This window comes from Achroia grisella, unplaced genomic scaffold (genome assembly GCF_030625045.1).
Source record: "Achroia grisella isolate CSIRO2021 unplaced genomic scaffold, CSIRO_AGI_Agris_v1 utg794, whole genome shotgun sequence".
In the NCBI taxonomy this organism is placed as follows: Eukaryota; Metazoa; Arthropoda; class Insecta; order Lepidoptera; family Pyralidae; genus Achroia; species Achroia grisella.
This window is the reverse complement of record NW_026713026.1, coordinates 4,115,520-4,186,792: the sequence shown is the minus strand read 5'-3', so window position 1 is coordinate 4,186,792 and position 71,273 is coordinate 4,115,520. Positions and strand designations below refer to the sequence as shown.

At 33.1% G+C, this 71,273-nt stretch overlaps 4 protein-coding genes across 4 annotated transcripts; 3 read left to right on the top strand and 1 right to left on the bottom strand.

The window, feature by feature from the left end:
- The first annotated feature begins 11,128 nt into the window (after positions 1–11,128).
- LOC131851642 (uncharacterized) lies at positions 11,129–14,867 on the top strand. The gene is made up of 6 exons (XM_059202162.1): positions 11,129–11,247; positions 11,860–11,958; positions 12,254–12,392; positions 13,118–13,603; positions 13,681–13,941; positions 14,330–14,867. The coding sequence occupies exons 1-6, from the start codon at positions 11,129–11,131 to the stop codon at positions 14,582–14,584; spliced, it is 1,359 nt and encodes a 452-aa protein (XP_059058145.1). The 3' UTR covers positions 14,585–14,867.
- Positions 14,868–18,335: 3,468 nt separating this feature from the next.
- On the bottom strand, positions 18,336–35,820 carry LOC131851603 (probable histone-lysine N-methyltransferase CG1716). The gene is given in 20 exon segments (XM_059202119.1): positions 18,336–18,358; positions 18,361–18,493; positions 19,021–19,302; positions 19,658–19,816; positions 20,170–20,273; positions 20,601–20,711; positions 20,852–21,056; positions 24,882–24,981; positions 25,610–25,734; positions 26,164–26,335; positions 26,724–27,070; positions 27,219–27,358; positions 27,608–27,750; positions 28,090–28,310; positions 28,871–29,032; positions 29,486–29,576; positions 30,653–30,952; positions 33,453–33,581; positions 33,666–35,409; positions 35,712–35,820. Coding segments are annotated over 19 exon segments (4,677 nt in total). The 5' UTR covers positions 35,396–35,409; positions 35,712–35,820.
- Positions 35,821–36,427: 607 nt separating this feature from the next.
- LOC131851671 (signal peptidase complex subunit 2) lies at positions 36,428–39,509 on the top strand. Its single transcript, XM_059202192.1, has 5 exons — positions 36,428–36,545; positions 36,779–36,844; positions 37,731–37,864; positions 38,231–38,383; positions 39,252–39,509. Exons 1-5 carry the CDS (start codon positions 36,528–36,530, stop codon positions 39,433–39,435), a joined length of 555 nt encoding a protein of 184 aa, XP_059058175.1. The 5' UTR covers positions 36,428–36,527; the 3' UTR covers positions 39,436–39,509.
- A 4,057-nt stretch (positions 39,510–43,566) lies between these two features.
- On the top strand, positions 43,567–63,698 carry LOC131851641 (glycerol-3-phosphate dehydrogenase, mitochondrial). The gene is made up of 16 exons (XM_059202161.1): positions 43,567–43,919; positions 45,963–46,058; positions 47,332–47,500; positions 48,714–48,936; positions 51,793–51,956; positions 52,633–52,766; positions 53,267–53,424; positions 54,264–54,457; positions 56,602–56,723; positions 56,971–57,107; positions 58,364–58,517; positions 58,942–59,130; positions 59,754–59,852; positions 60,758–60,856; positions 61,987–62,137; positions 63,430–63,698. Exons 2-15 carry the CDS (start codon positions 45,966–45,968, stop codon positions 62,119–62,121), a joined length of 2,070 nt encoding a protein of 689 aa, XP_059058144.1. The 5' UTR covers positions 43,567–43,919; positions 45,963–45,965; the 3' UTR covers positions 62,122–62,137; positions 63,430–63,698.
- Positions 63,699–71,273: the final 7,575 nt, after the last annotated feature.

Below are 71,273 nucleotides of genomic sequence, written 5' to 3'. Positions count from 1 at the left end.
CTGAAGCTATAATTGTAAGACATAAATTATGGAAATATATTGAAGCGCCCTTGACTGCTGATAGCACTTCAGATGAAATAGAAGGAGATAGACAGGCAAAGTCGGAACTTGTATTAAAAATCTCGCCTTCTGAACTGAAGCAAATAAAATATTGCACCACAGCAAAAACATTATGGGACAAACTTAAAAGACACTGGTAGCAGAGCGTGGTGGAGCGCATTGGAAAGTTTTTAGAAGAAAGCGGATTCAAACAGAGCGAAGCAGATCCATGCTTGTACATCCGAGTTAGAGAAAATTGAGCCCCTAACAAAAGAGAACTACGACACATGGGTAATTCAAGCTGAAGCTATCCTTGTAAGGCATAAATTATGGAAATATATTGATATATCTATTAATAACTCATTTGATGAAGATGAATCAGAATTGTCAGAAAACGTTATACAAACAAGAACTTTACGAGACAGATCAAATATAAATCTTCCTAAGCGTTATGATGATTTCATTATGGCCGCAGTTGAAGATATTGAAAACAAACCCAAAGAACCTGTAACATTTAAAGAAGCAATTCAGTCATCAGATAGGGAAAAATGGCAAGAAGCTATGTTGAGTGTAATAATGTCACTTGAACAGAATGAAACCTGGGATTTGGTGGATCTACCTAAAGTTCGAAAAGCCTTACCCTGCATATGGGTTTACAAAATAAAAATGAACCCTGATGGTTCTGTCGAAAGGTACAAAGCCAGAATGGTGATCAAAGGTTATTCCCAGAAACCTGGTTTAGATTATGGCAAAACATTTAGTCCAGTAGTTCGTCTGAGCACAGTCAGAACACTTTTAGCCATAGCTGCCCAAGAAAATCTGTAACTATATCAGTTTGATGTATCTACTGCCTTTTTAAACGGTACAGTAAGCGAAGAGCTATATATGAAACAGCCAGAAGGCTACCAAGATGGTACGAAGAGAGTCTGTAAACTAAAGCGCAGCCTCTATGGGTTAAAACAAGCGCCTCGGTGCTGGAATACATGCATTGGAAAGTTTTTAGAAGAAAGCGGATTCAAACAGAGCGAAGCAGATTCATGCTTGTACATCCGAGTTAGAGAAAATTCCAAAATATTCCTTGGTCTTTATGTTGATGATGGACTGGTAGTATACAACGAAGCGCGATTTAAAATCTCAACAAAGCCTGCATCATATTTCCTAGGGATGGAAATTAATGTACAGAAAGATAATACTATAACACTATGTCAAAATGCGTATTTAAAGAACATTTTAGAGAGATTTGGAATGACTAATTGTAAATCTGCACCAACGCCGATTATTAAAGAAAATTTAGTTAAAGACAAAGACAGTGTTATGCCAAATTTTCCATATAGACAGGCTGTGGGTGCATTATCATATCTTTCAGTAGACACACGGCCTGACATATCATATGCAGTAGGTGTCGCGTCCAGAAACCTTAAACTAAAACATTTCTTTGAAAGAGAATGTGTTAGCAATGGAGATTTCGATGTGAAGCAAGTTTCATCAGAAGAACAGCTAGCCGATATGTTAACGAAACCCTTGTTCGGTCCCAGGCTAGAAAAGCTAAGTTCCAAAATAGGATTAAAGAATTTAACTTTAAATACTTAAAACTTCCGAGGATGTGAAGAAGTATACATACTTCTTAGCGAGCTGTTACTTAGCAACAAACATTATAAATACTATCATTATTCTATGTATAAAAATTATCTCAATAAAAAATTGTGTCTTTTAAGCTTTTTAATATATTTCTTATAAATAACAAAACATTCCACTGCGCTCAATCCTGATTTACTTAATAGGAAGGTGAAAAACCTGGAAAAGTAGGTCCTTCACGAATTCAATGGAGTAAATCGACAAACCGCGCGTAGCCTGCTGCGTTACTTTAATCAACCGGCATAATAATAAAGGGATTTTAAATCAAATCACTTCCTGTGATGGAAAGTGGATCTTGTACGATAATCGGAAACGCTCATTGCAATGGCTAAACCCTGGCGAACCAACCAAATCCTGCCCCAAGCGAAAATTGGCTCAAAAAATGTTACTTGTGAACGTTTGGTGGACTATTTCCGGTGTTGTTCACTTCAGCTTTCTTAAATCTGGCCAGACGATTACGGCAAATGTGTATTGTCAGCAATTGAGAAACCATGATGGAAAAGCTAGCTGCTAAACAACCGAGGCTGGTCAATCGCCAAGAACGCTTGACCACATACTGCACAACAGACAGTTACCAAATTAGAAGAGCTTCAATTGGAAAAATTACCATTTTTTTCGAAATTTGGATAACTTCTTGCAAGGGAAAAAATTAAACTCCGATGGGGCAGTCCAAAGTGCAAAAACAAAAGGCAAAAGTGCATAAATAGAAATGGTACATACTTTGATTAAATAAATATATTATATTTTCAAAATAAATACTTCAGGTTATTCCCTTAAAAAACGCCAATTTAAATTTTTTAGGACCTAATTATTCAGACTTATATTTATAATGACAGCATCATTTTTGGCTGCTTATTTAGAAAAAAAAAACAACGTAAACAAAAATAGTTTCTACAAAATAAAAAAATAACAAGAAAGAAAACAATAACGTTAATATCTTAAATTATTGCGCCGCCTCGCAACAAAACAAAGGGCAATTTAATTTCTATATACATAGGTACATGATTTCTCGAGTTCTCGACTTTTCTCGAGCTCGATTTCCCGGGAATAAAACCCATGAATTTCCCGGGAATTCTCGAACCGAGAATTCCCGGGAATGAACCCTATTTGAGATGTATCAAAATAAGGTCAACAAAAAAGTCCGTGATGGTATATGTCTATCTCTTAAGGATAACCAACAATAACCATTTTTTATCTTTTAGATTTTACGGGAATTTTTTTTATCGTATGTTTCCCTTAAAATCATGTAAACTATGTTATTATGTCATAATCTAAAGAAATAATAATATTTTATAGTGAAATATCCACTATAAAATACCAAAAAGTAGCAGTGTAATTCGTTACGCGCGAATCAGGTGTTATAAGGTCAAAGGTCGGTGCACCCCGCGTATTTGATAAATAGTGCTTCTCTGGATGTCTTTAAGAGAAAATGGCAGTATGTACGTGTATATGTACAAGTCCTTAAGTGTTAAGTTTTTCAAATGTACAAAAAAGAATAAATATTTTTAAGCACAGTACTTACGTACATTAATATAATACCTACTTTTTACTTGTATCTATTGTTATCAAAATTAAATTATAAGTTCTTAACTTGACCACGACTATGTGACCCTCTCTTGGCGCCAAAACGAGTGAAAAAATGAACAGCATACGACGACGACGCAGTACCTATAGAGTGGAGCAACTGCTTATTCAGTTTTATTCAACTATTTAGTCCCTCCACCGTTACAATGAATGGAGGCGGATATTACAATGTACGTAGCATTGCGAATATAAAAGATTAGGTATAATAAATTCATAATTGATAGACCGTTACGGTATCAGAGCCAAAAAGTCTTCTTTCTTTGTTTATGTACTGTTAGATGCGACAGCGACTTTGTTTTATACTACACTATGTAATGATTGATATACCTAAAATAAATAAAATGTCTGAGGTTTGGACAAAAATTCAAAAGGTACTTTATTCTGAAAAAGTAATTTGAAAATACCTATTTTGCATTTAGTATTTGAAATACAAAACACAAAACAATTTTTGTTTTTAGAGTGACATTTCTATGAATTCACTGTCGATAGCGAGCGGTGCGATGGAAAAAGATAACCGTTTATAAAAATATAATAAATAGCCCTGGACAATTAACACAGACTGATACTGAACTGATATAAATAGAGATTTTTATTTTGTAAATACATATATAATATACATATAAAACACCCAGACCGATGAAAACAATCGATGACCGATGAGTACAAATGTTTGCACCGTGCGAGAAATCGAACCCGCGACCATCGGATGTAAAGCGGTGTGACCACCGAGGCAGTCGAAATATATAAATAATCTTATGAATTTCATTTATTCTAATTTGTTTGTGTGCGCGGGGTGCGGTGTACGGTGCTCCCCCCTGCCTCCACCGTTGCTGGAGCTTGCATGTATGGAGCATTGCGAATATAAAATATCTAGATTAGTAAATTAATAAATTCATAATTGATAGACCGTTACGGTATCTATATATATTCGGATTAAAATAAGTATCGCAGTAAGGACCAGTATATAAAGTGATCAACACAATTAATTGATTTTTGAAATATATATACAGAGCCAAAAAGTCTTTGTGTATTCAAAAAATATCTAATTTGTTTGTGTGCGCGGGGTGCGGTGTACGGTGCAGGGGGGACCCTGCCTCCACCGTTGCTGGAGCTTGCATGTATGGAGCATTGCGAATATAAAATATCTACATTAGTAAATTAATAAATTCATAATTGATAGACCGTTACGGTATCCATATATATTCGGATGAAAATAAGTATCGCAGTAAGGACGAGTATATAAAGTGATCAACATAATTAATTGATTTTTGGAATATATTCAGAGCCAAAAAGTCTTTGTGTATACCAAAAATTTAGCCGTTCGGAGCCATTCAGTCACGAATTATTAGTAAAAAAAGTGTCGAGTATATCGTACTATCGACGAATATATATGGCCGCATCGCAAAATAGAATGCGACGTTGCCATACCGCCTGAGATATACGCGATAGGAGTCAAGTTATTCAGTGCAAAAGGTGGAATCGGCAAGTGTTTAGGTTGTGGCGTGATCAACAAAGTGCCCAAAGAGGTGTTTATATATATATATATATATATATATATATATCAGTGCAGTTATTTCAGATATATATATATATATATATATATATATATATATCTGAAATAACTGCACATCAAATTATCTAGTTGCAAAATTTCAATTATAATCTCGGTTCTAGCCTACCTAAAAACGTCCCGAAAGAAAGATCTCAAGTCTTCGTACCACGTAATTTCACTGCACTTTCTCACCCTTCGACCAAAACACAGCATACGAAGCAAATTGCTTTACAGCAGAAATTTATTAAGCATTTAGATTAGGGCCCTTGGATAACTCCTGGGTTTCACTAACACAGATTATACAGCAGCACCAGTTGTTTAGCAATTATAAAAGCAAAATAAATGAGATGATAACTGACGAATGAATTATGTCATTAAAGAGCAGAGCTACTTTAGGTCCGCCACGAATAGGTTAATCCACGAACATGAATAGAATAGAATAGAATGGTAAATCATTTATTCAAATAAACTTAATTTAAGCACCTTTTAATGACTTAATAAAGTCTACTTCGTTAAAATCCACCGTGTGAGTACACACAAAAAATAGGTGTTAAAATATGGGCAGTTGGATTATTTTATTCTCAACTATTCCGATTCTTTATTCTCATTGCCGTTGTTTTGTAATATTGAATAATTGTTTATTTCCCCTTTCCACGAGTAATACATTAATTATTATTATGTCGACATTGCGTGCTTCCATATCGGGGACAATAACTAGATTTCAAATACTTTTAAAAACAAACAAAACGAAACCTTATGGCGAATGTAACAAAGCTATATATAGTAAGAGAGAGGCTTTGTGGTAACTACTGTTTACGCAGCTACGGTAAATAAGAAACTACAAAGAAAGACGGCAATAAAATAATCTACTGACAAAGGAATGGTTAACAAAGACATCGGACATCAAAGTACTGCAGTGGTAAGTAAAAACATGTATAATGTCAAAGTCTTATAAAATTCCACTAGATATAGATACTCAATATCATCTCTACAATTTAGAAATATGTTAGAAGCACAGAACAGAAGAGGAAGTAAATTGAATTTACCTAGAAGGCCACTCGATATATAAAACAATAAACACATGAAAACAATGCATTATAATTAGCTACATGGCAAATAATATATCATTAACCATGCAATAAAAAAGAATTCTTGGATTGATACAATAGATTTGTAATTCGGCTACTTAAATTATTTAGTCACAACATTAATTCAGAGCTGAACACTCCAAGAGACGTTACCGCTGCAGGAAATACGACGTACGTTTTTTTTTCGGATTACTCTAATGCTGTTGGCCGCAGTTGGCCTTTACAGCTTCACCGGACGTTAGGGGGCGAGTGCAGATGGCACTTCAAACCCGCGGAAGGACTTATGGAGCGGCTGAAGGCCAACTCCACGTACAGTAGGTGGAAGTTATTCCAGTCAAAAATCAAGTCTTACGATATTCTAGACACTAGGGTAAATCATAAATAATCATAGTAAGGAATATTTAATGTAGGTTCACAAGGACAAGTTATTAATAAATATTTAATTTTGTTTCTCTGTTCTGTAGTTCCAAGATTGATAAAGGTAACGCTGGAGGATACAGATTTTTTAAATTTCTAGTGTAATATAATTTAGTATTGAAGTTATGACACACGTGAATAAACACGTGAGTGAACTCCTCGCTCTTCTTCCTTTGGCAACTATATATACTGCAAAACAAACATCAACATTGACACATATTGTTATTATACACTCATGACATACTCGTACCTACTATCCCTCTCTACCTCAAGAAATGCAAGTTTAGAACCAATTTGTTTGAAGTCGGTTGAAAATACGGATAGATATCAGAAAATTGTTTAGTTTAACGTGTCACGCTAATATAAAATTAAAAGTTTAGTAATTTATAAGCATCGTTACGCTGTTGTGTATTCTGAATGCCAATGGAGACGCAACGAAGCAATCCAATAACCGATTACGAAGGTTCGTCAGTGTCTTTGCGTGACGTTAATCATTTCGTAGCCAGGGGTAATGTAATGCGAAACCCTAGATAACGTCTAATATAACAAAAAAAGCACCTTGATAAACTTTCCATGTATAATGTACTTTTTCTTTACTTTGTCCTATAACTAAATTTTAGTTACAATACCTAATAAAACTTGGGCTACTGTCTGCTTACTTTATAAACAAATAAATATGATTATGCTAACAAATAAAAAGTTCAACCATAAGCCAATTAATAGGACAATCACGAAAAATAATCCGCAGAATCGGTATAGTGTAACGTTCAAATTGTCAGCGATTGAAAATCTACACTTCTTAACGAAACCACAGATGTCCGGAAGTAAAACCCTGTCCAATAGCTAGTGTTTAATAAAACAAAGTTCAAATTCTGTAAGGTTATTTATGTACATGGAGGGTACTTATCGAAAGCACTTATATACTTTAATTAATAAAATATAATTTAAAAGCTACCTACATCACTCTAGATGTATGGACTACATAGTGAGTATGTGTATTATTTTTTGCCCAAGCGAAAATAAAATGGGCAGTATGAAAGTAGTTGTACTACAAATAAAAAAATTATTGTAATCTACGCCAAACGCTCCACTTATGCTTCCGCTCGCAAAGGGCTGTAGCTTTCTGTTACAGTCTACCTATTAGCATTTTTACTCATAACTCACTGTTAAACTTTTTACAATGTACGGTTTTGTTTTAAATATAATCGTCTTCATCTTAATAAGCCACCGTCGTTGGAGGGAGTGGATTACTAGTAATGAGAACAAGTCGTCGGGATACGCAAAATATCGTAGTTAAATGTTAGTGAATTCGCCACGATTGTCTAACGTACCTGATTCATCATTCATCTTCATCAGTATATCCACTACTGATTGCCTAGTAACTGATTAGCGCATGCAAGTGCATCATTCCATATTGATCCATTAGGTAAACCATTAGATACAGATCTCTTTTTTAAAAAAAGAGGATGGCGCCCATTATTTACAGATTGAGTAGGTAACATGGTACAGGGTGTAATTTCGCGCGATGACAGATTCAGATAAAATCTAAATCAATATCATCCTATAAGTCAGCAAAATTTTCATTATGGTAAACACCTTTGTCAACCAAATATCGTATAACATATCTCTAATAAGAATAATCAATTCAGTTTAATTTATAAAACATATTTAATCAAATCGAACGTTGTAAATAACCCTTTCATTAGGGTAAGTCGAAACTGCGATCAACAGTTACTCAGTTCGAATGCTAGCCCGGCCACGAGCGCTGCTAGTTGAGACAATTTTAATTCAATTGTTAATATTTTAATTTAATGTAGTTTATTATATATATTAATCAACAAATATAAATATATAAAATGTCTCAATTATTATGGATGCATTAAGTGATGTGTTTAGTTAATTCTTAATAAGGTAGGTATGTGTACCGTAAAAGTATTTATACTTAAACAGATTTATTTATTATAGCACCATATACAATTGTATATTATTTATTATACATATTATTTATCCAGTTTCTTCATTTCACCTCATAGACGTACTTTATATTTATTCGAGCGGATTTCGAGTCTAAGTTAAAATGTAATGTAACCTATCATTGTCGTAGCAGTTTTAATCAAAGAAAGTACCTTATCATCTCTGTAAGTTTCTCGTTTTATTTGGCAGAGATATGGGGCCGTTCAAGTATTACGTAAGCAAATTTATTATTATACCCCCATCCCCTTTGTCAGCAAAAGTAAGCAAAGCTCTTACCCCCTCCCCCCATGCTTACGTAAACATTTTTCAATTAATGTATTGTTTTTTTTTTTTAGCAAAGACGATGTGAGGGTTGACATTTGCGTAAAAAAGTAAATAATTACCGATGACGTAATCATCATCTAGACTCCCCTACCCCCATGTCATCCAAAATAATCAAAGTGAAGATGTAGTGCTTACGTAATATTTGAACGGCCCCTATATTGTAATTGTATATTTAGAAATCTTGTGGATTCCACAAGAGGAGTAGCAATTATTTACATATTACTATAACACCAACTAGAATCACATATCATCATATATCGTGATATCATACGCTTCCCAGGTTCTCAAGGCAAGGCAATCTGATCTCATCACATCGGAATTGACCATATACTTTTAAAAGTTTTATGAACTAAAATATTTTGGTGATTTTTCTTATTAAACATACATAGCTTGATGTAAATTCATTCACTAATTTCATTAGTTTTGTGGTCGTAAAGTCACGATATTGTGTGTTCGCGTGCTGAATGAAACATGTAAACCGACATAGATATCAAGCACTGGTATCCGATATATTCAATTACTTGGTACAAATATAATATTCGTTTAAAGCAAAAAAGCTACTTGATGCAGATATTTAAATTAGTCTATAATAAAAATATTTCAGGACAATTCACACAGCGCAGCGGACAATTCACTTGGGTCTAGATACCCAAGTTAAGCTAGCTAAAGCTTGTGTTATGGGTACTAGACAACTAATATAAATACTTAAATATTTTTTATGTAAATACTGATAAAAAAATGTTTGTGTCGTGCGATGAATCAAATCTGCGACCATCGGCAGTAAGGCGGTATGTTAAACCGCTGGACCACCTAGCTGGCATAAATTTCAGTCATATACCGTTAAACCAGAAGAGGTATTGTCAACTGTGGTGAATTGCAACTCTTGACTGATTCAAGAGGAAGGTTTATTTATATGTATAATATACGTACCTATTATATACCGAAATATTTCGTACTAGTTTCCCGCCTCGGTTTTAAACGGATGTCGTGTAAAACCGAGGCGGGTGTATGAAATATTTCGATACCATTTCATAAAACAGTATTATGTATCTTTAGTATCTATCAGGGATCAGAGCATTAAGATTATCGTGCATTACAATGAAAACCATATCGTGATGTTCGGTCGGGGCTAGCATGTATAATTTGCATGATAATAAGCCCCGTAACCGATGCCAAAGTTACGACTGCTTGCTTTTCTTGCGGTTTTACAAAATGATCAATTAAATGGAACTGGCAAAGGCAAACGTAGTAAGTTTTTTTTATTAGAATGGTATACCAACTGATGTTCCACCTGATAGTAAGTGACAACTATCACCTTTGCATATACTTAAATAAAGAGCGCCATACACTGTGCAGTACTAATTTATTTTTTCAAAGCTAATTTATATTCCTGATTATATTTCAGTCTAAGTGAAAGATTTTACCTTAACGAGAAGATAGAATGTATCCCATAAAAGTATAAACGACTATTAACTAAAAAAATAATGTTGTTTTTGTCGTTATGTTAAAGATTTTGTAAATAATATAACATTTTTTTTATCTTCAGATGTTGTTCTTAGACAGATACAAATAAGTTGATATTTTGCTTATTCGTTTTAAAGAAACACCTATTATTAATTTCAAAGGAAATATAGAAATTCAATAAAACGTACTTATCTAAAGCTAACTCAGAATAAATAAATACATAGCTAAATCATAATACTGTAAAAAATAGTTTTAGAACTTTGACTTCACTTAATTATTTTTCTGTGTCCTTGTCATTCAAGGCATATTTCAAGGTAACAAAACCAATAGATAATTCGGTAATAGAATACAAATAACGTCATTATCAAAATAAATAATAAAGCTCTCGCTTTATAATATAAAAGTCTATATTAAAGTAGTTTTTTCAGATTTCAAGGTGAATTGGGTTTACTGATGTCCCTACAATATAAAATTACCACTTGATGGCACAGATAAGGTGATAAGCCAATAGATTAACAGTTCTTGCTCACGAAAGCCGTTTGTTCTACAGAGAGCCATTAAAATTATCTGATCATAGGAAGTAGATAGTCATAATAAACTCGGAAAATATACGATATGATAGTTTCTCTGGTTACACATCAATCGTAGTCCAAATAATAGATACAAAACATGAAACAACTAGCATATTACAGCAGTAGCATTTTTATATTCATCTTAATTGATGCATGCAACATACATCAAATAAGATAAGTAAAAAAATATATCATTGCTCGACCACCTCCGCCATCTTCCGACCAGTTCTGTAGTTTATACCTAGTATGTTGTATTACAAATGGGAAAGCGTTTATTTATTAACTTCTCACAATTAAACGACTTGAAGATAGATTGTACAGTATACAGATTCTATCTTTTGTATCAAACAAGCAAATGAATTGACTAATTCCAAAGATATAATCAGAAACGAAGTAATTCCCCAGAAAACGAAAGTCATAAGCTCTACGAATTTGCAAGTTGAAATAACAGGGGGCTGGTCATATCTGTCACAGAAGCAATGGTCGCTGGAGTTGACGTGTTCGAGAGGGAAGACCGCGAATTAGTAAATGTAGCGCATGACCCAAGTGGAGTGGCAACATACGAAATGTCGCAGGTCATGATTGGACGTGTGACTTGGTAGAGGCTTATGTCCAGCAGTGGACTACAGTGGTCTGATGATGATAGACACAATACACCTACTGTTTGAAAGAGTTTTAATATAAACTGCAAATTTGGAACCAGAAATACATACGAAAAACACACAATTGCACAGTGCACTATAGAACCGCTAAACTAATTCTATTAACAGTTATAACACGTATTTTTGTTTCACCCAAAATTTATAGCTAAGTACATAATAAAGTACTAATCTATCAAATCTATGCATGGCAGCTAACATTGCTGCCCTACCTTTATATTTACGTAATCATTGAGTAAAAATGTACCTATTCCTGTCCACGGAGGGCAAAGATTTATTGCCCTTGTCATTGCCCCGCTTCTTCGTTTACTCGATCATTCATCATACCAGCTTGTTTTGGCAACGAAATATTACCAATCTGCAAATATGTACCCTGCTCTATCTATATTATTCCACGCTAAGTAATAAAGTCGTTCCATTGCATCTACGTATGTACTTAAAATTAATTTATTAGGCAATGAGATTGTTAGTAATAGCGCTGACCTAATTATTAGTAATGCATCGTGTTAGGACTCTCGCTAGAAACAATGTCTTTTGCCCACTGTTACAAGCTGGCGTCACTTCACTCTAATTCTTGTTCCATCATCTTCATATGCCGTCTCAACAACATTTACCGAGCACAAATGGGAGTACATCAACTTCCATAAAAAGTATGAATTCGCTGTTTTTAAAGTATCTAAGTAGTATGTAAAAATATCTATTATAGATGCATCCTATCTACGAAGATTGCAAAATCGCTTTCAAGAATGAAAATATCTACATCATCAACACCTTCATTATAAATTATAAGCCACAGTCGAAACTGTCGCAAATAATTTTAATTTAACTTTATTAGTTGTTGACAATATGAATATTTTTTAAAATGAATCTCATTTTTTTATTTCTGGATTATTCGTTATGTATCAAGCAATTTTGTTTAATTTCTTTTTAATTATTTCCTTACAGAGACTGCTACAAAATGGGCCGCAATAAAGAACCTGAACAGCCGGTAAGCAATCCTGTAGAAGCAAAGAAACATCGAGACGAGTCTGTTGGACACTTCAAAAATGGCAACTATGACCGAGCTCTCAACTCACTAGATAAGGTAAATAAATTAATTGTTATTTATAATTAACTATCATAAGACTAATTGTGGATTTATACTAAAAGAATATTCCTAAAACATTCATATTTTAATAATCTGTTAACACAATTATAGCAGCCAGTCTATATTTAGAGATTATAAACTGTCTGATCAAAAACATAAACAATAAAACCCTGATATACTCAACTTGTTATGATATTACAACGCTAATGCGGCAAACTTTTATCATAACGATACAAAAAAAAGAGAATGTTAAATTCGAAAGTTTTAAAGAAATGCAGGTACCTAATAGTTGTTTTGTTTTTCCTAGTTATACCAAAAGGTACTAAAATTACGAAGTATTAAGAAATCACTTGTCTGTCAACTAGAAAACAAAGTATAATTAGAACTTCATTATCTTCAAACATTTTAATCCCATTCTATAGGTCAATTAAAACATAGTTTGATAAATAGTGAATTAAAATATTAAATTACCTATTAGCTATATAATTGCGACTTAGTAAGTTAAAACGGCCAATTATTTTTCTAAAGATATAAATTCTTTAAAAAGAAAATACATGTGCCCTCTAAACATCCACACACAGAACTAACATGAGGCGAAGGCATGTGGTAAAACACTTCTAGTCACCATGACGACGACATCCGGGGCGTCAATACTAACACCTATGCAAACACTTCGAAAAATTACATAACTTACTCCATCTACACCTGAGCCCCAGTGAACTGTCGTGATGGAAAATGATGCCATTGCTCAAGCTAGATCTATCCTTGGTCCTACAAAGGACGCAGAATTCTTGCAAAGCTTCGTAAGAGTAGGAATAGGTGACGACGAAGATGAGGCACCGGTTCCCAAAGCCTCGATCAGTAAGCGCCTTCCAAATTCTGCGGAAAAAACTCAAACGCCAGAAGCAGAAGAAGAGAGGTCTTCAGCGAAAGAAAAAGTAGTGACTATTAAACCACGAAAGAAGAAAGAAAAGAAGCACCGTGAGAGACGACGTCGTGAGGAGGAACTGTATACTGACAAGGATCGCGCCGCGGCTGTGGTGATGGGATCCAGAGACATAAAATTATCTTTGAACATGAAAGATAAAGCAGAAAGGAGTAGTGCTCTCCATTTACCTGAAGAAGCTGATGCAGGTACACTTTTGGCGTTGTCTCGAGCGGAGATAATGAGGGAAAGGTACCGCAACGCTGTGACATTTGTTGATAAGGTATCTTCGAAAGATTAGGCAACAAAATGTCGTTAGTATAAAATAAAGTTCTTTAAAAACTTTTTCTTCTATTTCAGGCTATAGAATTGGCGCCAGAAGAGAAAGCAGCGTATGTCGCTCGCAGCAAATGCTACCTGCTTCTGGGGGAACCACGATTGGCTCTAGCAGATGCTGAAACGGCTCTAATTTTGGATCCGAAACACGCAAAAGCATTGCTTCAGAAAGCTGAAGCACTGTACTATTGTGGAGAGTTTGAGCTGAGTTTAGTGCACTTCCACAGAGGATTGCGAGCGAGGCCCGACTTAAGTGACTTTCGACTGGGAGTACAAAAGGCACAGGTATATAGGTCGACCCTACCTATAAACAATTGCATTTTCTTAGACTTGTAAAGCAAAAATATCAATGACATTGATTATGCATATACTACAAACCGAAAAATTATATAATAACCCAGGACATACCGCTATCCCATCCCATAATAATCAAACTTTGTACTATCAGCACTAAATAATTGATAGTAATATGTACTTACATATATTTTTTTGAGAGTACATTTGTATAGAAAATCAACTACGGTTATTGGTCTGTGTGTTTTCTCATACACACAAATGATTGTACCATATGTGGAATCGAATAGACGACTATCGGAGATTCCAATGATATGCTCAACCGCTACATTACCTTGGCGTATAACAGATCTAAGTAATAATATATTTAAAATTTCAGGAAGCAATAGAAAATACTATTGGGTCCGTAAAACCGGTTTTCAATAAACCAGTCAAACGCACGAACTCTAAGCCACCACGGCCTGCATTAGGTCAACTGATGTCTGACAAGTTATATCTGGAGAACCTGCTCAAGAACCCAGACCTGGCTATTGCAGACAAAAAGAACGGCATTGTAATGAAACAAGCCGAAGAAGCTATTCGATTTTTGGAGAACAGAGAAGAATTTTGGAGACAGCAACAGACCACAACTTAAAAAATAATACTTGGATTAAACAAAGAATCACGTCCTTACGTGGTACGGTTTTAATCAACTATAATTAGTAAAATCATCTAAAATCTTAACTACCAACTAAAAAAATGTGATATAAAAATTAATAATTACTGAATTAATCTAATTTCTTAATACTGTGTTGTTGATGTTAGCTGTTTTCGAACATGATTATCTGCTCTAATAAGTACAAAATGCAATTTTCCTTATAATGAACTAATAATTGTATTGTTGTACTCAATAAAAAACAATAAAACACGAAGAATATCCGAAATAACGTTTTATTTGTTCCAACTCTTCGACGTTTCAACTTAACCAATCAGAACGGACACGCATATAGCCATTTCATCCAAGCCATACTACGTGAAAATAAAAATATTCACTTTATCAACATGAAACACAATATTTTGTTAATGCACATTTTCTAATTTTATATACAATATTTACAAGTAATTCAAAATCACTTACTTACTCACCAAACACTTAGAAATACATTTTTATATAATGATGAAAGTTTAATAATTCCATTTACTGAGTTCCTTCACCACACAGTGGTGTGTAAATGTAAAATTAAACATGCATTATTAAATATTATACTTAGAATAAAATTTCATAAGCAGTTATAAATACTAATCAGAGATAAAAACAATATTATAATGGGATACAATGTCATTCATGGGTGCTATTATGACGCCACATCTACACACTGATGGTATTAAAAATATAGATATGAAACAATGCTTTAGTGTGATGGCGTAATAAGCGGTGAAATCTTTGTATTTCGTATCAATAAAATAATGTTCGAGCAAATAATACACTTTTAATTGCAAATTTTTGTTTTTATGTTTTGTGGTAATTTCACATTTAATCGCACACAGGTAATAAATCAAAGACTTTCGACCCTGTCCGTGATAAGGACAGATTGAAAATGTATTAGTCTTGACATGTTTTTAAAAAGTAAAGTAAATTATATAATAGTGACGAGATGAATCGATTAAAGTATTGTAAATTGTGAATTAAAACGTGATATAAACGATTATGGAGAATTTCACGAAACTACATTACGAAAATTTCATCATTTTTACACAATTTTTGCGACGTTATCAGGAAAACATCATAATCATTCATTGCAGTTTATCCATATGTGGCTTCATATTTGGTCTATTTAAAGTTCATAATAATCTCGTTAACCGGTTATATATTTTATGTAGGAATATATTTAAAAATTAAAATAATAAAATTGTACAATAATTTATAGGAAACCTTAATGTTTCTAATACTGTGTGTAGTTTAAATTATTGCAGTTATATTCGAGTTCTCTGTTCAGTATATTAGTAGTAAAGCCTGACGAGAGAAACATATCTTTAAACTACAAATTTTCCCATAATACATTTTTTCTAACAACTATGCTCAGAATCGTCACACTTGATTATTATTACTAAATAATCAGTGTACAATATCCAACTCATTATAAAAAAACTCTTAGCTTTCAAATAAAATATTGTCTATGCATTCCTAGCCGGACTTCATTACCTTAAATCCATAAGTCAACTAGAGATCATAATTTTATTAACATAATAAATACTCAGTGAAATGAAACGTAATTTTAAAAATAATATTCCGCCGATTTCGATTACCATAAAAATATTGTTAAAACTAATCGGGGGACAACGTAAACAGCATGTTTAAAAATGTACGTTAACATCTAATATATACAATTAATTTTATAATTTTAATCCCGCAGCAGTACATTCATTAGACAAATTGTAATCACTACACAGCTATTGAACACAGATAAATTAAAAAGCATTGGGTATGAAAATAAGATCCTGTCTATTAAATATACGCCGTTACACCTATGTAAACAAATCTTATATGAGGTAAAATGTATTTGTAGGTGTAATCTCTGAATTACGAAATTAATTAAAATACTTTCACTACAAACGATAATAAAAGAATCCCCCAATAAATTCCTCAGGAAACAGTACATTCTCAAAGTACAGTCGATTTGTGTTGGCAACACTAATACAGCTTAGAAGTATCAAAAAATAATGAGGTTAAGTGTATCAATGTACGAAACAATAAATAGAAACTGGACACTAAATTTTGGTTGGATTTAAACTACTGATAATACTAATGATTATTTGCTATTTTACACACAAAAATTATCTGGTATTTTTAAGTTAAAAACGTAGAACTATTTTGCACTCCCATTCTCTAAATGTATCTCCAAATTTATTTCTAATTTGATGATAATTCTATTAAATCACATTTCGATAGTAGTGTCATATGGTGTTGCCATATCCTGAAATTACAATCTCTAAAATTAGTACGTTATATTTATTTACCTTTAAATGAAAATAGATTTAAGTGTCCCAAAGTAAATAGACTCTAGTTCCATTTAAATGCTTGCCTGTAACGGCAAATATCAGTCTACAATTGTTCAATATTACTACTTATATAATGACATCGGTGGCTTATCAAATTAAGTTGTTAAAAATCATGTTCTAGCTAACATTATTATTTAATAATTAAGTGTATTCCATTATGCAATATTAAAATGACAAAATACGCCTAATTTATACATAATCAGCAGTTCAGATTTATTAATTTAAAAAGCAATGCATCCAACAAGTTTTTAACAAACTCGTCCAACTCAAAAGGCTAGTTTTGAGCATTGGAATTTGAAATCCATCATTTAAATACTACATAATTACTTAACTCTAAAGAATTTAGTATACAGTCCATTTTCATTTTTATATAATATTTACACACATCAGAAAGCTATTTACGACAGGTTCAGAAAAGCTCATGAGAGACTGATTTTTTTCAATCAAAAGCTAACTTTATTATTATATTAACTATATACTACTATTATTATAGAATATTGTAATGTCAATTTTTTTATGTAATTGAAATGGCAACAAGTTGACGGCCACCATATGGTGGCATAACGTCAACCGTCGCCTATACACATGACCAGTACTACAGACATCAAGGGACGCCCGTGACACCGCTCATGCTTTACCATTTCGGAGGGCTAAGGTGCCATACCGCTTACACTGTAATTTCACTGCGTAATCTCACCTTTCTACCCAAAAACAACTTATAGTAGGTACGGTTAGCGGCTGAAATAGGTGAGACAGAACTGCCCAGAATTTTTTTTTACAAAGTCTACCTCAGGCATGTCAACAGTACCGAAATTTCAAAACATAAATACTTGCGTACACAAATCTTTTCTAGAACTGACATTTGCAGAGAATCACTATTATTTAATCTATAACAGTTTAGAAGAAATAAGATTCTATTGTTTGACTGGTGTTTTGTATGACCCACCTAGATCTTGTCCGTTAATGTCCATAGACAATGTAATTATGTTATGACTTGTCATAGATTATCATTGGCAGTGAAGCCGATTGTCTATGCCTAGTGATAAAAAAATACACGAAAATATGCGCCACGCGTCATCTCAGCACCCTGCCACACACACTTCATAAATATTGAAAAATACTGGGATTAAAACATTTCCTGTGGACTTCACATTAACTACTTCCATATGTACACAGCCTTGTCAGTTTACACACACTGAATTGATGTCAATACAACATATTATTGTTGTTTTTTCAACCATTTGTTCAATAACAATATTTCCATTTGAATATATTTATCTAGTCATATGATGTGAAATAAGTGACTTTAATCAAATGAGCGACAGCCGAAGCCGTCGCATCTCCTGTTAATCCGCTTCCTCAGGCGGCGCTTATAAACAGGCCCGAATTTCGCCATGTACTTCTTGACGAAAGTCTTCGCTTTGGTTCGAACAGAGTCGGTAACCACCAACTCTTCTACTGACTGACAATGTTTGAGCTCTTTCAACATTACGAAATGCGTGAGCTGAAAAGAAAATAAAGTATTTTAATTTGGGATAACATTATGTTATTTAGTGGAGGTCTGGATGCATTAAATACTAAGTTTGAAACAGTTTTTTACAAATTTTCAGTAACATAATACCTCTAGAGGTAAATTACATCTTAATAATCGAAAACTCTTGCAATTTCGTTTTATAGATTAAAGCCGAAAGAGCGTCAATTCGCTTCTGCTTCTACTCTTCTCTCTCTGCTGCTCTTCTGCTCGGCACTTACCATCTAATAAGGTGGTAAATGCATTATTCATAAGTATACCTGTGAGATAGCTTAAACATAAAGAATGAAAAAGTAATTCACGTTAAGGGCAATATATCTTATCTTTACAAGGACTGTGTGATGTGCCCTTTTTTTAAGGAACAGGCAGATCAATAGTTCTGCTTGTTGCTTTAAAGAACAGTCCATTATAGGCAGTCATTTAATGGTAATGGTAAAAATATAAATAAGGAATGGAAGATCACCTATTAAACAGTTCCGATTGATAGACAGGTTACGTACCTTCCTGGCGAGGTGTTTGAAGTCGGCAGTGCAGGTGATGCGTCCGAGTGGCGCGTCTGACCGCCGGTACGGGTTGAGGTGCTGCACCATGACGCGCGCCATGCTGCTGCGGAACTGCTCCTTGCGTCGGCGCGCCATCTCCTCCGCCTCGGCCGGACTCGGGCTCGGGCTCGGGCTCTCCTCCGCTACCACTACCGCCTCCTCCACTGGCTCCTCCGCTGGCTTGTCCTCTTCGTCCGACAATAGGTCCGAGTCGGTGTCCGAATCCGCCAGATCCACCATCTGATATGCGATATGATTGTTATAACATTGGGGATAAACGAGCTTGCAAATCACGATAGTAAGTGCTTACCGCCGCCCATGAGAGTGCTCACTAGGGCAATTGCAAGAGAGTGCTCACTTGCTAGGGTAATTGCAAGTGCAAGTAAAATTGAATAAGTAGAAATATACTAAGCACAGACTATTTAGAATGTTCAAGTATGTCTTAAAAGATATCTGCATTAATACTAAAAATTATAAAATTGTAATTTTCTTATTACATACAATACATACAAAAAAGAGCTGCACATTCCATGTTGTAACTTGCAAATTGAATTCAATATATGAAAATTACTGTCGCTAATGTGCCACTTCTTACCTTAAGTTCTGGAAGAGAAAGTTCCTTTCCACGTTTAGCAGTAGCCAATAGCCGTACTTTCTGCATGAGTCGTTCACGTCTACGGCGCAGTTTCTCTTTCGTCTGTTTGTACCGCTTTACTTCCAGTCGACCGGCTAACTTATCTTCCTCTGTGCGTGGCTACATAATGAAATCAACAATAATAAGATTGTTTTACAAACCTGTAGTGAAATGGCATACAAACCAACAATATAGCAAATTTGAACAAAATTACAAAGCAATCTACTACAGAAATAGTTGAGACCAAGAAATAAGTACCCAAACATCATTTTATGTCAAATGCTGAAAAGAAGTGGATTTTGTAATGATATTTTTGTAACATTAAATAATATTTACGTTTATTTGGTGCGCCACCTACCTTTTTCTTATAATTTCTTTTCTACGCAAAGGTACTCATTTTAATTTAATTATATTCTGTATCTGCTGCAATAAAGAGTATAAATAAAAAAATAATAATAATATACACAACATACACTGATCGGTCGCTCGGACACCAGTCCCGGCCGTCGTTTCCGCGGCTTTATTGTGATCAACGCATGGTCAGGAATTAAGCCATTATGCGAGTCTTCTTTTATTACTGAAATTAATAATATTCATTGATATATTAATAACTTTTATGTACGTATACATATAAAAATTTGCATACCACTACAATATCAAACAAGTATCAAATTAGTTACATATATGCAATCTCAGATATTAGTAGTATAATGAAAATGGTACTAGGCCATACCATTTACATTGTAATTGATCAACTTTTTTCTGTTTTCGTAGCTCGTTGCTCATATAAGTTAAATAAGAAACCTCTTACTCTCTCTATCTCTCATTCCAGCATTCCTGTAACTTATGTTTGAAAACCGTGACTAATTCTATTTAAACAAATATGTAATCATCGTATAAATACCTTCATAAATTCCGTTGACACCTTCAACAACCTTCCCTTTAGCGCGTCTGCTCATAATCGGAGATTCAACTGACGGAATTTGCTCTTCCTCCTCTTCAGATGAACTCACTTCTGTAAGATTATATCAATACATTAATCACCAAGATTCTACAAAACTATCGTCAATGCATAATAGATAATGAAGTAATGACTTTCTTTTTAACGGACTATGCTTGACAAATGATCCATAAAAAACATTGACATGTGCATACCCGGGTGTTGAGGCGGCGGCGGCAGCCACTGCGGTTGTCGGAGCTTGACGTGGTAATAGTATCGCCGGCCGCGGTCGTCCACCGCGCTGCGCCATAGCGACGGCAATACTGGCCCCTCACCCGCCTCCGCCTGTGCACCCGCGCCTGTCGTACCCGCTCCCGCCTCTACACACTGTGACCCGTCCGTAGCCATCGGAGCCAGGCCCTACAGTACATTCACAGAGCGTTATTAATGAAAAAAAAAACATCCTAAAATTACTTCATGTCATATATCTCAGAGGCTCATCATACCGATAAGCTTTCCACATTGTATTAATGTCTGAGTAAAATTGCCACGCATGATACGCCAAAGTCTTACTTCACATGCTCTTTTGGAAATCGCATCAATTATCGATAGATTTGATTCATGCATTGAACATTTGTCCTTAAGAGGCCTTTCACATTTTTTGGCCTAAAAGCAGGGTCTTTGGGGTTCTGGTTCTAAGAAATTAAGAGTCGGATATACATTTTGATTCCTGAATTATATAGATAGATATCTAATCTTAAAAACAACATCTTTGAAATGTTAATTTTCTCTTTGTTAGTCTTCCTAATTTCTAAAATAGTTTATTCAAAAACGCTAAGAGACAGAAGTTTGGGGTCGTCGTTCATTAATAAACAAACATAAATTGATATGATATCTTCACTAAAACTTGGTAATTACTTTATAAATTAAGACAGCATCGTCCTTTTTTTCATTTTCAACTTAAATATCTAAAAAATTGATCATAATTAAACCCGAAATTTCAACAAAACTTTGCCATAATCATTTATAATTTTCTCGTAAATACAACCAAATTTTTGCATAAAAAAAACATAATAATAAAGTTAATATACTTGTAAAATAGAAATATAAAAAAAAATATATAAGTTTCTAAGAAAAAAATAAACAATAATAATAATTTAAAGTTGTATAAATTCCGTTGCGCCAAAAGTCGCTCGGAAATTCTCAGTGCTGCGCTAGCGCTCGTCGAGGTAGCATCTATGCTATTTTTTACGACACCGCTACGATAAGACATTCGTAAACATTTGTCAGTGAACATTAGTATAGTGCGACTAAACAATTTTGATAATTTAAGTAATATTTAATTAATTTTGCTAATATATACTTATTTCTACGAATATTAATTTAAAGTTGTTGTTAAATATACATATATAGTATTCATTTTAGCATAAGACAAAAGTATTATGCTACAAATAAAACCTACCTACCCTTGCACTATGAAAAGCACAAGAGCATGGTATTTCGTCACACTAATGGCAATTAATTGTTAAAATTAAAAAAGAGAACATTTTAGTATTTTTAAAAATAACGCTTATCTGAGAGAAAAATGTAAGAAAATGTAAACCAATTTTACTTTATGTTTATTTTGTAGTTTTTTTCTAAATTAAAATAGGGTTATTGTTTATAAAAATACCATTATTATTTTTACGTACATTTGTCTTGTGTTATATCATCTAGTATGTAATGTGGATTGTAAATAAATTACCAAATTATATATAAATTATATTCCTTAATGTTTAGAGATATTTTATCCAATTTACTTTATTTTATTTTACACAATACAGATATTTCTAAATTGCAACCATTCTGTTATTATACTCGTTGGACTTTCATTACTGTACAGTTATGTCAAATAATTATGCGTGTTTGGGTGAAAAGTCAACAACATTATAAATGTTTTTATTTAGAGAATTTTAGAATATGGGATATATAGGTTATCGCGCGTTTGAAGATCCGTGTACAGTATTGGGACGTTATATATAAACCTTCCTCTTGAGTCTATCTATTCTGTCTATTAAATAACAACGAATCAAAATCTGCGTAGTTTTTTAAGATCAAAACATACATAGATCTATTACATGTGTAGATGATATTTTAACCGGAAATTGAAGTCGTTAAAATGGTATTGGCAGATCAGTTGGAATCATCGGTATTCTTGGTATATAAGCTGGTTGCCCAGCTAACGTACCGGTTATAATGGTCTACAATTAAATTGTCTTTCAATTCTTTAGTAAGCAACATATCCAATGGGCTTAAATTTCATGACTGGATCATGCTTTTGAGAAATTCCTTCCTCAAGTTTGAGCAGTTAGTGTGACAAATCACTATCTGTGCTTCCATAAAAATGAGCTCTCAAATTTGTCATTAGTTTTAAACTTTCAATTAAAGTCCATAAGGGAGACGATGTTAATGACACAGAGAGTCTTTCAGAAATCTCCAGCAAAAGTATAAAAGTAATCCCGCCAATGAGAGCAGAGGTGTTTCTAAGGTCTTTTAAGGTTCTGTCCAAAATCTCTATAGCTCATGGTGATTTCATTACATATAATCAATGAGGCGTCTTGTAATAATTTATAAAAAGGTTTGATATTAACAAGTAATTATTTATCAAGAATCAAGAATCGGCCAACCAAGAACGAGAAGCTGCAATATCAGCCAATATCATGCGGCGACGTCAATGATGCAGGAACAGCAATGATAGCAGTTGAAGCTTTTTTTTTACAACTTAGAATGGCAAACAAGCTGACGGCTCTCCTGATGGAAAGGGGTAACCGTCGCCTATATACATGAGCAGTACCTGACATGTTCAAATCAGCATATTGTTTCCCTCATGCGTTGCCATTCCTGAAACCTCGGGTGTTATTCCCCTGTACCCTGTAAATTCACTACCATATATATACACAGGTAGTCTATATAGATAGATATACATATACACAGATAGTATACCCTGAGAAAGGTCATAGACTACTTTATAGTGCGAAAAAAGTATTGTAAGGGATTAAAAGCGGAGATGAAAGGTTGTATAAAGGTATCGTCATTGTTTAAGTGAAACAATGAAACTTTTTTAGGTTATAATCTAAATATATTTCCTTTATTTGGTCAATTTCATTATACCACGCTGACGAAGTCGCGGACACACCTAATATACATATAAGGATGGGACCTTTAAATCAAAACAAAGCCTTGAAAACACAACTATTATATATAAATAAAATAATTATTTGCTAAGTATAATATTTAGAACAAGTGAATATGGCAACAATGTATCCGACTCTTATAATAAATTATATTGTATCTATTAATAAATAAACTGAATTAATATGTAAGAAGAATTAATTAGTAAATTTATGTTATAGTAATTTCATCTTCCTGTCCTTATCCCAATTATTTGTTACTCATATTACTTAAGGTTTTGGCTTTTAGTTGTACAATCGGCCAGCATCCTGACATCAACCCTCTAGGAATAATATAATAAAAAAATATGGTCATTATTAGCACTTTGATAATTAAGATAAATCACGTTATTTAAAAAAATACAATAAGTAGTTTATGTTACTCAGTTAAGTAGAAACATATCACATTATTAATTAAAATATTACAAGGATCAAAATGGTTCATACTAAATCCACACCGATTGCGCTACACGGTTATTTGCGTCTGTGTGCGTGTATTACTGTGTGTGTGCGTAAATCCATGCGATTAAACCTAAAGTTGAGCGGCATCATTTTGTAATAGGCCTCTTAAGCATAATATAATTGTAATTTAAAATAGATGAAATATTAATTTTATACGAAATTACATATCTGCCTGTGGCCTCCCGCATTATATATATATACAATAATATATAGTAACTTTATTTAGTTGATAACGACTGTAGTCTAGTGGTAGTACATTGTCTTGCAATCCTATGGTTACGCAATCCCCTAACATAACTTTTTATTAATGACTAAATCTGTCTGTATTGGCCTAGGTGATTTTCTATTTATATTATTAATCATAAAAAAGGTAGTGTGTCTATCAATTGTCTACCGCCAGTAATAGTATTAACCCTGTTTCTTTAGGAACTAGATAACTTAGTGTATTTGTATATAATTCATCACTAATTTTCTATATTGCCTAAACAAAAACAAAAACAAACGCTTACTGTTAACAAACACAATTAATAAATTGTGATTGTATGTTACATAGATAGATTTTATGGACATTTACCTGTGACAAGTCGTGTTGTTGCGGTGGCGGATGGGGATACGCCGGCATCTGCTGTCCAAACATGAAGCGGCCCATTCCAAAACCGCTCATACCCATCAAACTGTTTAACAAATACATTATAAAATTACACCATTATGCACTTTCCATCAACATCAGCCAATTACATTAAACATTAAACTGAAAAATAGTCTAGGCTTTATTAATTATCGACAACATGTAACAGAAAAATATCCAAAAATATACAGACATATTTGTACTACTAGTTCACAAAAAAGTTATAAGTATGTATTACTTTTTTGAACTACATAGTGTATATGATACCTACAAACAGTACTATGTTTATGTAAATAAAAATATGTATGTATGTATGTGTAAGAAATCAGAAATAATTTTGCTTTATTGTCTTATAATTTCCGAAGCATATGCGATATACGAAATTTCTTTTAGTATTTTTTAACATGTTTGGTTACATTATCTAAGTTTTCATAAGCATCCCTAATGTCTTTTTAAAATATATTATCGTCTACGTTCATTAGGGATAATGTAGAATTCTAACTATAAAATATTTTTTCAAATCGTCCAGTAGTTTTAGAGCCTTTTCAATGCAAACAGACATTCAAATATTTTCTCTCTATAATAATAGTATAGATATATGATACAATTACAACAATACAATACAATTAAAATGTTTAATTATTCCATTAAAATATAATGACGCATAAACTGACTTGTGTTGCGGCATGCAGTAGGACTGCGGGCCGCCGAAGGGCGGCGGACAGAACGGCGGTGGGAACTCAGGCAACCACTCCCCGGTCATTTCGGGCACCATGCCCATCAGACCACCCGGGAACATCTGTACATACATAAATATATGTTTATTAAAAGCTTTTCATTTGCCATATCACTTGATAATTGTTAGTAACGGGAAGTACTGGCCCCAATGGTAAAAATTTCATATCAGGTTGACTGCGCCGACCGTGGCCTGTAGAATTGTTAGTAACCGGGCCTGTAAGTACCTGTGCGTAGGAGCCCCAATGGTAAAAATTTGTTGCGGCCATATCAGGTTGAGGAGTCCCGCGGCGGGTGCGGGTGCGCGGCCAGACGGCCGACCGTGGCCTGTAGGTGAGTACCTGTGCGTAGGAGTCCCGCGGCGGGTGCGGGTGTTGCGGCCAGTAGGGCGGCCGACCGTGGCCTGTAGGTGAGTACCTGTGCGTAGGAGTCCCGCGGCGGGTGCGGGTGTTGCGGCCAGTAGGGCGGCCGACCGTGGCCTGTAGGTGAGTACCTGTGCGTAGGAGTCCCGCGGCGGGTGCGGGTGTTGCGGCCAGTAGGGCGGCCAGGCGGGCGGCGGTCGAGTGCGGCGACTGTCCTCTGCAGCCGCCGCAGCTTCCGCGAACGCTCGCCGCCGCTCCTCTTTGCTCAGTGGAGGCACCGCAGCTAACACGCGCTCGCTCAGCCTGCCGATATGACACAAAATACCATATCATCGTATGCACACTTTGTTCCTACTTCTACACAGATATATAGTTGGTCCAGTGCGCAGCTATTCGTGCACACATATATACATAAATATATATGTGTGTGTGTGGACGAATAGCTGCGCACTGGGCTCCAAATTCTGATATAAATAATGGATACTGATATCTACTACTAATATCTCAATTGCTTAATATCTTAGCTTAATAACATAATTGTCAAAACATATGCCAAAATAAATTACTGTATTAATTTATTTTGGTCAATGATATCAACAATTAAACACATAGATATTCATATAATATGGCCTGTGATTTATATGAAGTTTACTTCACATTGTGAAACATGATATTACTCCATTATTCTCACCTTATACTTCTTCTACCGTCAGGACTTCCCCTTCTTTTTCTCCTGTCTCTGTCATCTCTGTCTCGCTCCCTGTGCCTGTCCCTGTCCCGCTCGCCGCGGTCGCGGTCCCTGTCGCCTCGCTCTCGCTCCCTGTCTGTCCGCTCCCGCTCCCTGTCGCGGTCTCGTTCTCTGTCCCTCTCCTTGTCTCTGTCTCGTTCTTCGCGCCGGTCCCGGTCGTCTCTGCGCTCACGGTCGCGATCTCGATCTCGCGCTCCACTAGAATCAGCCGCCCGACGTTCGATGTTCGCTTGCCGCTCGTGTTCTTTCATTTGCTGAATTCGTTCTTTCTTTGGTATTTTGAAAACTTCCTGCAATTTTGTTCTATATATTAACCACAGTTCTAGTTTTTTACAGCAACCATGCTACAATATTTCAAGAGAGCAAATACAATATTACATAATAAACAATGAACTTTACACATTTTTTATGAGTACATTATTAACACCTGGAACTCACTTTCAAACTGGACCATCTTTCTAACAACTGACTGGATAAGTCCTTCATTTTTTCTAACATGGTTGCATGTTCTCTACTTCTGTCGGCAACCGCTGCAGTGTCTTCCTCTCCATCCCTATTTGGCAGTTCTACTGGTAAACCTGATAAAAACCCGTTAAGATATGAATCTCCAAAGCCACAAGTATATAATTAGCTGACAATTGTATTTAAAAATGTATTAAATAAAGTCATTAACTTTTCGTAGAAACTAAATCCTATACCAAGTAAATACAGTACATTTATAGATTCTGAAGTAAATGGCAATAAATTGTATACATTTATTTTATGTAACTGAATAACTTACTAACTACTGATGCAATAGCTTTAATAGAAATAATACAAATATGTACCAGTAGCTTCATCAATAAACACTTGGTCCTGTGGCACATCTGTCGTGTTCAACCAGCGTTCGACGATCGTAAAGAAGCGACTTTCTTGTACCATTGTCTTATTTGTAATTGGCAATCTATCCACTGTCTGCAGCATCTCCAATCTGTAAAAATAATGAATAATTATATATACGACATTAATTTTATAATTAATTATGATTATGATTATTCATAATCAGGCAAAAATATATTTTAAAGCCAGTATAGATTTCTCTATTACATAAAGATAGTGTATCTTGGAGTATTAGAGACAAAGTAAAAGTAAAAGCAAAAGGCTATAAAGGCTATAACAGCGCAGATTTTATTTATTTACCTCTTATTTGATTTACCTCAGCTATCTAGTACCCTTCTTGTGTTTTACAAGCTCTGTTTAAAGTAGGACTAGATGGCGCTGTGTTAATTGTTAGTGTTATTTATTTATTATGAAAGTAAAGAAAGGGGACCTGAAGTTGAGTGTGGCGTCGGTACACCAGGGCGCCAGCAGTCGCAGGCCGCGGTAGTCGAGGAACAGCCGGCGGCACGGCAGGTCGGCGTCACGCAGCAGTCGCAGCAGGCGAGCCTGCGCGCGCCGAGTCTTCGCCCTCACCACCGTTCGCGACAAGCGCAGTGTGTGGCTCTGATTCTTCACACCCGTGCGACTCAGAGCCTCGAGGTCCTCTTCGATCTATTTAAAATGCAGTTATTATTGTGGGGCATTGAACCGAAATGTAGGCATATAAAGTGCCTCTGAGTACAACATCCAGGATAGCAGTCGTGACATATATTTGTTGACAAGTTTAAGCTCTTATGAAGGCCAATTTCTTCCCTACCATCTTGTACAAGCAACAGATATAGACTAACAACCAGATTCATATTACCACATGTATCATATTTCCTAAGTTCATTTTGATGACACACTCAGTTTTAATAATTGAAGATCTTTCAACACACTTTTGGACCTAAAACATTGGCTCAACAGATATTGTATCAGCTAGAGATGTTTTACAAATACATGCAATGCAGAACTCACTCAGCGCTGAACTTGGCACATGTAAAACATTATTTATTCAAACTTTGAGCATCTATACCTTTATAACCTCTAGAAATTATTGAAGACCGATTTTATAAATATTATTCTTAAAATGATTACTTAAAAACTTATTATCTCATGAATTCCAAGTAAATAGTGTACACACAATCACTTTCACTACATTTCAAAGAGTAAACAAAATAAGTAAAACTTACATCAGCATCCTGAACCAAATCCTTCACTTTGGGTTTGTACTTGCGTTCTCTCTTACTCTTCCGTTGCTGCGGGTGAGGCAGTTCAGCGTGTGCGTCGGCAACTTGAGACTCTTCAGTTAACTGGGCTGTACCAGACTTGGAGGTCGATACATCTTCCTCCTCCTGAAGTATTAAGACAGACTATTTATAACTGCACTAATAGTATTCAAAAGAAATTAAATTAATCAAATTATTCTGATATACAACCTTGCAGTATTAAATAGTAACAATAATGATAATAGAACTCTATATTACACACTACAAGTACACTGAAAGAATGTCCATAACAGTAGTAAGATAAATATATTTTAATCTAGCTATGCCAGCTAATTCAAGCGGATTTTAAATACAGGAATTCACAGACTCACAAACAAAAATTATAAATATTGATTACAATTTTATTATATGTATAAATGTTAGAACAGCTATATTATAAATTTTAGTTCCGGAATCAATTTAGGAATTAATTTAAAAATTTAATGATCCCTGGAACGTTTTGTTTAAAGACCATAAATTCCAAATACCACCTGCGCAAGGTACTCAAAAATCAATTTTGCTATGAATAAATGTATTTACCTCTTCATAGTCTTCATCATCTGAATCAGGCTCAGCTCCAATCCAGCCGCGGCAGTTGTTAGCGCCGCAATAACAACGCTGGGCCACCTTTCTGCACCAAAATATAACACATTACCTCCCACTCGCCTCCTATGTGACAGGCGCTGGAATATGTAATATATGAACTGACTGAGTAAACTACATATCTAATTGTAATAATATGTAATTATTATTATTAAGTTAATAACTTATATGTATTAACAATAATAATATATAATAAAATAACTATAGCAGGAAATTTTGGCAATTGTTCCATTTAGAATCTAAGTTTACACTGGCCCATCTGATGATAAATGGTAACCATCATTAATAAAATTAAGAACATCACATTACTGTGGAATCCCTGTGATTCCACTCATTTGTTGACTTTCCAGATGAATAAGATATCATGCTTCTTATCCTGTAATTTTACAGTCTAATTGCATCCTACAACTGAAACAGCTAACAAAGTATGCTGCCTGGCGGCAAAAGTAGGTGAAATTGAAGTAATCACACAGATGATTTCTTAAAGTCTACCTCTGGTAACATAAGGTAGGATAAGTGATACTTATATTTTATAGATTCTCTAAGAATAAGTAAAAATTAAGAGATTATTATAATACTAACTATTACTGGATTCCCTTGATTGATATACTTGATTTGACCCCCTCCCAGAATATTTTAAAAAGTTAATGTTCATCTTCATTATACTCTCTTGTGTCATGGCGAATTGACTGAGAGATATGCTTTCACATTTTAATATGTTTAAGATTAATGTAAATTTTGCAATAAATAAATAACAATTAGAAATGGATAGTCACCTAAGAGTGGATGGAATATAATAAACCATTTATCCATAGTAATATTTTAGAAGTGAAACAACTTCCAAACTTCTTTTGAATTAAAGTTTGGTCCACAGATAAATATTGCGCTTAGTACTGTATATCACATTGTTAATAATAATTGAATTGGTCCAAGCAAAAAAATAAAAAATATATTTAGCATATTTTTAAAATACTTGCTAAAAGCAAAATTATTTTCACAGATACATTTCAAAACTCCATATCAAAAATTTTGTTACACATTATAAAATGTATTAGACAGTACATTAAAAAATTATACAAAATTAAAATATCAAAGTATACTTACCCAAACCTCTGAAACTGGTAATCAAATGTGATTTCTTCACCTGCTACTATATCTCTCTTGCTGAAGAAGCCTATCCTCAACTCCCCGTTCACGGTCCACTTCTGTGTTTCCGCATTAGGTTCGCATGAGTGGTTTATGAACCGCGATATATTGCCTTTGACTGTGGCGTCGATGACCGTGTCGCCTTTTAACGACATAAAGTAGTGATGAAGGTTGTTCACATCAGAGTAGGCTTGAGCGCGTTTGTAGAAAAGTTCATAGTCTAAAACTTCACCTACATACTCCATTAAGAACTCGCCCCTGCAATTTGTATTATATATTCTATTATACACTTTCTTAATTAATAAAATTACTTCCTTCTTCCTTCCTCCCATTATATTACTATGTACTAGAGTTACATCCATCATTTTACTATGTGTATATGGGTTCCACCCAAAAAAGATATCTTTCAGCATAAAGGAATAAGTTAAGTCATATGAAAATATGCTACTGTTTTTGTAATTACATTGCAAATGAAGTTATTACTTGATTATTTCCATTGCATAAATTAATTCGCTCAGCATTTAAATGCATCATTAAAAACATTTTTAAATATTTTTTAATTTGTTATTATGATAATAACCAGATTACTATGTAGATTATAATAGAAATGATATCATTTTAAAGCATATTTTGTTACTAGGATTTAATTAATTTAATAACATCACATATAATTTTAAAAATGATTTAAAATTCAAACTTTACCTACTTCATATTATCAGTAATTATTAGTACATACTACTCAAAACTATGCAAAAATAAAAAACCAGTACATATTTCTTATTTTTGCATAGAATTTTGAGTAGTATATTTGTTGTGGTGGGGTTCTTTTTTGTTGAGATGGTGAGTTTACTAATAAATAATATATACGTTTACAGCAGAATAATTGTATTGTCTCTTTTTATATTATATTTACACTGATGTCAATCTATATTTTGTATTTTGACAACTAAACTATTACTCGTAATATATTAAATAACAAATTAATAAGTAGGTCGTATATACTCGTAACATCCTCCCACAGACATGAAGTGCTCTTCAGGTAGCCTACTGTAAATGAGCCTTGAATACTTTAAGAGTTTGTCTTAATTTTGCCTACTCTCTCTATCACTTCCCACCAGGGGTACCATCTTTCCCACCAAGCGTACCATCTTTCCACCCAACCTCCCCTCCACCAAGTAGGGTCCGGTGGCTTAAATTTCCAGCTGATATGCTTGTCTTGAACTAGACGAAATAAAATTACACTATGCGATGGTAATATTATTAAATATTTAAAATCTCTATTTTCCTCTTGGCTCAGTATTAATTTAGTTTTCATGCTTATCATACTTTTTTCGTCTGTAAAAATAGTCTTCTTTTTCAATTTCCTAAACTCGTCATTTGCTTGAAAATATTCTCTTTGTATAATCATTACTGACTTATTTTCCACTTCTTCATAATCATCAAATGTCAAAATTGTATCTAGTTTTTGTTCTTCCTTCTTTTGTTTATAGTCGTAACTAGTCTTTTCATACTTCAAAGAATGTTTCCTTACGTCTCTTTCTATCTTTTCATCTCCTTCGTATTTCTTACTCATACCCGATGAAATATATGATATTGTCGGTTCACTCACTTCTTTTATATAACTTTTAAAACCTGACATGACTAACTCGACTTTTTCATCTCTTTCTTTATTTATCGAGTCTCTAGTGACACTCACATCGTGCGAATTCTTTAAAATTCTCGTACTTTTATAATTGATCACACTCTGTTCATTGTCATCTCTATTTGAAGTTCTTGGACTTATATCCTGTCTCTCAGGTGATACAACTGGTAACTGAGAGGCAGGTTGATGTTTATTCTGCCGTTGTATTACGTCTTGATACATATTATCTAGAGTAATCCATTTAATCAAAAATTCATCGGCCGTTTCACAATCTGCGTAAAATTCATCTTCATTTGTTTCGTCGTCATTCAACCATTCATTGTAAATATCTTTATCAACTTTAAATAATTCGTCTGCTATACCTTTAAATAGTGTATGACACGCCTTTATTTCCGCAGTATTTGGTATGGGTTCCTTTAATAATTCTGATAACTGGTTCCCAGTCTTTGTGAATAATCGGCGTAAATTTGTTCTGGATTTTCTTAATCTCAACATTTTTCTTCTAGGTCACGGTCGCCAGATGTTGTGGTGGGGTTCTTTTTTGTTGAGATGGTGAGTTTACTAATAAATAATATATACGTTTACAGCAGAATAATTGTATTGTCTCTTTTTATATTATATTTACACTGATGTCAATCTATATTTTGTATTTTGACAACTAAACTATTACTCGTAATATATTAAATAACAAATTAATAAGTAGGTCGTATATACTCGTAACAATATTGTTTTGTAATTAAATCTCTATATGGTTACGTTTCTCTTCATTTTGCAATTGTGATAGTGCAAACAATAATTATACATACTATTATAAAATGCATTCTTATTCATAATTAAAGGGCAAGCAGAATCGATCTCAGAGGTCTCAGTACTCAGGTTTTGGACCAGTAGGACTGCACCTAGCAATAGTCCAAACTGCTAAATATAAGAAATTAGCAATCTATATTACATAGAAAAATATATGAAATACAATATGGGAAATATTTATGACACAAAATAGATATAATTATAAGTAAGTCAATAGAGAAGCTAAGCAGAATATTACTCCCTCGCCAAAAGGTAAGTATGAAGGTAATTTCGATAATTTTCATTTTAGAGACAGTTTCCTATACTCACGGTGGTATGTCCACACCAGCCTCTACTCCACAACCTTTCTTGTCAGCATAAAACACTTTTAAAGGTGCATTTTGCATTTTCTGAAATCTTCTATTTGTACACCGATCACCAACAGGACATCGAGAATTACTGTAAACCAAGAATAATAAAGTTAAACATATTTTTTCATATTTATGAATAATAACAGTTTACAATTGAAAAAAGGTAATTTACCATTCTATCATTAGTAATCTATTCAAACAGTCTTCACCACAAGCTAATTCCCCGCGATCTAATTCTTCTTTGGTCATGAAACAGTCACAAGTCATCTTTTTAGTCTCTCTGCTAATCATTCTTTCACATAAATACTCATTCTCTTCTAAATGTTCATACTGGTTCATCCTCTCTTCAATTATTTTATCATATGCTTCCATAGTTAATGGTGTGACAACAGGTTCATCTTCTTGGAGATCAGCACTCTCAGCAACAGGTTGCAAACGCTGAGGCAAATTAGGGCTCGCCAATGGTGAACTGGCTGGAGAATTTGTTCCCATTTCAAGCTCACTAGATCTACGCCACCTAGATTTAACTTTAACTGGCATGTCAGAAGGTACAGGAAATGATGGAGAGTTAGGTGCAGTAATTGAGATATCATTAGACTTTTCTTGACTATCAGAACTCATCTCCTCTAGTTTTAACTTTGTTTGCATAATTAAAGCTTTCTTTAAAGGAGTTTTTACTAATCCATAACCCTTAGTTTTCTGTTTCATGTTGCTAATTGTTTTTATACGGCTAGATCGCCGAACTCCTGTTGGAGATGACTCTGCAGAATCATTTGAATTATTTTGATTAACTTCTGTGGCTCTAGAGGAATTGCTGTCATCAGATAGTGTAGAACTAGGAGTTAAGCTAGGGTCAGGTCTCAATAATGGTTCACCAAAACCTTCCTTCAAAAACTGCAAATCAGGAGTATCACACTGAGGTATTCTACAACCCATTTGCAAATTTATCTGCTCATGGGAAGTATCTAGATTGAGATTCTCGAAATGTGTTTGAAAGTCTACATCATGCTTTTTATAAATTTCTTTATCCTCATTATGTGTAAGTGTTGTCTGATCTTTTGGACTATCTATTTGAATGTTATAATATAATTCAGGATTATCATCTTCCACTATTTGCACAATAGTGATAACTTCATCATCATCACCAGCAAACTCCACCTGCTCTATTTGCTCATCAGCCAATGGAATGTTCTGTGCAAGAGGATTCACCTGATTGGAACATACATCTGAACTGATACTTGTATCAATGTTTAATTGTTCCATAAATGACTTTTCTCCCAAATCTGGTGGCACTGGTACCAATGTAGAAGCTGCTTCCGATTCCATTTTTTCAATTTGATGTACCTTATCCTTTGGAAGATTTTGAATTATCAATGTGTCATTCACCATTGGTACAGGTGAAATATCTCTAGAACTATCATGACTTTGTGATGCATTAACAGAACTATTCATTGGACTACAGCAGGCTCCACTGTTCGTGTCCGATTGTGTGTCTAAGGCATTAGAGTCAGACTCTGAGCTAGCACACAGATCAACAACCCTAATCTCTACACTGCTATTTGTTTCACTATCACTACCAACTTCATATTTCCTAACAAATGATTCTTCATTATTAAATAGACGATATTTTCCGAATTTTTTGTGCAATGCCACTACTGGAGTATGAGAAGTCTTCACAGTAGTGGTACCAGACAAATCTATTAAAGCAGAAGATTCAGTTGAGGTTGCCGGTTGTGTAAAATCTTGACTGTTTGTGGTTCCCGACGTACTAGGCTCGACCGAAGGGTCGCCTTCCGCGGCAGCTGAGGTTGAAGGCACTTCGTTATCTCCTTGTTTAGTGCGTCGAGTCGTACGTCTAGGCGTAGAGGCGGGTTTTCCTACAGGTTTCTTACGTTTGGCCATTGTACGCAAACAACCTGCAAACAAAATTGTTTAATGTATATATAAAATAATAATAATATAATAGAATATAATCGGGTGGGGACCACTGACCTCTTTCAATCGTTATTGTTTGCAATTTAATTACTTGTCAATGCCACATGGTTAATTTAGTGTATAGTTTACAGAATGTGAAACACCAGCAAGAGTAATTTATTTCGCATATATTTTGAAGTTTAGCACATAGGGTTTGATTCGCGATTCGTGACTTTCAACAGCGTTACCACCGGTTGGTTAGGTTTGCATTAGTCAAATTGTAGTTATATTAACAGTTACTTACCATTATACAAGGAATCAACATAAATATTCACATTACTTTCATGATCACAAACAGCATAAGCGTTTTCTAATATTTGAATAATCTTAATTAACTAAAAAATAAGACATGATTTTTCAGGCAGTTTATTTTTTTTTTATTAAAGGGGTAGGAAGGGGGAAAGTAAGGTCTGTCGTCGGTCTGCCTTGATAGTTATAGTTAGGCGAGTATTACATTATCAATTGAATCAAAGGCGCTTTATTATTCTTATTATATTAAGAAATACATGTCTGTTATATTAAAACATTTTGAAATATTCATTCTAGTATGGAATTGATTTAATGAATCAAATTTCAAAATATCTACTGCGTCGCGTCGTTAAGGCGTTAAAATGCAGATAATTACAATCCATTATTTTTGATAATATAAGATCCCTTTTACTAAGATATATAACAGATTATCTATCCAGTACCACAGATAAAGTATATAGTGCATGTATACTTTGTGGTTGGTAAAGTATTGTCATAGTTAAATAAGGGAAGATGTACGTGATCTCGAGTGTCGACATGTCTACAGTCCTGTAAAATCAGATTAACAGCCAGGCATCTTCCTTTTTTAATCACCTTTAATTTTATCCAGGTAATATTTAATTTGCATAAAAAAAGTCAAAATCTGTACCGTTCGTTAATGTGACACGTTATTTCTGGTAACACTGAATGCCGACTGCCGACAAACGATTTCAACCAACAAACATATTTTTGTTGTAATTGTTTAATTGCGTTTCTACTTTCTATAACTTTAAGAACATAACTGAATTACGTGTCGTATTTCTATAAAACAATGGCTGAAACACCAGAGGTAATTTGTTTATCACATAAAAGATCATAAAATATTCTACATCAAAAATATGAGACACGTCACATTGTGTTAGTCCCTCATATTTATATATTTTAAATTTTAAGTTATGGAAAATATGTATTATTAAATCGAAATAAAAAATATATCCTATAGTCCTATTATTAATTTACATATGTATATGTTTTAGACTCGATATTATTGCTTACTTAGGTATAATTGTACTTATTTTACAGGTTGTTAAAATTAACAAATGGGATGGTGCAGCCGCAAAGAATGCTATTGATGATGCTGTAAGAGAGGTATTATAATATTTTTGTACCTATATGTAAATTACTTATGAAATATTGAATATGGCAATTATTTTTATATAGGGTTCATCTGGATACAAGGATGTTAAGAAATTTTATTTAAAAAGTATTAAAAGGTCTAACTGGCCAGTAGGGTAATATAAGTTCACCTATATATTATGACTGATGTAAAATGTAATGTTATCAGCATGCCAATCAGCATAATATGTTTTATAAATATTACTATGATATCCGGTTTACTTTTTATGAGTAGCTTGCCTTATAGGACATGTTAATTATCTTAATGTTGCGATATACTGTACATATAACAACAGCTTCATGCTACTACCAAAATACATATAACAAATCAATATTTTTTTATGGCTGATGATATAATAATAAATTATTTATTGTAATTACAATAGCACATGAATGACATTATTAAAATATGTGTCATAGAGAGGTTAGCATAATATGTAATTACTTTTGTAATATTAATTACTATCTGAATAGAAGTATTTCTATATTACAGTGCTGACTACTTATAACTTAACCACTACACTTGCCATCTTCTTTCAACTATTAAAATAGCTAAAATGTATATGTCAAATGTTTAATAATAAAATAAATAGTAATTGAAAGTCTATCATACAAATTGTAATCCAAGATACAATTGAGAATCATATTAACAGGATATGTGTTGTATTATAAGGGTGGCAGATTAGCCATATAAGGGTGGCACTTGTTAGGCAAATGATAGGAATGACTTTTAAGTGTATACTGTCTCATTTATTATTATAATCAATCTTTATGTACTACATATTACTAAGTACATTCATCCTTACAGTATCATAAACTATAGGTAACATTGTAAAATATTTTTTTTATTGAATTACAGGTTTTGACTGGAGACCTAAAGTGTAAGGAAAGTTTTGCTCTCATTGATGGACGGCTTTTCCTGTGTGCACTGGCTGTGGGTGTGGCCTTGTATGCTCTACTGTGGGACTACCTTTACCCCTTTCCACAATCAAAGTAATTATGCTTTCCTTAACTACTAAGAGATATTTTATTATATGTATATTGAAATGTATAAAATTCATATATTCAAATTGGACTTATTTAGTATTACCAGTAATTGTATAATATATCAAGAATTATGACTGAAATTCATATATTGTTACTTCTTCAAATATTATAAAAATATTTTATGTTTCTTATTGCAGACTTATAACAAACAGAAAATTAGGAAAAAAAATCATAAATTGTATATAAAATTTATTTGATATTAGTATAGATGACACTAGCTAACAAGTTCTCTAATATGTTGAATATTTTTGACTACTGAGGCGTCTCTATTTTTTAAATTTTTTAATAACTAATAACATATTATTATTTCAGATTGGTATTAATAATATGTGTATCATCATACTTTGTACTTATGGGTATATTGACATTATACACTACATTCAAGGAAAAAGGCATATTTGTTGTTGCTAAAGAGAAAGTAGGAAACAATACTAGAGTTTGGGAAGCCAGTTCTTATGTTAAAAAGTGAGTATAACAAGGTTTTTTAAAAATATATTATGTAAAAATTAGACTGACAATGTACATTGCAAATAATAAAAATTGTCATGAATGTTCTCCCAACACAATATAGGAAGTAAACAATTACTGACACCCCACAATCTTCAGAAGTAATGTATGTAGAGTGCCTTAGATGTTGAAGTCACCAGTACAATGTGATATTCATGACAATTTTTATTATTTGCTTGCTAGTAGAAAAAGATAAATAGTGTAGTGCCTACTATCACACAAGTGATTCTAAACTAATTAAAAGCTATGCTTATTTAAAATACAATATATGTACAATTGGCATATGTCAATATAGAATGCTAGTTGTAAATACAGCTATTTAATAATACAGAATCATTAATCTGATTTAATAATATTGTAATGGTCATGTTACAAATTCTTTATTTATTTCTATGGTTAATGTTTACCACTTCTTCAGAGCCCATTTCTTAGGAGTTCTAGATCTCTTCCAGTTCCTGCATTCTTATACTATACTACTATTTTGATTAGATTTAGATTTTAATCTGCGTGAACTGTTACATGAGTCTTCTTTTCTTGATATAAAAGATAGCCTAGATCATTCTTTGGTATAATCAATTACACTAAATTGCTTTATGATCTGTTCAGCTGTTTAGCTATAAAAAGGTAACAAAAAGAAAGACACCATTCAAATTTATAATATTAATTAATAATATGCATAATGCAAAATAATAAATAAAATTTGAGCTGTATCATCTCTGACATATACTGTACATTACTTAAACCAATGTAAAATAGCATACTTTTGTTTAAACCTTAATTTTGTTTCAACTATCTTTCTAAAATAAAATAAATACTATACTTTCAGACATGATGATAAATATAACTTGATACTGGTGATGAGAGATTGGAATGGCAAATCCCGTGAAGCTTCCATTAATAAGTCCTTTGCTAACTTTATTGATGTCAATGGCACGATAGTACAGAACCTCGTCCTCAATGAGATTACAAAGATATACAACTCCCTCTCCACAGAGAAAAAAGAGAAGTGATTGCATTGCACAAGTCTTCTATTTAAGGTCTGACATTATTGTAATATTGTCTCAATAAACTATATTGATTAATATTCTACATTTTTACTTTATTACCTCTATGGTGTACTGAAAGTGTCATGGAAAAGAACATAGAAATATATAGAACAGGTAAATATGGCAGCATTCCTTAAAAAAATGTGTTGAATTAAAATAACAGTAGGAACATTTCATACAGAACAACTGAGGACTCACATGATCAAGGTAAGTACAAAAATGGTTTCATCTAACTTTAACTCATGACTTACTCACTTAAAACACTAAACAAAGTATATACTAGAGATATTGTACTCTACAGAGTTTTTGTCCATAACGCACCCTACCATACATATACGTGTAATAGCTAGTTTACAACACATTAATCTATATATATAAATAAAATTGACGTGTCTGTTTGTAATATTGAAATAACTCCATTTTTTACTGCATGCATATGAATATAAATACGGTACGTATACCAAAATAACATTACATTTTTTATAATCTTTGTCTGTTTGTTCCGGCTAATCTCTGTAATGGCTGGACCGATTGTGACGGGATCATTTTTGGTAGATAGCTGATATGATAAGGAGTAACATAGGCTACTTTTATTTTAGAAAAATAAAGTTAATTCCCACGCGGACGCGGACGCAAGTACAGTTGGTATTTATAAAAATATGTACCTATAACTAGGTCTGCTCGGGGTTATACATAATACTTATGTAAAATTGCCTATGTATTATTCTGATGTATAATCTATATCACTGTATCACAAGTTTCATCAAAATCTGTTCAGTAGTTTTTATGTGAAAGAGTAGCTAACATCCATCCGTCCATTCATACTGACATACTTTCGCATTTATAATATTAGTAAGATTAACGACTAATAATTATAACCTTGACTTCCTATGTGTGTACACGTCCATGTAATCTATCCATATAAATAAAATTGGAGTGTCTGTTTGTAATATTGAAATAACGGTTTTTTACTACATGCATATGAATATAAATACGGTAAATACATCAAAAAGCACTTTTTTTTAACATTTTTGTCTGTCTGTCTGTCGGTCTGTTTGTTCCGGCTAATCTCAGAAATGGCTGGACCGATTATGACGGGACTTTTTTGGAGGTAGTGATGTAATAAGGAATAACTTAATTTAGCTACTTTTATTTCAGAAAAATACATTTATTTTTAGAAAAATTAATTATTTGACTAATTTAAAGACCATATATTTAATTTGTTTAACATATATGTTGACCTTTATTTTAAAACATTATTATGTTAACATTTTGTCCTAATTCTATGTTTAACAGATATAGGTACAAACAATATTCTCGTAGTCACGATTTTACGCTTACATTGTATGTACGTACATATGTAAACATTGTGTTTCAAATCTATTTTGTCATCTTATTACACTGGTAAGTGTAATACAATAACAATATAATGTAGATTTGAAATGGTTTTCCACCACGATACCACAAAGAAGCTAAATTTAAATGTTATTCTGTAAACTTATATTTTTCCATACAAGGTTTTGAACGTTCTCATGTACAAAAATTCTCATGTACTTAGTTTCGATGTCCTGAATTACATCCAAACCGCTTTACAAGCTGCTCTTCATTTATACAGCCAATATTTACCACGTTTCACATCAGTTGATCAGTCAGGTTTTTTTACAGAACCCGTAACCTCATTTATTCCAAGCAAAATGCTTACTAAGTCACAAAGGTCGTCATTTAACGAATTCACTACGTCACTGTTTAATCGCCTCTAAAGGAAATCATGTAATTGGCTACATAGTAATCAATGTCATTTTTAATCAGATTGTAATATACCTATTGCTATATGGAAGTACAATTCTGATAATGATGTAATGAACACATTTGTATATGTTCAATATCGTGGGGCTAGAGCCAAGAGAAATTTAGCCGGTTATATTATAAAAAAAATATTTTCTATGTTTGTAAAAATATATATTTGTAACGTTACCCATACATGATATAGGTATGTTAAAAACATATATTATGATAAAAATGTATCCGACCGTCATCTGTACATCCTTACTTCGACATAACGCCCCAGGGATTGTGAACCTAATACAACACATTACAAAACCAAACATTTTGCAAGAATATTTTTTTTTGTCTGATTGTCTGTGCATTTTTGCGCGCTATATTTAAAAAAAACACACATTTTGAATTTAATTATCCAATTGGATAAATAAAAAAAATTATACGCAAATAAATATATAAATGTCAAATTTATACTCATGTTTGTAAAAATATAAATTCAACTGTTTCTAATCTTATTCCATTTTCTTATACATGATATATGTATGCCACAAACGTATATTATGATAAATCTGTCAACTCGAGTTGTGCTGAATTCGAGTTGACTCAAGTTGAAATCTCCCAACTCGAGTTGGAAAAAATTCTAAATGCATCAAACAAGGGGGCCCTTGTTTGATGCATTTACGAATCCCTAGTGAATGGACGTGTAAAATGTAAGAAATGCTCGGAATCATTTTAAATATGTAGGATATACGAGCTCGCTATTGAATAATATTAAATAAAATCACTCAAATAGCAGTTGACCTGCAGCCATACATGTGCTTAAATTAAATGTGTGGAGTGCCTCAGAGATGCCATATGGAAAGAAATCATTTTTATTCGGTTGTCAGTTCTTCATAGTATGGCTATCCATTACTAGGTACTATTTCAGTATTACTTCTGAACCCTTTAGCTGATTCCATCAACATATATGAAAGACTTTCAAAATTTTATTCTAGTAAACATATATATTATTTAGAGTTTGTTGATTCCAGATTCCAGATTCCTTATTCTGTACGCTGGAGTAGAAAGATATAGAAAGTATTTTTTTAATTTTCGGAGCAATATAATAAATAAATTTACTTGCCTATTGCCAACAGCCTAATCACTACAGTAATTAAAAAATATTTTGGTTTGTCGTTGTTTCCAAAAAATTTTAATAATGTTTTCTTGTCTGCCTTTTTCTTAAATCAACCGCTCCATATTGTAACAGCCAATAATCATATATTCAAATTTATGATGCTATCATAGAACACTACTAGAATATATAAAGAAATGAAATATACCTACTCAATATCCAAAACACAACTTTCTTGGTAGCCGGTAATTAATAAATAAATAAGTTTATCTGTCTAAAGCTAATTATAATAGGTAATTAAAATACCACAATATCAACTACCTCCGTTTCGTATCGTTGTTTAATGTTTAATGCGGATTATTTAATGTTTATCTAACATTTTTTTACTAGGAATATTTAGGCAAATAGTTTTTCTATTTATTTAGAAGTAGCTGTTACTCGTGACTTTGTCTACTTTCTATTATATAAAGATTCCGTTCAGCCGTTTAGTCGGGAAAAGGTAACAAACAGACCGACAGATACAGAGTTTTGTATTTACGATATTAGTATATGTACATATATAGTTTAGACCAGGCTGATAAGTGGAGCATGAGATCAGATCAGTTAGCACATCATGGCGAATTTACTAGGAATTAAGTCGTTGGTTTCTAGGAGGAACCGCGTGGTGGTCGCTCTGACATACATGATACATTCTTAGTAATGGAGGTCACAAATTTTATGGAATTTTAGAAGTGGGGGCTCATTTCTAATATTCCATTCCTCCATTATCCTAGAAATTAATTATTTAGAATATTTTTTTAATCAATTAATTTGTGAATCGATCATAATGTTACAGTAGTTGTTAGATAGGTATTAGCATGCATAATGCTGCTGCTTTTTTAAGACCAGCTTAGTTAAAACAATCATAACACAGTTCCTGTAGCTTGAATAAATGTAGCTTTTGAAATTTTATATATACAAATAGACGAATTTCCTGTACGATGGAATTTTATTATCTCAAAATAAGCTTTTACCACTATTTCTGTTTTAAAAAGTATAAGGATATTAGTTACGGTACTAGATACTAGATGGCGCTATAACGATCTTTTATGTCACCTGAAGTTAGTGATGTGCTATATCTGAAGTTAGTACGCTATACTGTCAATAGAGCAATGACTCAGGATTGAAAGAACGACGCTACAATAGGGTGACAAACAGTAGAGTCTATTGAGAATCAGTAGACAGGGCGGTTAGTCAGTAGGTCGTTTGGATACCGGGAATGTTTTGGCCGGTTGTGTGTTATAATATTTTACGATTAGCTAACACCTTTTTAATATAGTACTGTGACTGTGATAGTGTAAATTATATAACAAATTATATTGTGATATACATTCTGTATTAAACTAATTCAAGTTTAGCTTATAAGGATAAATTTCCTTATACGAATCTGTTATAAATAATCGTATACAATTATTACAGTAATCGTCGTGTTATAAATTTATATTTTTAATACTAATTAAAAATAACTACAGGCACATGTTTTCATCGTAGCAAGCCCTCTAATATTTAATATAAGGTAAGATATAATTTATATGTTAACTATATTATTATATTAAACTGGTGGTGCAATTTTTTCAACGTGTTATAATTTTATATTATAAAGATTTTAGGTAAAAAGGTGTTGACGGTAAAATTATGTTATATTAGCTAATTAGGAATTTTAGATTATTGTATATTAGCTGTATATTATATACCTATGTAGGTGTAAATGTACACATAAAATAGTTAACTTTTTACAATACAATATGAGTAATATTAAGCTGTAATTTCTAGTGATTGTTTTGGGATTCTATAATAATTAGCTACACGCTTGGTTACACTGTCGTTATGACATCATCATTGTGACCACGCTCTGTTTCAAGGACTCCCAGTATAAGGATATACACATAGGTGTGAGTAGCTTCTCAACGATACATAGCCTACTAATATTTAAGGTCATTGTCTAGGTCAAATGTTATTTAATAAATACATAGTTAGGATTTTTAATTTAAATATGCAATTTTTCACACTACTGAATTAGCATGTAGCTGCAATGTGATCTGAGTTCACGCGTTAGCCGCTATTAAACCCACTGCAATGATTTCGCAAGCTACATCTATTTTTGTTCTGGCTTGATACTTTGGCGTGCAATGTACTTGTGATACCAAAGTAAAACAATAGTCTTCTACTACTCCTGTAAAGACGAGCATCGTGGGGACCGTGCGAGTGTGCATGAACTCCCAGTAAGCAAGCAGTTGCCTCAAATAAAATTGAAGCTCAATTCGACTGAATCGAATCTTTGCCAAGAATTCGCCGATACTATTATTTTGCTCATATATCGCATAACTATACGGTCAATAACACTGCAAAACTATTCTCTTGTCTTATTCGGCAAATAATTTGACTTGACTATGCGAGTGCCGAAGTAATTGGCATTAAATTAACTAGCCCGATCATTAAAATATATATAGTAAAGCATTTTATTAAAGTATTTTAAAATTGAGAAAATATAAGAAATGCTAAACTATATCTCAAAACCATAAAACTGTTTATCAGAAGTCTAAAATCTCACCCACATATCTTCTTTGAATAATTAATCTACATAGCTACAAAGTAATTTGCGCTATGACGTAACAGGGGGGAAGCTAGTTCATTTATGAGATAAATGTAGATGTAATAAATTGTGGTACTATTCCCGTGGCCTTGTCTGATAACAATATTGGTTACATAGGTACAACACGAGACACACACGTATTCGAAACGAGACAGATAAGACGGAAGTGATAGATAATCTTTTTCATTACGCTTCTACAAAATTTGCTAATCAGAAATTTGACTGATTAATGAGTTTTTTTGTCATATGTAATTTATGTGATTTTATTAAATCTTATCAATCAGTCTCCTATTTTAGAGCCTATAAGCTGATTCAAAGCTTAAAGAGTCAAATAAAAATAGTTTAGTTAATTTATAATCTTCTCTTTAAAACAATTTATTATTAATGTATGCTCTATTATTTTCCATTTTTAAGCACTTTTCGAACGCTTGATATCAATGCTGGCATCAAAAACTTATAGCAAATGACGAATCATACTTGGTTGAAAAGAAATTCTTCACCATAATTTTTTAAAGGTAGTTAATTTTATTATAACTTTAGTAATTCTTTACAGCCAAAAAATCATTTAATGCAATTTAATAGTTATACTCACTTTGTTTGAGTATTTTTGAATTAAATTATTTGCTCTACTTAGTTTATTTTTATCATATATAGGTATATAGGTAGGTATATTACTTTTTTATAATATTCAGTATACTTACAAATGAAATACATACGATTACTGTCATATCTTTTCTGTTCAATAGTAGTCAGATTTATCAGTGCGTTTTCGACACGGTATTCTAACGTGACACAGTTTAAATAATTTTTCCTACCTATAAAAAATGAAAGTAGTTACCTTAATCTTTTACATCATTATATTGTCTTGAGCATAAACAAATAGCAATTGTTTTATATTAGATGAAGATAACGTTAGATACAACTGTATCAACGATAATTATCTACTTATCCTATCTTTATTTGCAGAAAATGTCCCGTAGAAGACTATTGATAGGCGGCACTACAGGAGCGGCGACAGCTGTATTAGCCGCATGGGCGTTATCAGCGGATGACTCAATTGCGGTATGTATCTAGTGAGAAGTGTATGTTATTACAATATTTTCAGACTTTATGGTCCAGCTAACTTTTTTCTTAAAAGTTTCGCTGTGCATTGATAATCATCTATCAGTTTATAATTATATCTTATCTTAATTTGTAGTAATACCAAACTCCAAAATCCAACAACTGCGATAATTTCATGCCTATATATATAATATAGTATTATTATATGTAGGTATACATTTTTTGTAATTGTCTTTATAAACTGTAATCGATAAAGTGTTAATATTTTTTATTAGTGCCAAATCATTTGGTGTTAATAATGAATCACTAAAGCTAAGCGTGATTTACTTTAACGCACATGCGCACATCATATGATGATCACACCACTCTATTTTATTGTGTAAGTGGGTTTCTAATAAGTTACACCTATATCTATGATACACATGCCTACAAGCAACTATTTCAGATTACAAATAGTATATATTTATAATATGGTGTTAACTTTAAAAAAAATAATAAATGTTCCAACAATTTTAAAAGGAGTTTCTTGTTTTGATACTCATATATCTAATTATAATGTTTGAATTTAGATACTTTAATGTTAGGTACGTAGGATTGTCACAATAGATACGCCATTAAGAAATAACGTAATTTTATCCTTGTGGATTAACACTCGTAACGTTTTATCTTGCTTCTCGATGCCTAAAATTAATCATCAGGATAACCAGCAATGTAATTTTAAAATTATCTCGTATTATTTATAGTTGGAATCTTGTTTAGAAACTAACCAACTTAAAACTAGTCTTTAAATTGTTTAACCATTTTGCGCCATCTATTATCAAATAGCATATATAGACATTATAAATTGACATCGAAACTAGTTTAAATAAATCACGGATAAATGAATACAATTGTACCTATTTGTACTTTATTGATATGAAAGGTTGATTTATTATTCTGGAATACCTATATCTCTGCTAGATTGATAATCATGATTTTTTATTATTACAATCGTTGTACGTTGAGGCCCATAAATCGAAAGAAATTGTCCGGGAATTTATCACGATTGTTTTCAGGGGAACTGTGAAGGTCATTGTGACACATTGTGAGTAATGTCATTTGCTAGCAATGTATGCTAGCAAATGGCATTATTAGTCTACATTACTGACAATCCCCTTCGCCCTACGAGATATGTTATATGATAAAAAAAAGTATCTGGACGAAGTCGGGATGTATGATAATTACATTAATTGATGGATAGTATATTAATTGTATTGTTTCGTTATATATACAGAATTGGTACAAACGTTCAAAAGTTGCCGCCAAAACGGAAAGGAAGAAGAGGCCTCTGCCGTCACGAACTGAACAGGTGGCGAGCCTGCAGGCTGGTCATACGTATGACATACTCATTATTGGGGGTGGTGCCACTGGAGTCGGCTGCGCACTCGATGCTACCACTAGAGGTATCATTTTCTTTAATCGATGATAATAGTAATTTGCGCTCTTATATGCTTACGGTATGAGATTAGGATGTAGTTAGGCCAATTGGGATGTGGTGGTTAAATTACCACAATGGTTTCCTGAAGGCACTGCGTGGAAGTCACCCGAATAGTTTACCTAATAATCTATTACAAGCAATTGACAGCCCCGGTAATCTAGCGGATTAGCCTCACTTCCGATGGTCGCGGGTTCGATTCCACGCACGGTACGGTGTATGCCTTTAATATACAGCATTATTTAAATTCTTTTTTATTAACATAAGTTAACGCGATCACTGCAGAATAATTGTAAACACAGCTTCTAAATGTAGCGTTCGTTTTTTTGCCAATAAAAAAAAAGTCACGACCGGTTTGTTCTTATGCCCCCTGTATGTTATCTCATTATTGATAAATGTACAGACACACGCAAACTCTTGAATAGATAGAAAACGCTGTAATAAGTTAGGCAAAAAAATAAGATACCTACTTAAATAAATAATTTATTTTTTCATCAGTGAGTAGCGAGTATCTACTCAATAAATGTTCGATCTATACATATATTTTTTATGTAATTGAATGTCACACAAGCTGACGGTCCCTTTGGTAAGTGGTAACCGTCACCTATATGAACAATACGACGATTACCTCATGTGAATACCGTGGTATAACCCTTATATGTGGCCATTTATGAGGACTGAGGTATCAAGCCTCCGTACCTTGTAATTTCAATGGTAATGGTATCTACCTTCAAACCACCTCTACAGGGAACAAAGTTATGTAAAGTAGATGAGTTTATATATGTATTCTGGAAGAGATTGCTTAGCGATAAGACCGAGTTTTTTTTATCAGTTAATGTATAGATATTTGCTATTTTAATTATTTCCTGTATTTGGTGCAATAAAGAGTAAATAAGTCTCCCTCTGGTAGCTAGTGCTATCATAATACTATTTACCTATATTATTTATTTATTGAAACTTTAATGCATAAATGCACATATATAGATGCATATGGCGAACTTAACACCTTGAGGCATTTTGTCCCAGTCAACCATTGGGCAAACAGAGATTTTGACAGTGCCCACATAAATCTAAATAAAAATTATGTATATGTATTATAATAACAATGTATATATAATCATTGTCATAAATCCCTAATCCCATCAACCTTCTCAACCATCCATTTTGATTGTCCATTCAAGGTCTTCGTACCGCTCTCGTCGAAGCTGACGACTTCGCAAGCGGAACGTCCAGCAGAAGCACCAAGCTGATTCATGGCGGCGTACGATATTTACAAAAGGCTATCATGCAACTAGACTACGACCAGTATAAAATGGTGAAAGAAGCACTGCACGAAAGGGCCAACATGTTGGAGGTCGCGCCGCACCTAACTCGACCGCTGCCAATCTTGTTGCCTGTTTATAAGTGAGTTGACAACCTTACCTCTTGCCTTATTTGTCACAGATACATTATGTATACAGAAAAAAATGTCTCCAGACTGATTTATTAACGTATAGCAGTACATTAGTAGGTAATTACTGTAATCACGCCTTTTAATATATGTTTTTTTACATGGATGACAACGGAGACAAAACAGTCAGTTCATCGTGGTGAATTCACTAGGAATTATTTCTGTTCCCCATTAGTAACAACCCTCTTTTAAGTATGACTATGGAATGATGTGACCATTGAAAGATTGGATGAGGAAGTCAGGTTAGCACGCCCATCGTGTCTAATCTAATTTGTCGCGATGATTTCCATAGGATATCGCTAAATTGTACACCCGACAGCTGGGGATCGCTAGATTGATTCGCTAGATAGTGTTTTGTGTTTGCCTATTACCTTTTCTTCCAGGTTGTCTGTAAGAAATTGCTTAGCGAAAAGACCGCCTTTTCTATTTACTGTTTTTGTTATTATATTTCTTCCATGTACACCATTAAGAATTTATTATTATTGTTGACCTGAGGATGTATCCGACTATGAAGTCCCCATTATTATACATTTCCCGCCTATGTGGGTTTCGGGAATTGAACTGAATTCATAGAACTTGATACTTCATATATTTATAACATTGTATAGCCATACTTCGTTTAATACCTATCTACAAGCAAGTAACCACTTAATAAGTTGACAATCACGTAATTTTTTACACTAGTCCGATTATGACGTTTATTTTTTTAATAAGGACCTTGACTATGTATCTTAAGATTAATCTTAATTGATTATCTGATTGATATTACTGTCATTACAACACAAATTATTAGAACCAGTTATACTGAAACTATGTAGACCTTCATGGCTCGCTTCACAGACATTATAACCTTCTTGCAGCTGTTCTAGACAGTTTCTTTGTATTAACTAGGTTCCGGATTACATTTTGGATCGGCCGAATTAGGAAATGAATTATTTTTAATATATTTTAGGTAAGGACGTGGCATGATTATGATATCTGTGCTTATAGCCCACAGACTTCCAAAAGGATGTTCCAATTGTCTCAATAATTAGATATCTACTTTATCATCAGGTCCGATCATAATAATTATACGGGGTTACATGTGTTTGCGTTGTTCTAGGCGTTTTCTATGTATATTATGTATGTTTTTACAATAAAGTGTGTAATGTATTTACATATATCAGTTGTCTAGTACACATAACGTACGCTCTATTTAGCTTGGGATTAGATGTCGTCGTGTGAATAGTCCTGGGTTATTATTATTATTACAAACACATGGTCAATGTAGTATAAAACTACAATATTTGCTTTCGGATTCCCACTTAATTTCTTAGTCAATGTTTTTCGGCAAGTCATTACTGTGGTGATAATAGGCGACAATACGGTCTTGGCATTGCATTTTGTTAGTCATGAGGTTTAGTGTCCCCATTGCTAGCAATGTACCATGTTAGGTCGACCTCCACGCGGTTCCCCCTGGAAACCATCGTTATCATCACCATCATCATCGGTTATTTAATCACGATGGGCAAACTGACTTGACTTCATGCTCATCTTATCATTCAGCGGAGGATGATAAGATGACCCGCCCGCCACTTGCGCTAACGCTGGCGTTAGCACAGGCGGGTTCATCATTCCATTATCATCCATGAAAAAAACCCTTCACAACCAACTTCGTAATGAAATTTATTTAAAAGTCACTTATTTAAGAAATAATAACACTACTATTGTATATAGTTATCAAGTATAGTCTTGTATCGTCATAGATATTTATAATTTTTTCACTAATTATAACTAAGTATCTATTTTATCTATGACACAAGTATGTATTAAAATATATGAAAGTACAAAGGTACATACATCACCAATATCGTTAGCGGAAAGTATTTGTAGGTACAAAGGTATATCCTAATACTACATAATAACGCTGAATTATCATAATTAATATCGCTAATTAACGAAGTTGATGGCGCAGTACCAAAAACGCGGTTCCGGGTTCGCTCCTCGGTCAGGCGAACTTATAAAATTGACAATGTGTTGAAACACGTGACTAAAAATGTCAACAATATTTGTAGGTATGTATATGTGGATCCAACATTTGGCTTGTTCACATTTCGCCGAATGAAACTTAATAGAATCTAAAACGCCGATCGCCACTATCTTTAAAAAATCTTTGATTTGCTATTGGTGTTTCCATCACCGGAGAATCAGTACCTTGACACACAATGTTTTTTGACTAGCCCAAAATACAATTCATGACCTTTGAATCTTATTCGAGTAGTGTATTTCTTTATATTTTATCTGTGGAAAATTCATTCAAAAAGTCCTCTCCACCATAGCGGATAACTCGGCCAACAATTTTTTATACACTACGATGTTGGCAAACAAGCATACCCATCTGTTGGTAAACGGTTACCGTAACCTATGGTCGCCTGAAACACCAGAGGTGTCATGTGGGCTTTGTCGTAACTTAAGAAACCTTAATATACCCTTCTTGAAAAACCCATGCTATGGACTCTCGAAAACCTCGGCAGGTAGTTCATTCCATAATCTGAGCATACGCGGGAGGAAACTCCTCTGAAACCGCACTGTCCGAAACTTCTTATGTTCCAGTGTGTGAGGGTAATAATAAATTAATAAATACAATAATAATAGTAAAGACATTTAGTCAGCATTACAGTATTCTTATTTACTATACAACTTAAAAGCTAAAACATACTAGTAACGCTGAATACGACTCCCACTCAGTATTTATACTGTAGTACAACTAAGTTGTACCACATAAATATATACATATATGTTATTATATTATACTTCTTTTTAATTCTCAGATGGTGGCAAGTCCCGTACTATTGGTTTGGCATCAAAATGTACGACCTGGTCGCCGGCGACAGAAACGTGAAGAGTTCATATTACTTGTCCAAGAAAAACACACTGGAACTGTTCCCTATGTTGAAGTCGGACAACCTGTGCGGTGGCATTGTTTACTATGACGGTAAGTAGTGCACATCACTACACTACATACATATTGTGACAGCACATGTGTACTCTGAAGAGTGTAATTATATTGTATATATATATATATTAAGTAACTCACAATTAAAAAATACAACGTAAACTTATACCAAAGCAACTCGTTATGGTCAGATTTAAAAAAGTGTCTTAAGTGGAGAGAGGGGAGAGGTTTGGACTGTGGCGCTGTTACGGGTTCGATTCCTTACACAATACAGACATTTGTATGATAAGTATATATACATATATTTCTATCGTACTCATGATATATATATCATGAGTACGATTGTTTGTGTCTGTCTGAGTGTTTTCTTTGTATATTATGTATTATATATTGTATAGTGTGCACTGACAAAAAAAATTATTTATATATTTATATCAGTTTTCTAGTACCCATAACACAAGCTCTACTTAGTTTGGGACTAGATGGCGCTGTGTGTGTCATCGTAAGATATTATACTTATCCTTACATTTCTTCCAACATAATATCTTTTTACATTATAGCCTCTGTGTTATTCACATGTAAGCTATGTTACTGTAAAGTTTCATTAAAATCCGTTCAGTACTTTTTACGTGAAAAAGTAAGCAACATCCACCCGTTTATCTATACTCAAACTTTCGCATTTATAATATTAGTTATACTATAATTTGTTATACAGGACAGCAAGACGATGCTCGCATGAACCTCGCCATAGCCCTGACGGCGGCGCGGCATGGAGCTACTATCGCCAACCACGTCAGCGTGCTCAAGCTGCACAAAACTGCTGGCAAACTGAGCGGTGCCAGGCTAAGGGTTAGTTTTACTATCTCTCACGTCCTACGTTTTGTAAAAAAATACCTGTTCATGTCACTGGTTCTCATCTAAAATAGATATCCAAACTAGACAGTATAGGGATGACGGTAAATCCAAAATTAAAGTAAAAATTTTAGATCAAACTCATTTTGTTCTTTTAGGATTTGGACATTTTTTGCCAGTTCTGCATCAATAATATCCTATAAATAAAAATAAATATTTATTGCTCATTTTTTAATTTAATTAAACTGTGTTTTTTACTTCCATTTTGGTTAAAGTTGCCCTTTTTTTAGGAAAGTATGTAAAGTTTGTGCATATAGAGTTTGTGAAAATATTCACCTCTAGTGTATAATTCGCGATAATTTCTAATTAAATTTTAAATAAAATGCAACGGCTATTTGATGTTAATACATAGAGATAATATGCAGTTATTGCTCAAATCAAGGAAAGTTAATATAAAATTTAGTAGAAATATACCTAATAATATCATGTTTTCCCAGGACGAGATTACTGGTAAAGAGTGGGACGTGAAAGCGAAGAGCATAATCAACGCAACAGGACCCTTCACGGATTCCATCAGACAGATGGACGACCCCACCATCAAGAATATCTGCTGTCCATCCTCTGGTGTTCACATCGTCTTACCCGGTTACTACAGGTACGTGATACTTGTATTGTAGATATGTTATCTATTTATCTATTTCTATATGCATGGTTCTTAAGGAATTTATACTTTTATGTTATTTTCTTTTCTCCTATTTGCATATTAGCTACCTGCTTAATATGTAAATCCCTGAAGTTGCCTTAAAAATATTGCGTTCAACAGTAGGGCCGCCTTATTGTAATTATGCATGTACAAAGGGTACATGTATACTTACAAATAGGTAATGTAATATAATGTTTATCTTTTCTTTAGGATATGTTACAAATAAAGTATATTGTATCGATTTATTGATATAATATATACCATAAATTACTCGTAGGTGACTCGCGGTCTGCGTCACATTTTCCTTGTTTTTGTAAAATTTTCATTAGAGCTCCTCTCTTTGTCTTAGCGTGATATTATATAGTAACATAACAGTAACAATAACCTTCATGGATAAATGAGGTATTTAACACTAAAAGAATTTTACAATATACAATTGTACAGGAGATTTGCCGAACTTCCGAACTACAAACTCTACCTCTTATAATATTAGTACAGATTAATATTTTTATGGAAAACTCGTCTTTATTTTTAATCAATATGCAACCATAAAAGGTGAACGTATCGTTTGATTCACACAATTTCACATATGCCTTATTTGGGAATTCAATTTGACTCTATTATTTGTGTATAACGCCATATCTCCGTTATGGTACCGATTTTGATGATTCTTGCAATCCTTAATGGAATAATATTAATTTTGTCACGATCTAAGTTGGTTTTACAATACCTTAGTATTATTAACTAAATTAAGATACTCGATATATAAAATTATATTAATTAAATTTTAGTCCTGAACACATGGGTCTCCTCGACCCTGCCACCTCGGACGGTCGTGTGATCTTCTTCCTTCCATGGCTGAAGGGCACCATCGCTGGCACCACCGATATGCCCTGCCAAGTTACACACAGCCCCAGACCCACCGAGGATGAGATTCTCTTTATTCTCACCGAGGTCAAGAACTATTTGAATCCTGACGTTGAAGGTAAGTCTTCCGAATGTTTTCATATTTTCACATTTTTGTTTGGAGAATGTATACGTGTCACTGTATAACATGAATTTACTTATTGTTTTGGTATTTCTACAAAAATAGATAATATAAATTTATTAACATATATATATATATAACAACATGTCCATAACTATATGTAATTTTTTTATATTAATTAATGCTTCAGTCATTAAAAAATACACAAAAGTCCCAAAATTTTCACAACATAAGACTGCAACAAATGTTCCATCGTCTTATATTTTTAAAAACATTATTTGTAATCCTATGATTTCGAATTTATATTCAAACTCAAATGCTAATATTACACATATTGACTTAGGCATGCCTTTTAGTATTATATGAGATGTAATATTATAAGATATAAGATTTCCCGCCAATAAAAATAAAAATAGGTCTGCCTAAATAAAAATAAGTTATCCGTATTTGAAGTTGTCTGGTGCACTTTCTGAAATAATTGTAGCAGCGTACAAGTACTTCGTACACGCACTACTTTTAGTCCTTTGAATTGTCCTTCACAGAACTCTTATCTCACGGCACGTGTTACTCATTAACCACGCGATGTTCAATTTTCATTTCATTTATTCATAACAATTTTACAATACACATTGTTTTTAGTTAATACCAAGGATATTATGGATATGAAATATCGGATACAGGTAGGTATAGGAATGGTTATTATACCGGATACGGATATGCAATTATTTCGGATCATCCGTTAGTTTCGGACAATTTCGGTTACGGATATTATTTTTTTAAGAAATTTCAAAAGTAAATTACAAATAGTTAATAAATTATTATAACGTGCCTCAATTATGCTTCACCCTATCCGTTATTATCCGAAATTTTTATTTGGGATTCGGTTAGATTACGAATATTTATTTATATCGGATATCCGATAGTTTCGGTTACGGAGCTCCCTAACATCCCTGGTTATTATATAGCATCTTACTGATTTTATAAACGCGAAAGTTTGATGACATGAATGGATGGACGGATGTTTGCTACTCTTCCACGCTAAAACTACTGAACAGATTTTGATAAAACTTTACAGTAATACAGCATACATTAGAATAGCACACAGGCTATAATTTAAAAATATATTATCTAAATTAGGCGAAATATAATAATAAATGTCAAGTAAGTGCGATGCAGACGAAGCTGTGCAGGTCAGTTAGTAAATATATAAATTTGTACGCTGCTACATCTTATAGGTAATATAAAATTCTCGTGTCATAATGTTAGTTACCATATCCTCCGAAACGATTGACCGATTTTTATGAAATTTTATATGCATATTCAGTACGTCTGAGAATCAGCTACTATCTATTTTTAATACAAAATGTTGTCCACCCTGAAAAGTATTTTAATTAAATTTGTCGTGATGAATAACGATTTGATTTATATTTCCAGACAACATTGCGGGGTCAGAGTATTATATTTAATATTATAAAAAAGATTTCAATACACGATAATATGTATAATTTTACTACAATTTAAAACACCATTCGCTGGCCCGCAAATGGTAATTTATTCGCTGGCGGCAAGTGGACCACCTACCGCTCAATGGCCGCGGAAACCATCGACGCCGCCATACACAGTGAGCACTATCTCTCTTTCTAACCATGTATCCCACATGATCAGGTCAGTTTTATGAAATGAAATAACATTATTGTTTTGCGAAATATTGGTTCAGTACAATAGATACATTTTGGTAGAAAATCTGTATCCATACTGATATATTTTAAGGTATGTCAAAGAAGCGTTTATATTTTTTTTATTCAGATGATATGGTGTATATAAAAAAATATATTATAAACGCAAAACTATGTCTGTCTATCTTAAAAAAAGCGAAACACGGTAATAGCTATAATTTTACTACAATTTAAAACACATAAATGCCTACTTTCTTGGTAACGTAGGTAATCGAAAGTTATTTTCTTTTGGATAATCATTAAATTAATCAAATACTGGCACCAGTGTACTGGCACGGTAAACTCAAAAGTTATATATATATAGCTATATAAAATGAAATTTTATTTAATATAAGCAATATAACAAGAATATCATTGAGAAAAACTCTCACAGAAAGTTCACCCTTCCTTCGTTTTGTGTTTTAGGTGCAAGTCTAAAGCCGCTTTTCCGCGAGTGTCAGACTGATGGGTTCCTTATTGAGGGTGCTCACGGCTGGACGCCTACCATGTACATTAGACTAGTACAAGACTTTGGCTTAGAAATGGAAGTAAGTACTAAAAGAAATGGACACTATAACAGACGAATATGAAAATCAAGACATGAAATTTAAACAAAGAAACGTCGTTTTTACCCCCGAAGCTAAAAGTTTGCCATGTCTGTGTGTCTGTCTGTGGCATCGTACCTCTTGTCATTCAGGGTTATTTCAAAGTTTTGCTTTTATAATTATATATATATATATATGCAAAACTGTTATAGTGTTGTAATATTTAAAAACATTATGATACTTTGTTCAGGTGGCACAACATTTAGCGAAATCATATGGCGACCGTGCGTTCGCTGTTGCTAAGATGGCGGCGATGACGGGCAAACGGTGGCCAATCATCGGCAAGAAAATACATCCAGAGTTCCCGTACATTGACGCTGAAATTAGGTAAATATGCTTCAGGATGGCTACAGTTAATCGGTTGTAGGATGCGATTAGGCAGTGAAGTTACAGATTAGAGCCCTCTGGAATGGCAATATATGAGTAACACAGGTGGCGCATAATATTTTATAACGTAATGTATGTAGAGTAGACGACGGGTATAAGCGATACCCGTCGTCTACTCTCAGGTCAACCATCAGGTGGACTACCAGCTGGTTTCCAATTACATAAAAAAACCTATTCCCTATTTTACAATATTTGCTTGGACCGCTAGTATAGTTAGAGATTAAAAAGTTTTCACCAAAAAAAATTATAAATGTGACATTGTGAAGCTAAAAACATCGTTTTTATCTAACACAAAAGTTTAGAAAATAAAATGCGAAAACTGATAAGAAAATATCATAGGAGAAGGTCACCGTGATCAATACCTTTATCTTTTTTTAACTGTAAGTATTCTGTTCGAGAATCGCCTTCAATACTTATACTTTTTTAATAATATGTAATAATATAGTCACAAAAATGAAATAATAATCCGTTCAACAACCTCTTAATAAGAATTCCACAGATTAGCACGGATTTCGTAATATTGAATGGACATCATTGTATCGTATTAATTTATTACTATATTGTATAAACGTGGAGTTCTGGATATGTGATAATGTAAACAATGTCGTATCAACAGCATGAGTATTATTATATAATGGCCTCATTTATATCGTTACTATGTTAAACTGTACTTATCTCTCTACGTTTTACTACAATAATTTTCATTCATAAAATTTCGTATACAAATTACATAATCTACTTATTATACGATAGAACTTAGCATAAAACTTGATTTGACGGTCTAAGTGGTCTAGCGGTTTAGCACACCGCTTCACTTCCGATGGTCCCGGGTTCGATTCCTCGCACGATACAAACATTTGTAGGCATTTATCACTATGGTTTCCGATACCACGGTCAACCTTACATAGTACATTGCCAGCATTCGGTTTATTAGTTTAGTATTAACAATATTTTTTTTTAATACATAGGTATTATATACATAGCACGATACAAACATTTTGATTACCTATACCAATTTTGACCTCCACGTGGTTGCCCCTGGACACCATCGTGATAAATTTCTGGTCAATTTGTCACGATGAGGTAACTGGCCTGACATCATGTTCATCTAATCATCCACCACTGGTGCCCCGCCAGCGTAAACCGTTAGCGCAGGCGGGTGCGGTTCATTATCAACAAAAAGAAACCGTCCATAGGTACGGCGTCCGCGAGTACGCGTGTACGGCTGTGGACATGATCGCGCGGCGGCTGCGGCTCGCGTTCCTCAACGTGCAGGCGGCTGCTGAGGCCCTGCCCGCCGTCGTCGACATCATGGCCGAGGAACTCAAGTGGACCGAGGCCGAGAAAGCTGTATGTAATGATAATAATCTTTATTTGTCTTAATATTGAACTATTACAATTGCTACTTATAATAAAATTTCGACCTTGGTGGTATAGTGATTTAACAGACTGTTCTTTTTTTACTTTTGTTAGTCGCGGGTTGGATTCTTGCGCTATACTAACCTCGACCCCACAATCGTTGACAATTTACAATGCCTCTCACTACCCTAGTTGGACTAACAGTCATATATTTTTTATATGACCAACCAAAATATTTATGAGTAAGATTGTTTGTAATTTGTATGTATTTACAAAAACTAAATGAAAGTGTATTTCTAACAGATGATTAGTAGTAATATAAGGCCCGTTTAGATGTGGTTATAAAATTTTCCTTATCAATTATTATTATGTTTCGTAAATAAAATGCTTTACCTGTGAATGTATTTATTTTCAGCGGCAAATTAAAACAGCGAGCGAATTTTTAGCCAACGAGATGGGACAAATGGTGAACCGGGCTAGCCGCGACAAGATACCGATCAATCTCAGCAAGACTGAGATCCAGACGTACATCAAGAGGTTCCAGATCATAGACAAGGATAGGAAGGGATTCGTCTCCATAAATGACATTAGAAGAAGTCTCAAGGTAAACTTGCACTAGCAAAATAAGAGAAGTTAATCATTATAGAGAATTATAAAAAAATATTATTAAAGTGTAAGGGTCACTGGAACCAGTGTGCTTGCATGTCATGGATTATAAATGAGAATGAAGCAAGAATCGTATGTAAGAACGGAAGTCAAAGGCACTCGGTTCTTCTCCAACCACTTGTTTATGAACTCTTGTTTATAAACTAATGTGTATTTATTTAAAATAGAAAGGGAGTATCTAAAATAATCAATGACTCTACATCCAGAAAAGCATAGATTGAAAATGGTATGAAGATAATTGTAGAATGTTCCAATAATTTCACTTTCGAGTAACGTGATATATTAAGTGAAAGTGAAAGGAAGACTTTCCTATTTTTGGGGAAGGTTTTATTTATTTGTATTTCAGGTACTGTGTTGGAATTCTCCGCTTGTATTTCTCCATATAACTGAAGCAGCTATATAACAGTAAACCTTCAAACCGAAACACAGCTTGCAAAGTAAGCTGCTTAATGGTTTCAATGGAATCTACAATATCCAAAATTAGCACCCGTTTTATATATTTATTTGGCTAAACAAAAAGTATTTTTAATGTTAATGACCTAGAGTTCAAAAATGTTATAGAGCATGGGTCTGACGCCAAGCCAAGAGGAGATCAGTGCGATCCTATCGGAAATTGACGTCACGTACAATGGACAGCTAGAAATACAGGACTACCTACAGGTAGTACTTAGATGGTGAACTGTATCGGGCTCGGGTCAATCAATGTTCACCGTGGGAATTACCTCATCTAATTGTTTGGGATTGGATCGCTTTGAATTATGTGTTCACTTCAAGTTGAACATAAATTTGAAATAAATATTTTTTGTCTCTATATTTGAGTATCTAAGACTGTTATTGCAATGTGGCGTTGAAGTGAACATATATTTCTAAATTGGGTATATTATAAAGTAGATATTAACACACTTGCATGGGACACTTAATGCATACTCATTTCTTGATAAATTATAAATGGCTGGTTGTTTATTTCGAAAACTCTGTTGACGTCAACATATTTTTTTATTGTTATTTCTTTTCGCATCCAGTTGTATAGTAGATTTTATTTATTTTAACTGTTCACTTAATTATTTATTTCTACCAACGCATAAGTTTGATTAGTTGGTAGAAGAAAATTCCTACTATTGTCAAACTCTTTGTTCAAAATTATATTCATAAATAATGTTACTTATAGTACAAGAAACTGTAAAATAGACAATTAAAAAACCCAGTACATGTACATGTTATTTATCTCGCTAAGAACTAGTATTGTAAGTACCTACATTATAATATTTATAAAACACTCAAAATATTCGTAAATATATCACTCATAAACGGTGAATAATATTATTAATCCCATATAATGTATTGGAAAGAAATAAACTATCCAGAAGTGACGCAGTGTGTTAAATTACTACATCTTTATACTACATAGTTGTCAACCAGCCATAGTAAGGATTATTAAATACTTAACTGATTTCAATGCATAAAATAAACAGAAAAAATACGCAGTGTTCCAAGCAACGTGTGACATAGTTATGCCATGTTCATTGTCCATACTTAGTTGTTGTAGTCGAAGCTTATGTCCACAGAACTACGGCGAGGAGGTGACCGGTGAACAGTTGCACGAAATATTGAGAGAGATCGACACTAACATGAACGGACAAGTCGAACTCGACGAATATCTGCAGGTCCATATCTATATAACTGGCTGACAATAAAACCTAATAACTTTGTAGTCTGTGCCAGTAAATAAAAAGAAAAAAATTGCGTTTACCAATAACTGCCATAGAGATCAGTACATAATCGATAAGAGATTAATATATAGAGATATTGCTTTTAATTTATATTCGTACTGTTGACTTTAGTAATTAATTCATTGACTAACGTGAATGATAAAACAAAGATTCCTCAATAACAGAATAGATATTGCATGATATAGAATAGTAGTTTGCATGGATAATTATGTTTCCATCATATCTATCTATACTTATTTTATTTTCAACGCTGCTGTGCTATTTAGTATATCGCTTTTAGGGGCATTTAAGCGTAAAATATATAGTACAATTATGCTGCTTATTAATTTTCAAATACTTACTGATTCTTGTGCTTACTATTTTTGCATCTTGGTAGTGGTTATCTTCTTATCCCCATATACTTAACTACTTACACACCATAATTCATCAATAAACCTATTAGTTCGTTGACTAACCTTCCCATTTTATCAACTGTAATAAAGGAAACATAATTTTTATTACGTATATATATATATATATATATATAAGGCGATTTGACTCTACAGAAAAATTAAAGATATAATATTTTTCACTAAATGGGTATGTACTAAATATATAAGTTATATATATATATATATTAACTTAAAAAATAATTTATATAATTTGTCTGCCTGTCTGTTTGTTCATGCTAAATTTCATATTATGACTTAAATAAGTTTTCAATAGTGTAAAATTAAATCTAGACGCAGCGCGGTCCTGGGTGACATTCGTTACAAATGATTATTAAAGTCATAATATACAAATATAGCTATGTCTACCTGATGTCTGAAATATATGTGGTAAAAAAATAGGTCTGAGAGTCAATTTCGCCATTTTGAATATTGCAATGACAGTAAAACATCCAGTAATTTTAATTTACACATTGGTTCTTATTTATTTATATAAATAAATGTAAGGTACATATTACTTATGTACCTACTTACATTATAGTGCGTATTGTGTAATGTACTTACATTACACATTAGTAATGCAGAATATTTGATGATTTAAAATATATTTGTTTTAACTTGATTTGTGATCAACAGATGATGTCGGCGATCAAGTCTGGCCACGTGGCGTACTCTAGGTTCGCTCGAATGGCGGAAATGGAAGAGGAGCATCACGAGAAAGAAGCTCTTAATAAGAAGATCACGGTAGAGAGGAGCGGCGGCGGCCTGTAAGCATCTTAGTACAAAGGTGAGATAGCAAATTTTTTTTAATGGGTGATAATGGAATGGTGCACACGCCTGCGCTAACGGTATACGCTATCGGGGCACCAGTGGAGGATGATAAGATGAGCATGAGGTCAGATCGGATAGCGTATCGTGGCAAATTCATTAGGAAGCATATTATAGGTCACATCTGTATATTGTCTCTACTAACTGTTAACTGTTGATCGGTTTTGGTTTTTTGCCGATTAGAAAACTTGATATGTCCCAACGGCAGGTCTAATCTTCAAAGTCGTGAAAGGCAACAGACTCTCATATTTGTATTATTAGTAGATATGGATAACGTTCAATATTTTAATTAACGTTAAAAAAGGAGGAGGTACCGTAGTTCAGTTTTTATGTTTCTTACCTGAAAACTTAGATATTTTTTTAAGGATGTACCTTAAAACTTAACCACTGTTCCCATTGAAATTTTAATTGCTTTCTCTTTAATCTAAAATTGTATTTTGAGTTTTATATGGAATTATTGCACGAAACCTAGCCGCGTTTGTAAATGATTGAAGCCAGTTTTATTGTGGTAACAAGTGTACTTGTCAGATATGAAGCTGATAGGGCCCGGTGGAAGATGACATACTGTGCCGACCCCAAATAATGGGATAAAGGCAAAGCAATAATGATGAAACATACTTGTCAGAGGTCAAATAGTAGATAACAATGACATCTATGAAAAAACGTGAAAATGTTATAACAAATTATTATTTTTAATTGCCTATTATATAATTGTTGATTATTACACATAATTACTTTACATATGAATGAAATTGTACTAATGGAAAATTCTTTATTCAAATAAACTTTATTTAAGCATTTTTGAATTGTCACTCTTTTTTATTCTACCAGTCAATTGGAACGCAGACTCATCACACAAGAAGAATAAACATGAAACTTGCGTTTTGCTCTTTTAAATGATTGTTGTAACTTTACATTTTAAAGTTAAACTGTGTAACCAACCAGAACTGATTCATTAGAGTCAAATATTAAATACGCAATCAACTGTGAAGAAACTAAGATTTTAGAATGTAGATATGGGATGTGAATGACTAAAATACCAACAACAGATTTATAAGACTAGTTTTATGTTTATTAAAATAATAATAAATATAGAGAGTATTGGCTCATAATAACATGAAGTCCATTGTGCTATTCATATATATAGGCATACAATTTATCATCAGATGGGTCATCAGATTGTTTCCCGTTATATAAATAATATTAATATTTATTACCAATGTACTTACTATGTATTTTTTATTTTTCCAGATAAACGAAATTCAGCGCAACAAAATAGTTGTATAAGCACAAAAGACACAACGAACTGCCCACAAGTATTCTTGTCATTATATCTACCACAAAAATCATGCATATATTTTCACAAAGTACTGTCATATATTCATTCTTCTCACTCTCTATCTGTTGTATTAACTATTTACCAGTACTCCAAGTAATTGTTTACTCTTAGTTTAGTTTCGAATTGACTGTCTTAGAGGTTCGACCTATATAAAATGTGTTCAATGTTCCAATGTTCAAGGTATTCTAATATTTAATCAAATTTTGTTTAACTAAATAAGTAAATAATCAGAGTTATGGGAATAATAAGAAACGAATAAATAAAATACTAACGTGGAACCACAAATAATGATAATGCAAAACTTTTGTACCTTGTCGCAATAATAACTTATTGATAAATATATAAAACATCTGTATATGTATATTACATATTATTTACTGTGACAAAGTACTAAAGCATTTACATATTATTGGTCATGACTCTACATCAAAAACTAGCTTCAAGATATGCTATTTTTCTACTAATTATGTACAGTTTGCAAGATTTCAACAGATATATTCAATACAATGCGACCAATGAGTAGTTATTGTCATCTTAATAATAATTTATTAAATAATAAATATTATTCAATGTAGTATAGACATCATCATGACTACTACCACAGTCATGTATCAATAACAGTAAATATTTATGTACTAACATATATGTTAGTACATAAATGTGATACTGTATAATAATAATACTAAACATATAATATATACACAATTATGAGCTACCTAATTGTAATTACACATAACTTGACATCTTTTAATATATATGATATAATTAAAATTAGTATATATTTTTGTTCTTCATCACTATATTTTATAAAATTAAGTATTTTTGCAATTGTGATATTTTATAATGCTTTAAAAATACATATCTGTTTCACATGTATTAGGCAGACTGTACTAAATAAGGTTGGAACTATATAGATTGTTAAATAAAAAAATTATATGCAAAGACTTATACTTGCCTCGCTAATAAATATGGGATTATTTACACATGTAATATAGATAAAGGTGTTGTTCACAGTATAATATTTTTTTCTATTTTCTATGCTGATACAATTATGCGGTCAAGTCCAACAAGTAGTTTTCCAAATATCTCAAATATTTGTTAAATTATGTCCTATTGCAGTGGGGAACCAAGGTTCGAACCCCTAATGGTGTCCAAAGATTAAAGTCATATCCATCAAGCAGGAGCTTGTTAACCGCACCATAAATAGGGACTTATGGAGTGGATGCATACTCCCGTTTGCATTCGCCCCCATTTTTCGTGTGGGACACAGTAAAATGGAAAAGGCCAGCAGAAGCCGAGTAAAGATGCAGCATTAGAAAAATACGAAAATATTCATGCGCAGAAAGTAACTACTTAGTAATAACCTTAATATAATACCCTAACTTTGTATTAGACTAAACAAAGTCCACTTGCCACTGACTTCTTTTGCCAAACAATATACTTTATTTTTTGGTAGTTTGAGATCAGACGAGCCGTATGCTTTTCTACCACATATAAGGTATAAAAATCACTTGACATGAAACTACCAACAAATTTATGTTTATAGCCGGGTATTTACTACCATTGTATGTAGTACTTTGACCTACTTGACGATGGTTTGGTTATATCGTTAAGAAAAATTTTGTAAATTTTAATAATAGTGATACATTTTGTTTAATGTAGTATTTATTATTATTCATTGTTATTCCTATTCATTTTGTTATATTAGTCACGGCATTATGTTATACAATTGTATGTAAGAAATATAATATATTATTTATTAGATATTATATGAAATGTAATTATTAGGCGCCGGTAGAGGGCGTAGTGAGGTGCACATGGATATTTTGGGAACCCACTATACATAAAATTATCTCCTTTTTGAAGTCTAAAATTTGATCCAACTACATAATACTTATTCCTGCCGGTGCCAATGAATGTAGATAAAAAAATAAACTAAGTATATCATGAATATAAACATTTTTATGAACAAGAATGCTATTTTTGTCCGGTTTATTATGTCGTATGGTCTGATTAGAAGATATATAACTTTTTTCTAAACTATGTTTACACGACCATTATCAAATGGATGATATTTTCAATATTGCAATAAATTGATGTCGATATTATAATCGCAATTTATTTTACTAACCTGTTTAATCCTTGCCATCCATGTAGGATTTTACGTAATAGGTTTCCTAACTGTGGTGCCCCTTTTTGTCTATGGGCTCTCCACGAATGATGTAAATGCAGTCCTCTATTACCACCACAGAAAAATAGATTCTATCTGTAAATCCCACCCTTCTCTATTAAGACACGTAATTAATTAACATGTTACTTTAAAAAAGTACTGAAGAGTTCCAAATATTAATGCTCGTAGAAAACGTAGATATTTTTTTTATACAATCAGCAATTATCTAAGGTCCCGTCTTATGTGAAAACTATAGCCATAATAATATGATATACAAATATTAAATATTATGATACACGTTGCAATTCAGCTGAGCTGTTATTACTTACAATATCTGAGGAAGATTTTGTACTTACTGGAATTTATACTGAAAGTAATAAAAATTGATTCGTTATCAATGTATTTATATACGCAAACAGTGCGTAATTTGAGACATTATAAATGAAAATTTTTACAGAAGAATCATTTACATCAGGAAAATAAAGTATCTTACAGCGCCATCTAGTAGATCATATGTAAACTCACAAGATAAATGTGTCCTCAGTTTAGGCACACAAATATACCCTGTGAGGTGTGCTCTCCGAAGTAAACGTATTGAACGAGAATTTTACCTCAACAATCAACAGGTTTGTGAGTCATAGTTGTTTCGGTTTCTAAAAATATTTCTATCAAGTTGATAACAATCACAGACTTACTAGAGACTTGATCAGTTTGTAGTGATAAATTGAAGGCTATAATTTTAGATATACTGGTACAATATTGTCGTGCCTTATTTTAGCAAACTCCTAGTATGATATATATACATCATAGTGTTTTTTTTAATTGATTTAAATAGTGCCACCTCGCTGACGGCGTCTAATGCGTCTATGCGTTGGTGCTACTAGTGGAAGAAGATAGAATGATAAAGTCAGGTCAGTTAATCCATAGTAGCGATAGTTATGAACTTAGTAGAAATTAACTACGATGATTTCCAATAAGAACCGCGTGGAGGTCGATCTGACAGAGCATTGATAGTAATGGGATTAATAGTCTTTATTCCTAACATCGCTTCCCTCAATATGACTATACTATAGTAGTTGTTATATATGTACGAGTTACGACAAATGTCATAAATTTTTTTATTTTTGATTTTTAATGTGGCTAAACATGCTTAAAGAGCTTTGACACATTAGTATGCTAGTACGATATCGGCTATAGAAGTGTAAACTGTAACGTAATTCAAACGTTATCTACTAATTAGGAGCATTATTCTACTATTCTACACAGTTAGCAATTTGTCACTGAAATTTGGACGTTATGCTTTGCAGTTTAAAATTAATTTTATTCTTGATGGATGATAGATGATTAGTTTATGACGCGAGCCATTGTGTCTACAATTAGTCCTAATGCATCTCTCTTGTTGTAAAATCAATTATGCCTCCTACGATTTAAAGTATACTTTCATATGACAAGTTGGTCGGGGCTTCGCAACGATGCTGCTCTACGGAGTAACACCTGTAGGCGGTACTTGTAACATGTATTAAATGTACTTTTGTAACCAAGAAATTGTTAATACTTACTTATTTATAGTCTTGTTTGAAAAAATAAAACTTATTACTTAAAATTGAGTCCTAATTAGGTACTCTATACCATACTGCACCTAACTTACGAGTAATATCACTCGATTTGGTACACAGTCTAGATCTTGTGAAAGGAAATAAGTTACTTTTTAATGCAAAAAAGGGTTGTAAGGGGAAATAAAAGAATGTATGAAGTATCCTCCTTTTTAGAGCTAGATGCTTGAAACTTATTGTTTAGGCCGTCGATTAAATATAAATAAATATGACGTCTAAAGTTTGTAAAAGTTTTACCCTTTAGGGTGTAAAATACAATAGGGGATGGAAGTGTAAATGGAAATTCGTCATACGTCGATAATCCACGATTTCCCGAGCACATTTAGTTTGTTTCTATTTTTTATTTGCCTTATACGTAACACAAAAAACTATTTCAGGAAGAAAGTCTATAGTGATCATAAAATATACACAACTCACTACCTATATACTGTACAATACAAGCAACACTTACTACCGTTACATATACTGTTTTCAAAATTTCCGGTATTATCACAGATTAAAAAACACTTAAAGAGAGTGTAACGCAAACGGATAATTTCGTACAGCCTTGAATGAATGATTTATAAATTAATGAAACATTCATACATTTTGAAAGAATAAGTGGTGGTCATAGACAATAAGTTGGATAAGATAAATTATTTAAAAAATATAAACGTCATATGACTTGTTCTGTTGTTCAGTGCTTACTGACTGAAGCCAGCTTGAACTTTTATAAGTTTATCCATAGAGAGGGTATGATTAAAAATTTAACTTATCGCAAAAACAAATAATTATAAGTAGTAATTAGTAGTAGTGGTTGCTTGGACGACTGGCGGGAAAAAGTTGCAATGTAACGTTGGTTCGGGCGCGGCGTAGGGCGGCGGTTACGCCCCCGCGATTGCCTGTGAACAGATGACGCGGGCGGGCGGTGGGTGGGCGCTTCTCTTCCGTGTTCTTATAATATTGTATTTAAATTCTTGAACCTTCGGTTTAAATAAATGCTATTAATTATATCAACTTACTTACCTTAAATATTTTTGACAGTATTGAATTTGTAAAAGATAAGGAACGAATATCAGTGTCGTATTTATTTGTTTACATTCATTGGCTTGATTTTGTTATTATTATTTCTATAAACACTGTATTCCGTCAAATGCTTTAACAACAACAGGGTAACTTTTATTCCTTGTTACGTACAAGGACAATAAGTATAAATAAATTTATTTGAATACAATGATGTTGATATCACAAAAAAAAGTATGTATAAACTATAAACTAAGTTTACATCAGTTCAAATATCAGACGTCAGTATTGGCGCCATAATTGACTTGTCGATACTAGCTAATTCCATGGAATTTCAAAATATTCGAAATATTAAATTCAAGTTAAGTTGAAATAATGTACACCTTGCAGTAAGGGGTAATCAGTCCTCATTTAGACATCAGTTACAGATTGATTGTAAATTTGCACTACAGCTCAATTTACATGGATATTTTCCTTCACACACAAAGATTATTTGAGAGACCTCTAGATCTCGATGGGTTAGCCTATTTCAAACATGTAACAAACTACACTTGCAAAATTGTTATTATCATTAGTTATCAAAGACTCTACTATCTTTTTAAAGAAAAATATTTTTTCAAATATCCTCAACGTTATCTCATATCTATCCTTTCTTAAATGTTGTTTTCCATCATATTTGCTGCTCAACTTGTGATGCTGCTACTAGAAATATTTGGTTTACCTCGTAGTAGAAACTTTATTGACCACTAATAGAAATCTCTATATCAATAATTACAAATATCAACTCAATTTCTGCTTGCAAACGAAATTTTTTAAACGGTAGTTTCTATATTTTATAGGGAGTTTACCGTGGAGCATTACCCTATTGAAGGTTGCATGTATAATACGATACAACTCTTACTCAACAAAATATAGACCAATACATGTAGTACCTACCTACATATAAAAAAGTGAATATAATTTTGATTGATTCATCGTGAATTTGCTACGACTGGTTAACTAACCTGATTTCAACTCAACCTGACACGTTCCACAGGTGTTCTAGGGGCGTATACTAATTGGTATAGCAGACAAGTTTTCAATTCCATCAACATCTTTAATAAGCTATTATGTATCTCAATTGTGTTTTGAAATGGTTTATTAATTCTAAGAATTGTAACTTGCCGAAGAAAAAAATTCAATACCCATCACCAGATACCTAGTTATTTAACAAGATACGTTAATTTATGCTATATTGTTATAATCAATAGGTCAAGTTGACGTAGATATTTATTGAGAATATATGTATTGCCAGAGATCTGTCTCCCAAGAATGATACATTTATATAACGCCTGAGCAAATTCAAATCTGTCACTGTCAAAATCGTGATATTAAAATGATGTCCATCTAGTAAATACCTTAGTAAATTAGTTACTTTTAAGAAACCAAGTGCGATAAACTTATTGGTCAATAGATAGATACTTCAAATGTTTACCAGATTCTCGTTTCTGTAATATGTTTTGGGTGATGCATTAATTAGTCTAAGATGCAGTGACTCGTGAGAACTAGGGCGTGTCTGGTTGCGGGGGCGGGTGGTACAGGCGGCCGGTCCGCCCACTGTCACTTCCGCTTCCGTCAGTTCAAGTGCCCTATGGTCTTCCGGTCTTGGTTCATTATGGTTGCTTTTATATAAGCTTTAGGGTTTTAGATCAACATTATATCTGAGGTTTGAAAATTAACGTCTCGTTTTAGAGAAAAAAATCGCATGCTGTTCAAATGTGTTGTTACCTTCTCATATCACACTAATAACAGTGTAACTTGTTATGCAGGACAATTTAGGTCCACAGTGCTAACTAGTTTTAAACTAAGTAGAGGTTGTACTATGATTACTAGAAAACTGGTAGAAATAACATTAATATATTTCTTTTGTATGTAAACATGTACACAATATACATAGAAAACCCCCAGATCCCTCACGAATACAAATTTTTGTATGAGGAACGAAATCCGCGACCATGCGAAGTACCTAATGCTGTGTGTTAAACTGCTAGACTACCGTGGCACCAAATTACACTAAGCCGCTTGGTACGGAGCTTCATTTCGTATCGTATCGTATCGTATCTTCATTATTTTGGTATGTGCAGTGTGTATTGTCCCGGTAGTCGGATTAAAAGAAGGGTCTGACGTGTATCCTTAAATTGTAACCATACCGACATCAGTACAGCAGTCACCCTTCTTTTGATCCGAGTACGGGAACAAATGTTGTTGTGTATATACACGATATCATACTTATGTGTGTTCAGTAAGAACGCAGTGGGTCAATAATATGGATTTTCCGTTGCAATTTTCAACATGGTTTATTATTTAGTTAGCTACAAACACTCAGTTTTATATTAATAGGCAGATGTTATTGCAATATTGCAATTAGAAAACATTTATTGTCATAAGCGTCTGCTTTTTTAATATAGATAATCAGGTTTAAACATGATATAATTTTACAGTAAAGAAAGATATATCTCTCGACGTTTCGACTAGGTCACAATAGCCATAGTAAATATTTTCTTCATAGTAAATTTAATCGCGTTAAGACCCGATTAACTTTGTAAATAATGTTTACTGAACGTGATTGTTTAAAATAATGTATCAGATTACTTCATCTTCTTTCTTACTATGACATTTTAAAGTTGATTTGAGGATTAGATTGTTAGATACTTAAGATGTTATCATGAATAAGGGAAGTATGTCTTCCCTTCTTCATGATAACAACTTAAGTAGGTAACAATCTAATCCTCAAGCTAGCTAATTGAATAATTTGGAGAACAATTATACGTATGATTTATTTTAGTAGACAAATTAGGATAAGTTACTACTTATCCTAATTTGTCTAGGTACTCCTCCTTAGTAGAATAGCTCTCTAGCTCTAGACATAGGTACAGTTACAAAAGAATATTGAAATTCGAGACAAAAAAAAGCGTTTTAGAAAGTTTAACAA

Bases quoted from the DNA above. Each gene is read 5' to 3' on its own strand.
- LOC131851642 (XM_059202162.1), top strand. From the start codon at position 11,129: ATGGTCGCTGGAGTTGACGTGTTCGAGAGGGAAGACCGCGAATTAGTA. The intron at 11,959-12,253 runs GTATGAATTCGC...ATTTCCTTACAG, and splicing joins TACATCAACTTCCATAAAAA to AGACTGCTACAAAATGGGCC. The intron at 13,942-14,329 runs GTATATAGGTCG...TTAAAATTTCAG, and splicing joins TGGGAGTACAAAAGGCACAG to GAAGCAATAGAAAATACTAT.
- LOC131851671 (XM_059202192.1), top strand. The intron at 37,865-38,230 runs GTAATTATGCTT...TTATTATTTCAG, and splicing joins TACCCCTTTCCACAATCAAA to ATTGGTATTAATAATATGTG. The intron at 38,384-39,251 runs GTGAGTATAACA...CTATACTTTCAG, and splicing joins GCCAGTTCTTATGTTAAAAA to ACATGATGATAAATATAACT.
- LOC131851641 (XM_059202161.1), top strand. From the start codon at position 45,966: ATGTCCCGTAGAAGACTATTGATAGGCGGCACTACAGGAGCGGCGACA. The intron at 47,501-48,713 runs GTATCATTTTCT...TGTCCATTCAAG, and splicing joins ACTCGATGCTACCACTAGAG to GTCTTCGTACCGCTCTCGTC. The intron at 51,957-52,632 runs GTAAGTAGTGCA...TTTGTTATACAG, and splicing joins TGGCATTGTTTACTATGACG to GACAGCAAGACGATGCTCGC.